The 72,089-nt window shown below is 38.1% G+C and overlaps 2 protein-coding genes and 1 long non-coding RNA gene across 3 annotated transcripts; 2 read left to right on the top strand and 1 right to left on the bottom strand.

The window, feature by feature from the left end:
• Positions 1 to 23,139: 23,139 nt before the first annotated feature.
• Positions 23,140 to 24,651, bottom strand: LOC147486153 (E3 ubiquitin-protein ligase PUB22-like). Its single transcript, XM_086571307.1, has one exon. The coding sequence runs from the start codon at positions 24,473 to 24,475 to the stop codon at positions 23,237 to 23,239; it is 1,239 nt and encodes a 412-aa protein (XP_086427433.1). The 5' UTR covers positions 24,476 to 24,651; the 3' UTR covers positions 23,140 to 23,236.
• Positions 24,652 to 44,687: 20,036 nt separating this feature from the next.
• Positions 44,688 to 48,473, top strand: LOC147486152 (uncharacterized). Its single transcript, XM_086573664.1, has 5 exons — positions 44,688 to 45,781; positions 46,868 to 47,032; positions 47,134 to 47,377; positions 47,504 to 48,245; positions 48,439 to 48,473. The coding sequence occupies exons 1-5, from the start codon at positions 44,688 to 44,690 to the stop codon at positions 48,471 to 48,473; spliced, it is 2,280 nt and encodes a 759-aa protein (XP_086429790.1).
• Positions 48,474 to 49,427: 954 nt separating this feature from the next.
• Positions 49,428 to 49,987, top strand: LOC147486151 (uncharacterized). Its single transcript, XR_015201855.1, has 3 exons — positions 49,428 to 49,617; positions 49,759 to 49,830; positions 49,909 to 49,987. It is a non-coding gene; the product is annotated as an uncharacterized LOC147486151 (long non-coding RNA).
• Positions 49,988 to 72,089: the final 22,102 nt, after the last annotated feature.

Raw genomic sequence — 72,089 nt, 5'->3', positions numbered from 1 at the left:
GACAATCGGACTCTATAAGATTCATATTTTTCTAGAGAGAGGTGACTATTGTAATAGTTACAGACAAACGTACATCAACCTCCAGAAATTACCCATACCCTGACCAGGGAAAATGTTGAGATGGTTTAAAACTTCGCGATCGAGGTTTGTCAGAGGAAATCTAAACCCTGCAACAATTTTGCCAACAGTGACAATAATGGCTTTCTTAGTACCACTCTAGCATTCGATATATTTTTGAGTGACAGCATAATGTTGAAGATAAAGGGATTGGGGAATTTGATAGGCGACCTGGACGAAAGCTAGATTTGGCCGTTTAATAAAGAAGGGGCTGAGACCATGTTTCTATCGACTAATATCTTCGACAGTCTCGCGTTTAGATTTAGAAGAAGAAGTTTCAAAAGGATGACAAGGAATTTCTTCTACAACATAATCCAATTCCCAGGAGGTATGAGGTCGATATGTCCTAGTAGAAGTAAAAGAAAAGTTATGGCTATCGCTTCTATCTTCGGAATGAGTATCTTCACTATTAGTAATAACATCAAAAAGGGTGTCTTCACTCGCCATCAAGATGACTATAAACAAAGAGGTGATGATAAAGGTATTTTTAATATCGTCAATTTACTATATATAGCACATAGTCAATAATAATGTTTGAGATATCGAAAATATCGATATGAGGGTTTTCAATCGATAAATTCGATATGCAAAACAACATATAGAAGGTTATACATACAAATCAGGTTAGGCATGTAAAGATGCAAACTTTTAAGTATTTTAAATAATAATATAGTGTTTTCTATTACTATGTAACATGAACACACACAGATTTACAGTCTTCGAATTTCAAAAATCTTCAAATCCCTAAACTGTCGATTTTATTTCTTTAAGAGATTATATAATAATGTGTATTTTTAGATTAACAAGTAAAACACAGGAAGTAAAGAACGTACCTTATAACTTGCAAAAGTTGGTTTCTTCTGGAAAAGAATAGAGAGTTGCGAAGTCGAGAACGAATGAAGTATATTGTTTTTCTGGTTTTTCACTAAGTAGCGTATAGAAGAAGTTGAAAAGATGAGGGAAAGATAAATGGTTTATTCAAACTTTTATATTTTAAGTTTGGACCTGGTTGTCACTCAGGCCCAGATGTGATAATAAGTGTTTCTGATATAACCGCTTCGCAAAAAGTTGAAATTTAAAATTAAATTTCAAAATTTCGAGAGCGGGTGATGTAGTGGGCAAATATTGTGCCTTTAAATATTTTTATATGATATTTCAAAACTCGAAATATTGACATAAGGGTCAATATCTCGATATATTTTGTGGTTATCTCAAACATTTACAGGTATTGAGCGGGAAAAGAATGGAGAAGACAATAGACACGTGTCATGAGTTGATTGAGCCAAAACTAATTGAAAACACTATATAAAGACTAGATGGGAAGAAAAAAGATTCATTCGATCATTCCCACAAAAATTGTTGTAAATTGGAGAGAAAGAGAATTAGAGCGATTGTAAAACCTCCATTGTTGTTCAAATAAAAATCTTTAACTTACTTCATATTGATTCTTCAACTCAATTCAACTTCATTCAACTTACATTTATTTCACTAATCTTCAATTACAAACAGTAATTTGTGTGATCTTAGAGCGATCATTATAAGATTGTTTCTTAGACATCACAGTATGCATGTTCAAATGCCCAATAGGTTCGATTATATCCACTTTATTGTCAATTTGGCACATATGCAAATTTGAAATCCACCTTTTGTTGTACTTGTGCTGCTGTGTGAATTAGTTGCATATATGAGTATATGACCCGACAAGTCCTACTCACATGTCATAACGCGCACAAGTCCAATTCATGTTGGAATAATTAAGGCACATTGAAATTGCATGCAACTGCTGATAAAGTGGCTTTGGATTTAGCTCCTCATCACACTAGAAACTTCACGCCGTCTAGACTCTATCAAGTGAGTTTGGTCTACAATGGCGGACCTTGTCCCCCCATTTGGGTCAAGAAGTATGACTAAATCACAAATGTTGTTTGTTGCATGGTTCTTCTACTTGGACGTATAGAAATGTCAAATGCACATTGATGTTGATAGTTTCAAACCAAACAAATAATTATTAATTAAACTACGCATTTTTATTTACTTTGTAAAGAAAACTCCTCCTCAACAGTAACGGCTGGCTCAACTGGATTTGTCCATTTTCCGTTTTACCCCTACTAATATGTGCATATTACATTCTCCATTTTCCGTTTTACCCCTACTCTAAATTTAATTTAAAGAAAAGGTCCATACCTAATTTAAATATATCATCTCATCTTCATACCTAATTTAAATATTTCATCTCATCATCTTATCTCATCTAATTAACTAAGGTATTTGTTATTGACGGACCCATATTGTGTTGGGCAGACTCAAAAAAAAAAACAATTATTACAAGTGTGTCATTGGTCCAAAAAATTTTAAAAAAAAAAAAAAAAAATTATTACAAGTGTGTTATTGGTCCAAAAAAGAAAAAAAAAATTATTACAAGTGTGTCATTGGTCCCAAAAAATTGAATTCAAAAGTTTAAATGACTCAGCTAGGTCGTTCATTGTGCAAACCCAACAATATGCCCACACCGTTTGGACTAAGTCTCTAACGATATGGCCACACCGTTTAGACTAAGTCTCTAACGATATGGCCACACCGTTTGGACTAAGTTTCTAACGATATAGCCACACCATTTGGGATTTGAACTTTGAAAAAATATAAAGTTCTGTTTTTTGGCCTCTTGATCGGTGTGGGCACATCGTTTGGACTAATAAGTCCCAAACGGTGTGGCCAAGTCGTTTGGGACTTAGTCCAAACGGTGTGGCCATATCGTTGGGTTTGCACAATGAACTATCTAACCAAGTCGTTTAAGCTTAGGGTTTTCGAATTCAAGTTTTTGGGATCAATGACACATTTGTAATAATTATTTTTTTTTTGAGACTTTTTGGGACTAATAACACACTTGTAATAATTGTTTTTTTTTGGTCTGCCCAACACATTATGGGGTCCATTAATAATAGGACTCTTAACTAATTACTTATCTCATCCTCCAACTCACATAATTATATTTTCATCGAGTGTTTATTATTCCGAACGGAATATCAAAATTCCACCTAATATTTTGGTTTTTCAAAAAAACCGGAAAAAACAATTTAGAGTTGAAATATTGATAATTCCAAAGTTTGTCAGAATTCCAAATATAACATTGGTCGAAATATTATGAATTTTGGTTTTTAGATTTGTCGGAATTCTGATAATTCTGAAATCCCGAACTATGATTTCATCAAATAACTCCTCTCATATTTCAATTATTTTGAGTTCCATTATATTACAAACACTTAAAAAAACAAAATTTGATTAAATTAAATTAAGAAAAGTGTATATGTGTAAATGTATTTTTACTTCCTAACATATCCCTACTAAAAAAGTTAATTTTCCTATTTTACCCTCTTGGTTTCCATTACATTTTGAAATTCGGAATTTACATTTTTTGACCCAATAAATTTAAAGTAATTATTTTTATATACAATACAAATAAATTTTCAGTAGAAACCCTTTACTACATTTGACAGTGAATGGAGTCAGGTATTTGAATTTCGTGTTCGGATGGATAGTTTCGTATCCACTCGGCTCTATTTTTTTTGAAATATTTTTGTTTTTTATTTTTTCTAATATGGACTTAGATATATTAAAAAAATTAATTATTGAATTGGGAACTACCATTACTATGTGCGTATAAAATTATAAATAGCTCATGGTCAATTTCACACTCATAGACCGTGCCTAAAAGGCTAGTAATACATAGTGATTCCATACTTCTAAGAGTCTGAAGGAAACAAAAGCAGCTCCCTTGACCATGCATACGACTTCGACAAATTGTTGAATCTGGTCCCTCTTGAATAATTAAACTGCAGGTCAAGATAAAAAAATCCAATTATATATAAACAATCACTACTACTGTAAAGGGGCGTTTTGGTTTTCTCCTAATTACAATAAGGAAGAACGGGAAGGGTTTGGAATTTGGATGTGACCGAGGTCATTTGTGGAGCGAAACCTGCCCTACGTATCTTCTCGTTTTCCTTTTTCTCGGGAGAGAAGAATCAGTCCGACGAGTTCCAAAGAGGGTGGTATTTATAGAGTTTTGAGAGGGAGATCCTTTTTGACACGTGTATTCTTTTGTACAAATGTAGGGTGGAGATCGCGGATGAGTGTTGAATTGATCCGTTATGATTGGGGGTGGATGCGGTAGTCCCTATTTCCCGGTGTTGAGATTACCACTAAGATTTTGGCAATCATTACCCCAGTGGGGCGTGTTTCTATCCGCGTTACGTATTTGGGCGAAGTGTTAAATGATCGAGATATCTTCGCTCGCACCACCTACTCGAGCCGCCGCAGTCGGTCTTGAGGTCGCCTTTGATTCATCTATCCGCTGCACGCGTGTGTATGCTAGGGCCGCCTCGTTTCCGTCTTGGAGGTCGATATCTTCATTCGCTTTATGCTCTCGCGAAAGTCGCGATGCCCTATGAGGATATCGCTCCCTACGCCCCTCGGTGAGGGCGTTGGTGTAAGGAAGCGGAAACGCTACCGAGAGAAAGAGTCGGACGAGCGTAGTGGAGCGTGAGCGAACAGTAGGGATGAACCGACTGGTAGAGCGCCACTTTTGAATGATGTGGCCTGGTGAATTGGCGGGAAAAATGTAGTTTTATCTTACGTGCACGCGATTTAATCGTGAGCGGATTGAAGCGAACGATAGTCAGCGTTGTCAGCGGAATCTTTGAAAGGATGCCTTGGAACACGTGTGCGGGCTATAGCGTAGGCTGTAATGATTACTCCTTGGTAACTGAACGGGCGGTTTATACAAAATCAGATTTGGAATACGAAAAAGTTATTTCGTGTTTTCTTCTTCTTCCGCAAAACGCCAGTGGTTTCCCGGTGAGTGCTCCCGCTCTTTGTTATCTTTCCCATTTCCATTTGCTTTCCCTCTCTCATCCGCCTCGTTATTTTAAGTAAGTAGGTTATTGTAAGGCTATAGGGTTTAGAACCAATATTTGATAGAAAAGGGTTGTTATAATGTCCGATTCGATGATACTCGGCCGGAGGAGGTCCGAGAGATATCTTTGAGTTGTGGAGAAGTAATGAGGATGAAGAATCGATAAAGTATATCGGCGTGGGGGGTTGAGTTAGAAGAAGAAGATAGGATAAAGGGGGGGTAATGCCCGATCTCGGTCGAGATGACGTGGCGATCACGTCAGTCGAGGGGAGAGGTCGGCATCAGCCCGATGTGCCCCTAGAAGTGTGAACCGTCGTCGCTTAACTCTTTCCCCGAAATGAGGGCAGCCAGATGGGATTAATGTCCCCGACACGGAGATATACGAGCCACGCATCGAGTGAAAATGTTCAGTAGTGAGGAGTATAACCAGCCGAACGGTGGAGTTATAATCTGTGGGGGGCGGTGAGCGCCAGATGCACATACCGTTCTCGAACCGGTATCGACTTCTTGGCTTTGTTGGAAGTCTCCCCGTCGGTTAAATTCGGGTAACACCGGCGATTATTTAAGGTGTTCGACCTGTGAACGCCGAGGGGAATATGACATAGGGTATCGGATATAGTGGAGCACTATGTGATACGCCGATCGGGGAACATGAACTTTAGCTTGCAAACCATGACGACGCTGCGTTACGCGGATCGATGGAGTAAGCAATGAGGCCCTGGACTAAGAGACCGTTGTTGCTAGTTGGCAATTACTTGGTGAGCGGGTGTATACTGCGAACTAGGATTTGTAACATATCCGGTTAGGTAGGAACACTTTTTCGTTGTTATTTTTCGAACGCGTTTGATAGCTGCTCTAATGTGTCTTTGTTTTGCTTTGGCCGCGAGTTTTCGTGAAGCGCTTAACCGATCGTGGGGAGATAGAAAGATTCGCCGGCTGACTCGTCTGAAAAACAAGCGAAGTTGCCCGAGGTTGCTCATTTCTTTGAGGAAAAGGGAGGGGGCTGCGATCCCGAGAAGAGGAAGGTGCAAAAGGAGCGGGCTCTAAGTCGAACGGCGAAGGGTGATGGAGAAGCGTATAAGTGATCGATAACACGAGAGGAGAGGCAGGCGGTGCGGGGGGGCAGCCGCGGCCCGTTAGGGGAACCGCAGAGTCGGAGGATCGGGCGGTCGGCTGAATGGGGTTCGATCGAGGCTCCCTGTAGAGTTGGAGCCGATGGTTTTATTTGCTTCGTGCTAGGGCAGGTCGGAGAGGAGGCCACGCCTTGATGTCTCGAAAGCGGGGGGACGAAGCCGAAAGTAGCTCGACATGCTCGTGAAGATGGTGCTAGCACGGGGGCGGATCTCGATGGTGGTGCGGCCGGGGCCCGCGGTATCTCGCCGTAGTGGGGCCCGACGAAAAAAAAGTCATGGACTTAGCCACTTTTGGAGTAAGGGTCCAGTCGCCTCGGCCCGACGCGATCGATCCGTGAAAGGCCAAGGCTCCACGTAAAGCGGCGAAAAGCGGCGTCTGCCGGACGATCTGGAAGGACATTTTGTCTATCCGGGCGAAGAATGGGCGCGCAGCGCCTTCGCGGAAACGGCTTAATCATTGTTTCAGATCCAAATAAGATAGCGGGTTGTTTGCTAGAACAAATAGCTCGGATGGCAAACCGCAGAGCTAGATGAGAAGCGGGTTAATACAACTTGAGGCGAATGGAAATTAAATGCTTGGTATGTCTATAACTACATCGAGGTACTTGCTTGCTTATGCAAATTGTTGTTGTGCTAACCCCATGTATGTTCGTGCGGTGGTGAGTGGATTCGAAGTTGAAAGAGATCGCCCGTTCGCGAATCGGATAGGAAATAGTCTTTGGTGGGTGATTTGAAAAAAAATCGGGGCGACTCGCGCATGGGCCCGGAACCGGAAGATTTGAAGAGAGCTCGTGAAGCGTTGAATCCGCCAAGATGTTGAAAGATCTGAGGCCCGGAAGAGGCGAGGCAAAAGCTAGAAGAAGTTTGAAGATAATGTCGCGAAAGCAGCCATCGCGGGAAATTGGAAGGTGAACGATTATGCCTTACTGCTTGCAAGAAGGTTGCTCGGGACGCTTAATCGGGCTATGACACACCGACTGACGCAGACCTCCGTTGAACTGAGGTCGACTTCAATGGCTTGAAGGAGGAACACGCCATTTGTCGCGTCGAGTCCCTCGGTGGAGGAGGTTCAAGTGCCGCCGGGCGATTGCCTCTTCGTGGCGTGCGAGCCGCTGGTGGCTCGGTAAGCCGCTGCACCCGACGGTGATGAGCTTAGAGTTGGATGGCATAGCGATCATTGTGGACCAGGAGAGATGCCGAGGTCGATGAAGCGTTTGGCGTGGAGGAGTAGTTAATGTGGGTGGAGATGACGAGTTGTAAAATTTGTTCTTTGCCTTTTATCGGCTTATATCTTTGTGATACAATAGAAGCGGGTTCTGGGGTAACTTTGGCGATTCGCCTTTTATGTTTATTATCGTAATCCCGAACAAGTGGGTGTCTCCTGCGATTCTGGGTAGCGAATGTGACGAACTTCGTGTGGGGCGGGTTGGATTTCTGAGTAATCTCAAAGAACTTGGCTCAACATCGAAATATTGTATGATAAAGCTATTACACGGATCTTCCTTTGTTTACATGCTATGATAGATAGTTGTTGTTATTGTGTGTATGTGCGAGTCGGTTGCTCACTCATAGTTATGTAGGATGATGCAACTTAGGATGGAAACGTGGTAGGCCCATTGTGGTGGCGACCTCTTACTTATGATTGGTAAAAATGAGGGGCGTCGTGTTGTTGGAGTGCTTTAGATTGCGAAGTCTGGCCCGTGAGAGCATCGAGTCGGCTGGAGTCCGCTCGAGATGGTCGAATCGAATTGCTCAGATTGATCGCCAAACTGCAAGTGTTCCGTTCGCGTCGTGCGACCGTGTAGGGGAGACGGCGGTTCATAGGACATAATGATGGCGGGCGATGGCGTTTGGCGTCTCAAAGGTGATAATGAGGCACTTAGGAAAAGACGTTTCCTAAGGAATATAAACCGCTTCTCACATATCATCAAGAGGTTACGTCATTGTTTTGCCTAAGCTTTCCTTCCTCATCTTTGTTACGCTCTTTGCAGCGTGCTTTCTTTGCCGCTTGTTCATCGGTATGTGGCTTCTTTCTCTACGTGTGTTATTCCAGTTTGAAAATACCTAGAATAAGCGTTAACTTTCTTTGTGGTAACTTTTTGCTAGGGTAGTATGGCTAGATGCGTCGCGTTTGTGAGAGAAACGTCCCTATCAATGGAGGAAATGGAGTTTGAGCCTCATGTTCATGGCGATCGGGGAAGAGAAAGGTTGCTGATGGAGGACCCGAAGGGTCATGCGACGAGGAGGATATATAGTCGCCTATTGTGGCATTGTATTAGTCGCCCAATGAGTGGGCAATGATGACCGTCGCCGACTGGCCCGACCGAAAGAACAAAGGTCGCCCGATTCACAGTGAGTTTCGCCCCACCATGTAAGGATGTGGGGGCGGAATTACTACACAGGAAAGAGCGAAGGAAAAGCGGATGGTGAAACGCCGGTTGTAGCTTTCACTTTCGGCCCCAGCGACCAATTCTGAAGGGATTGTGCTAGATGGAGATAAAGCGAAGTTGAGGGCGAGGACATGGGGACACTTCACCGGGGACGATGGATATGGCCCGCTTGTTTGGTGAGTTCTTGATAGCTTAATTTGTTGTCCGACTTCCGTGGAGTCCGGTGTTCTAACTATGTTCATCACGGTTTCTCGCAGGGGGTATGATAAAGGTCGAAAGATCTTTGCGCGGCGTTCGAGACTAGTGGTAACCCTTGCGTGGGTCGGGTTGATCTGAATAGCGTGGGGGTGGACAAGAAGAAACTGGATGATATGTCCACCAAGTACGAGCGTAATCTAGCTGAAACGCCGTACTTTCGTGGCGGATATGACGGAGGTGGAAAAGGAATTGTCTGCGGACTGCTTATCGCGAAGAAATGTCGGGAAGTGGTGGCGAAGAAGCGATATCTTTTGAAACAGACGCCTATGCCCATACTGGATCCGAAAAGTATGACGCGCTGAGGAGAACGATTACGGAGGGGAAGAGAAGCTGATATCGTGTGATCTTGAGGTCATTTCGGCATAATGCTTCGACTAAGCGCGGCCGGGAGAAAAAACACGTCATTCTGAGAATTGATAAGGTGATCGTCCTGTGACTCTGTTAAGCTTTGAAGTTGTGAGGGTATTTTACATTTCTCTCTCTTATACGAGAGCAAACAATAGAGCTGTGTTTTCAGGCTTGCCTGAGCAGTTCGACATCTTCATTCGGCGAACTGGTTTCCACGAAAGTGGCAGTTCAAGACTTGGTGAATTTTTGTAATGAGCATCGATCTGGATTTCCTGGGTAATCCCAGCAGATCGGTGGACGTAGTTGTGATGACGTACTGTCATGTAACGTTGTTTTGGATGTGTATGCATGCTACTGTGTATTTGTGTGTAACTAGCATCTTGATCTTATAAATATGCGTCCTGTTAAGTAGTCAACCCTAGAAATATAGGTCGTTGATGTGACAGGAACTGGATGGGTTACGGTGCCCATGGCGCCGGGAGGCGTTCTTTATGATGATGAGAGCGTTCTCGTGTGGTCGATCCTAAAATGTAGGGCCGCGGCGTAACAAGACTTGGAAAGGCTATGTAGCCGATGAGCTCCGAAGAGCTTGTGTGTCATGAGGAGAGCGTTCTTCGTGTAGTCGATCCTAGAAATATAGGTCCCCGGCGTAACAAGAATTGGAGAGGCTATGTAGCCGATGAGCTCCAGAAATGTGCTTTCAGAAGCGTTCTCGTGTAGTCGATCCTAGAAATATAGGTCCTCGGCGTAACAAGAATTGGAGGCTATGTAGCGATTGAGCTCCAGAGAGTATGCTGCTCGCGAGAAGCGTTCTCGTGTAGTCGATCCTAGAAATATAGGTCCTCGGCGTAACAAGAATTGGAGAGGCTATGTAGCGATGGGCTCCGTGAGAGCTGTGTGCTTTCGCGGAAGCGTTCGTGTAGTCGATCCTAGAAATATAGGTCCTCGACGTAACAAGAATTGGAGAGGCTATGTAGCCAGTGGGCTCCAGAGAGCTGTGTGCTCGCGGAGAGCGTTCTCGTGTAGTCGATCCTAGAAATATAGGTCCTCGACGTAACAAGAATTGGAGAGGCTATGTAGCGATGGGCTCGAGGAGTCGTTATTAGCTCAGAGAGGCGTTCGCATGACAGATCTTGTGGCGGACCGAGGGTGGCGAGCCAAGTAAAACATGTTGGCCCAGCGTCGCGGTGTAAAAGGGGATGACTTGCCAATACAAATAAAGATAGTAACTTGTAATAAATATCACATGAAACGTGTTTGACATTAATGTGAACCAAAATGTATACAACATGGAGGACGCTATTGGTAAAATTTTTTCAGTAGATAAGTATTCCAAGGTCGAGGCAACATCTTGCCCTCTTGGGTTCGTATCGAGTATGCTCCATTTCGACGCACGGCGCTTACGATGTAGGGGCCTTCCATGTGGGTGCTAACTTGGAGTCGCTGCGTCTTTTTTGAGCACTAGGTCGCCAGTTGAAAAGACCTAGGATGAACTTCGCTTGTTGTAGGAGTTCTTCGAGTTTGTTGATAAGAGGCGACTCGGGGCAGCTAAGCCCGCTTTTCTTCTAGCGGTCGGCGTCACGTGATAATAACGGAGTCGTTATGCCTGACTTCGACAAGTTCACGATCGAGTTGTAGTGGCGGTCGGTTCGGTTAGGAATTACGACTTCGTGCCATAACATAAGGAGAATGGCGACTTCGCCCGATCTTGGAAGCCGTTATTTGTCGGTGAGCCCATAGAATGTTTTCAACCGATTTGGCCATTGGCTCTTATTCTTTTCAATCTTTTTCTTCAAATTTTCCAAGATTGCTTTGTTCTTCGGGCTTCGCTTGACCATTACTCTGAAGTCTTCGCTGATTAGACGCGATGAATGATCTTCCACTTGGCTAGGAACTCTTTGGTGCTCGCCTTTGAATTGAGGCCCATTGTCCATTACGGTGTATGTGGTAACCCAAATCTAATGATAATGTGAGTCCGGATGAAGTTGCGGACATGGGACTCTTTGGCGTGTCGAGGGAATGGCCTCGACCCACTTGGTGAAGTAGTCGGTGGCAGCTAGGACAAAGCGGAAGCCCGGTACTCTTACGTGGGATGAATGGTCCCATAATGTCCATGCCCCACATGTGAAATGGCCACGCTCTTTCGCTATCTTGTCGGTTAGCGGCGGGTTGGATGATATTGTGGCGAACGTTTGGCATTTAGAGACATTTGAGGGCGATCGCTGCTTTAAATCGATCGCATCCGGGCGAAATATCCTTGAGAGAGATGGCCTTGTGAGCTAATGGCGGCGCCCGTATGATTTCCACATTCTCCTTCGTGGATTTCGCAAAATTAATTGACCACGATGCAGGGTATTGCATCGTAGGTGTGGGCCACCGGATTTTCTGAATAACTTGTTTTGGACTAAACAATAACGCCGAGCTTGATAAGAGACCTGCGGGCCTTGAGTGCGCTCCCTCGAGGAGGTTCCGTCTTTGGATATAATCGATGATGGGGCTCGCATCCATGTTTGGCTCAAACCGACGGCGGAGAGGAAATAGGTAAACTTATCATCAAGGTGTGGTCGACTTGGTATGCGGTCGATCGACTACCTCAATGAGAACTTGCCGGAAACATTTCGAAGTCCAGGGGTAGCCAAATAAGCTAAACTATCTCTGGCGGTTCTCCTCACGCAAGAAATGATGTATATGTACCGCTTAAAGGAAGGCAATAAGCGATGAGCGACACGAAGATACTTGGAAAGATTACCTTCGTGGGTAGTGTACTCTTTTTGCAACTTTGGGCGACGACGGAGTTCGCGAGTCACTAAAGACTTGGAGCTCTTTCGACACGGAAGCTGCCGGTACCATCCTTAGTCCCCTAATTAGTGCTTCAGATCCGCTTCATTGTTGGAAGTAGCAAAGTCAATCTTGACTGACTTTTCAATCATACTTCGGTCGGGAAACTAAAGACGACTCGATACCGCTTCCACCGAGGTTACTCGAACCATCCACAAAGAGACCGAGGCGATTTGACTCGCGTTTTAAGCGTGTTTGGGAGCTCGGTTTCTTGTTCCCGTTAAGTCCTCGACCGAAATCTGCGGAAATCGGCTGACGACGACCTTTTCGAAAGTCGCGGGGGACGAACTCTATGTGGTGTTCTCCGAGTTCTTATTTACCATTCGAGTAGTCTTGTTTTCTTTATGAAGGACTTTCTTCAATGGAAGGTCGGTGAGAACTTTGATTTGATGTGCTTGAAAGACGGGTCTGAATTTCCGCGCGGAATCTGACAAAGCGATGTACGGCTCGTTCGGGGAAGAGTAATTCTTTTTCGGGTGGCGTGAGTGTCTTACTCGTGAAGTAGATCGGCTTCTCTGAATTGTTCTCCTCTTTAAAGAGAACCGGGCTGATCCCGGATCTGACGGATAAAGCCCCGTGTCTCTCCATATCTTTGGTTTGGCTAGGCAGGGGCGTGGTGAGATACTCTTTGAGAGTAGCGAATGCATGATGACATTGATCGCTCCATGAGAACGGCTCGCCTTTTGAGGAGGTAGGGGAACGGCCTACACTTATCGAGGCCTTGATATGAATCGGTTGGCCCCGCGACCATTCCCGACAATTTTGTATTTGTTTCTTTGTCGTGGATGGATCGGGCATATCTAAAACGCTTCGGATCTAGTCGATTTGCCTCGATCCCTCATTGCGACACGATACCCTAAAAACTTGCCGGAGGATTTTTCAAAGGGCATTTTTAAGGTTGACTTCATGCCCGTCTGGCGTGGTCCGGAAAACGCTTGTTCGAGGTGGGTGAGGTGATCACCGGCTTTTTGCTTTTGACCACCATGTCGTCAATGTAGACCTCCATGGTGTCGCCTAACATGTCTTGAACATGTCCGTGACGGCGTTGGTATGTCGCCCAAATACGTTCTTCGAGCCGAGCGGGAGGGCGTTGTAACAATAGATCCCTTGTTCGTGATGAACGAAGTCTTCTCTTGATCTTCCTCGGCGAGTGGGATTTGGTTGTACCCATATGCGCATCCATAAAGGAGAGGAGTTCATGACCACCAGGGTTTGGTCGACCGGTTGGTCAATTAATTGAGGCAAAGAAAAGCTATCTTTAGGCGGCACGGTTGACATTTAATGAAATCGGCGATAAAAGCGACGTGCCATTCTTTTTGGGGGCCGGCGACAATATTGGCAATCCACTCGGGGTAGTCTACCGCCGATGAAACCGACTTGCTTGAGTTTTTCGACCTCGTCATTGATGGCTTTTGAAAGCTGAGGGATAGTCGGCGAAGGTCGTTATTTGGGACTTGGTCTAGCATTGGGGTTCACATTTAATTTGTGCTTTATGAGGTTAGGATCGATTCGAACGCATCGATATCACGACCAAGCAAAACATCTTTATTCATAGATAAGAAATTTACAAGTTGTGATGAAAGTGTGGGTCGAGCGCAGTTTCTGCGGGTATGATATTGGAAAGAGTTGTGCAGCGTTCTGAGACTGGTGGTAACCCGCACGTGGAGCTGGGGTTGATGCGAGCTGCGTGGGGGGTGGACAAGAAGAAACTGGAAGTGATGTCCACCAAGTACCAGAACGTAACTGCTGAGAACGCTGTACTGTGTTTATTATGACGGAGGTGGAAAGTCGAATTATTCGCTATCGCGAAGAAATGTCAGAAGGTGGCGCGAAAAGCGAAGAAGGCGTATACTGAAGCCTGTATCGCCTATGCCGCCCTGGACGAAAAGTATGACGCGCTGAGGAGAACGATTGCAGGCGAGGAAGAGAAGCCTGATATGCGTGTGATGCTGAGGTCAGCTCGGCATACTGCTTCGACTAGCGCAGCCCCGGAAGACAAGCACGTCATTACTGAGAATTGATAAGGTGATCGTCCTGTGACTCTGTTAAGCTGAAGTTGTGAGGGTATTTTACATTTCTCTCTGCACACGAGCAAACAATAGAGCGTGGTTTTCAGGCTTGCCCCGGAACCGAATATCTTCATTCGGCGAACTGGTTTCCACGAAAGTGGCGATTCAAGACTTTGGTGAATTTTTTAACGAGCATCGATCTGGATTTCTGGGTAATCAGCAGATCGGTGGGCCCGTAGTTATGATGGCGACTTGTCAATATGTAACGTTGTTTTGGATGTGTATGCATGCTACGCGTATTTGTGTGTAACCAGCATCTTGATCTTATAAATATGCGTCCTGTTAAGTAGTCAACCTAGAAATATAGGTCGTTGATGCGACAGAACTGGATAGGGTTACGCGGCCCGGAGGACCGGAGAGCGCTATGCTGACGATGAGAGCCGCTTCGTGGTCGATCCTAAAATGTAGGGCGCCGACGCAACAAGACTTGGAAGCGCTATGGAAAAAAGGGGTCGATCCGGTTGAAGCTCGAGGAGAGGCGTTCTCGTGTAGTCGATCCTAGAAATATAGGTCCGGCGTAATAAGAATCGAGGCTATGTAGCCGCTGAGCTCCGAGAAACGCAAGCCGGCAGTAGAAGCGTTCTCGTAGTCGATCCTAGAAATATAGGTCCTCGGACGTAACAAGAATTGGAGAGGCTATAGTAGCTCCGCAGAGTCAGTGTGCTTTCCTTGCCTCGCAGTAGTCGATCCTAGAAATATAGTCCCTCGACGTAACAAGAATTGGAGAGGCTATGTAGCCGATGGGCAGAGTCGTGGTGTTCGCTGGAGAAGCGTTCTCGATGTAGTCGATCCTAGAAATATAGGTCCTCGACGAACAAGAATCGGAGAGGCTATCTGCTTAATGGGCTCCAGAGAGTCGCGGTATTCGGGAGAGGCGTTCTAGTCGATCTAAATATACAGGGTCCTCGACGTAACAAGAATCGGAGAGGCTATGTAGCGATGGGGCTCGAGAGTCTGTGTGCTCGCGGGCCGCTTCAGCAGACGAGAGTATGTTTGACGGTGGGTGGCGGAGCCAAGTAAAACATGCCGAAGCGGGAAATCACGGAAAACGGATGACTTGCCAATACAAATAAAGATAGTAACTTGTAATAAATATCACATGAAACGTGTTTGACATTAATGTGAACCAAAATGTATACAACATGGAGGACGCTTATTGGTAAAATTTTTTCGGTAGATAAGTATTCCAAGGTCAGAAACAACATCTTGCCCTCTTGGGTTCAGATCCAAAAGATGCTCCATTGCCGAACGCCGCTCTAGCGTTCTCATGTAGGCCTTCCCATGTGGGTGCTAACTTGGAGTCGATCTGCGTCTTTTTGAGCACTAGGTCGCCGTGTTGAAAAGACCTAGGATGAACTTCGCTTGTTGTCAGGAGTTCTTCAGAGTTTGTTGATAAGAGGCGACTCGACGGCAAAATTAAGCCCCGCTTTTCTTTAGCAGGTCGACGCCTCGCGGATAACACGGAGTCAAAGTATGCCGACCGACAAGTTCGATCGAGTTGTAGTGACGGGTCGGATTCGGTGGGAATTACGGCTTACGTGCCATAACATAAGGAGAATGGCATCACGCCGATCGATGAAATAGTTGCGGGCGCGAGCCCATGGTAATGTTTTCAAACTGATTTGGCCATTGGCTCTTATTCTTTTCAATCTTTTTCTTCAAATTTTCCAAGATTGCTTTTGTTAATCGGGCTTCGCTTGACCATTACTCTCCGAGCCGCATCAGCTGGAGTAGAGAACGCATGAATGATCTTCCACTTGGCTAGGAACTCTTTGACTGTTCGCCTTTGAATTGAGGCCCATTGTCCATTACCGGTGTATGTGGTAACCCAAACTGGTGATAATGTGAGTCCGGATGAAGTTGCGGACATGGGACTCTTTGACGTGCGAGGGAATGGCCTCGACCCACTTGGTGAAGTAGTCGATTGGCAAATTTAGACAAAGCGGAAGCCGGACTTTCCGGTGGATGAATGGTCCCATAATGTCCATGCCCCACATGTGAAATGGCCACTCGCTTATGTCGACCGGGCCATGAAAGCAGGTTGGATGATATCGTGGGGCGAACGTTTGGCATTTGAGACATTTGAGGACGATGCTTTAGCATCGACCAGATCCGGGCGAAATATCCCTTGAGAGATGGCCTTGTGGAGCTAATGAGCGGCCGCGGCTGATTTCCACATTCTCCTTCGTGGATTTTCGCGAAAAATTAATTGGACCCGCTGCGGGGTAATGCATCGAGGAGGTGTACACTACCGGATTTCCTGAATAACTTGTTTTGGACTAAACAATAACGCCGAAGCTTGATAAGAGACTGGCCGCCTTGGTACGCCCTCGTGGAGTGTTCCGTCGGATCGATATAATCGATGATGGGTCGCGATCCATGTTTGGCCTAACCGATCGGGCGGAGAGAGGAAATAGGTCGCTTATCATCAAGGTGTGGTCGACTTGGTATGCAGGTCGATCGACTACCTCAATGAGAACTTGCCGGGAACGCATTTCGGGTCAGGTAGCCAAATAAGCTAAACTATCTCAAGGGCGGTTCTCCTCCTCACGCAAGAAATGATGTATATGTACCCGCTTAAAGGAAGGCAATAATCGATGAACGACCAAGATACTTGGAAAGATTACCTTCGTGGGTAGTGTACTCTTTTGCAACCCGGGCGATCCACTGTAATTCGCGAAGTCACTAAAGACTTGGAGCTCTTCGACAATCCGGAAGCCGCAATAGCCATCCTTAGTCCCCTAATTAGTGCTTCAGACTGGCTTCATTGTTGGAAGTGGCAAAAGTCAATGCGGATCGACTTTTCAATCATACTCCCGTGGGAAACTAAGACGACTCGATACGCTTGCCGAAGGTTACTCGAACCATCCACAAAGAGAGACCAGGGCGATTTGACTCGCGTTTGCGTGTTTGGGAGCTCGGTTTCTTGTTCCCAGTTGGGGTCCTCGACTGGGAAATCTGCGAGGAAATCAGCGACGACCTGACCTTTCTGAGAAGTGCGGGGGACGAACTCTATGTGGTGTTCTCCGAGTTCTTCGGCCCAAACTGCCATTCGAGTAGTCTTGTTTTCTTTATGAAGGACTTTCTTCAATGGAAGGTCGGTGAGAACTTTGATTTGATGTGCTTGAAAGTACGGTCTGAATTTCCGTGCGGAATACAACAAAGCGAAAAATGCCTCGTTCGGGAAGGAGTAATTCTTTTCGGCTGGCGTGAGTGTCTTACTCGGTGAAGTAGATCGGCTCTGAATTGTTCTCCTCTTTAAAGAAGAACGGGCCGATGGCTTTTAAATCGGATCTGCCGGATAAAGCCCCCCAGTCTCTCCATGTACCGGTTTGGCTAAGGCGGATATGTGGTGAGATACTCTTTGAGAGTAGCTTAATGCATGATGACATTGATCGCTTCCATGAGAACGGCTCGCCTTTTTGAGGATTTGTAGGAACGCCCTACACTTATCCGAGGCCCTTTGATATGAATCGGTTGAGCCGCGACCATTCCTCGACAATTTTGTATTTGTTTTTTGTGTGGATCGGGCATATCTAAGAACGCCGGATCCTGGTCGATTTGCCTCGATCCTCGCCATGGCTAACTCGATACCCTAAAAACTTGCGGAGGGCGCCCCAAAGAGGCATTTTTCCGGTTCACTTCATGCCCGCATCTGGCGTAACCGGAGAACGCTTGTTCGAGGTGGGTGAGGTGATCACCCGCTTTTTTTTTGACCACCATGTCGCCAATGTAGACCTCCATGGTGTCGCTTTAACATGTCTTGGAACATGTCCGTGACCCGGAAGTTTGGTATGTCGCCCAGCCGCTCTTCATCGAGCGGGAGGACGTTGTAATAATAGATCCCTTTGTTCCGCGGATGAACGAAGTCTTCTCTTGATCTTCCTCGGCGAGTGGGATTTGGTTGTACCCATGCACGATCCATAAAGGAGAGGAGTTCATGACCACAGTTTATCGACCGGTTAGTCGGTCGAGGTGCGCGGAAAGCTATCTTTAGGCGGCCCGGTTGACATTTGTGAAATCGACGATAAGTTTAATCGCGCCATTCTTTGGGACGGCGACAATATTGGCAATCCACTTCGGGGTAGTCTACCCGCCGATGAAACCGACTTTGTTTGAAGTTTTTCGACCTCGTCATTGATGGCTTTTGAAAGCCGCAGGGATAGTCGACGAGGTCGCCATTCGGACCGACCGGTCTAGCATTGGGGTTCACATTTAATTTGTGGCAAGCGAGGTTAGGATCGATTCCGGGCACATCGATATACGACCAAGCAAAAACATCTTTATTCATAGATAAGAAATTTACAAGTTGTGATCTGAGTGTGGGGTCGAGGTTAGCCCCTACATACACAAACTTGGGGTCGTCTTCGGTGCCAAGATTCACTCTTTCTTTTTCTGCACTGGAGGCTTTATGTACCGATGGTACGGCTAATCGCTTTTAACGACTTCGCCATCGGAGGAGATCCGAACACTGGTGGGCGACTGACCCGGTCACGAATGTGGAGCGACCTTCTCGGCAACGCTGCCAGGGGTATCCACGACCTGGGGAGGGGGCCCTGGCTGCAAGCACATTGATGGAGCGGCTGCGGCTGACAATTGTGGCGGCTTGATATGAGCTGGGACGATCTCTGAAACTTTAACTGACAAAAAGGTACCGGATAAAGGTACCGACGCGTTGGTTCGATGCTAGAGGTCCGGCGTCAAGCGAGGACTTCGGGAGCGAGCTGCGGGTATCGCATTGAGAGAACTTCGCTTTGTAAGAGCCCCGCTCGGGCTTGGCGGTTCGGGTTGGACTTCCGCGACTAAGTCACGTGCCATCGTGTAGCCGAGGGATCCCGGTGATGGTGGGAAGTAATTCACGAGCGGTCGTCGATTCGTTGATTTGACTCGTTACAATGGTACGCTTCAAGTTGATTGCTTCAAGCTCCATCATGCCTCGAGGTCCTCGGGAAACGGAGAACTTGATGTAAAGTAGATGGTACGGCCCGGTGATCCGATGAATCAGTGGTCGAGGATGGCATTGTATGGCGATTTGTGGTCGAACGCGAACCGAAAGTATTACAGTAATCTTATCCTCTCGATCCCACCGACATCGTAAGATAATGTCACCAATGGGGGTCGGCTCGGAGCCATTGAACCGTAAAGGGGGATTAATCAACGAACGGACTTGGGGAGGTTCATCTCTTGCATGGTGTGGTAAAATAAGATGTCACAGAACCGCTGTGGTCGATCGGAAAGACGCCATTGATCCGTCCCCGCTGATTTTGACATGAACGACCAATGATCATTACGAGGGAAGGCGACTTTACTTAAGTCGGCCTCGTGAAAAGTGATATCGCCGGGCTTGCGACTGACTGGGCGGAGTGCCTGTGAAGTAAAATGATAGACTCCGGGAAGAGTTTCAACCCGACGTCTTTTCTCGGGGAAGAGGTCCGCTTAATCGTCCGAAAGGTAATCACATGAATAGTGCGAACAGCATTGTCACGATCGGACGAAAGTGTTGCCTTCTCTCGCGTGGCGAAACGATCACGAGCCGCCCTCACCGTGAGGACGAGCCCCACCGCGGGTGGTGACGGGAGGTGGAGATCGACTCACGCATTAACGACGAGCCATCAACTTGTGGACGCAGTCGCCATCGGAATGCTAGTGTAATGTTTGATATAACCGAACTTCCACCGTGTCTTGAGATAATGCTTGAGCCCCCAAAGATGCATCGTTTCATGGCACTTTGCTTTATGAAATGCACAAAAAGGCTTGCCGAGTCGACCGCTGGTCACGGATGTTTGGCCGGAAAAATGAGGCGCCGCTTTGATCTTATCCAAGATGTGACTGGGGGAGCGTGAGGCGATAAACTCTCCGCCGTTATCCGATCGGCACGAAGCTGCCGGGTGCAAGCGCGACTTACCGCTTCTTGCCCCCGTGGAACCATCCGAGACTTCGGACTTTCGCGGCTCTCGCTAAACCATGGAGTTTTAAGGTTTCTCGCAACTTGATGTACTTTGTCGACGCCTGCCGTAGAGCTCGGACAAATGTCTCTGGCGTTCCTTCATCAGACTCAGCTAGCGAGGTCATTTTTCGCGACTCCGGCAAGCATTAGAAAAGGCCGGCATGGCGAAAGATTCTTTCAAGCCACTTTCCATGCACGTAGCTCGGCCTTGAACCGCCCTAGGAATTCTCGAATAGTTTCGCCCTCCTTGAATGATAATTGAAACGGAGAATCAAGATGATGCCTTCCCGCTGTGGTAATGCGATCGGGTCGGGCTTAACAAATCAAGAAGTCGTCAAGGTGTTGATAGAATCGGACTCGATTGAAAAGAACAATCGAGAGCGCCATCCTCGAGGCTGGCCGGAAATAATGCCGCATTGGAGATAATCAACTTCGGCGTGAGCCAGAAAGTGCTAGACTTTGAATATAGCGAGCCACATCTTCGACGAGGCGTCTGCCGCCATCGCATATGGGAAAGCGCGGTGGATAAAGTCGGTGGAGAGGATTTGGTCGAGGACCTCTCAAGGTGAACGGAGATCGCAGCGATACGCCTTAAGCATCTGCGGTACAACTCGGTCGAGTCCTTCTTCGCAGAGAGGTCCGCCAATCCTTTGGGACAACTTCGTTTGCGCGATTAACGCCATTGATCTGCGTGTTCGGCTCCGTTTCTTTGTCGCTGTCGGTAACTATCCACCGAGCGACGACGAAGGTAGCATTTTCCTCCTCGAGCAAGGAAATGCTCTCATTCGTTACTCCCGGTTGGTGAGCAAGGTTCGAACTTGAGCTTCTATGCTAACCATGCTTCGCGGGTCGGAGAATTAGAGATGATCTCAAGTGGCTCTCCAAAGAATCGAAACCTGAAGGGCGCCAATGTAAAGGGCGTTTTGGTTTTCTCCTAATTACAATAAGGAAGAACGGGAAGGGTTTGGAATTTGGATGTGACTGAGGTCGCCGGAGCTTAATCCGCCCACGATCTTCTCGTTTTTCCTTTTCCGGGGAGAGAAGAATCGTCCGACGTAGTTCCAGTAGGTGGTATTTATAGAGTTTCGAGAGAGGAGATCCTTCCGACACGCGTGTATTCTTTTGTACAAATGTAGGGTGGAGATCGCGGATGAAAGTGTTGAATTGGATCTGTTATGATTGGGGGTGGATCGCGGTAGTCCCTATTTCCGTGTTGAGATTACCACTAAGATTTTGGCAATCATTACCCTGTGGGACGATGTTTCTATCCGAAGCGTCTCAGATTTGGCTTAAGTGTTCAGATCGGAGATATCTTCGTTCGCACCACCTACTCGAATGGCTTCGCAGTCGGTCTTGGAGGTCAGCCTTTGATTCATCTATATGCCGCTGCGACACGCAGTGTCCGCTATTTGCTCGTGTCCGCCTTGGAGGTCGATATCTTCAGTTCGCTTATGCTCCTCGCGAGTGCGATGCCCTAGAGCCGTAGAGCCGTAGAGTATATACTAGAGCCGTAGAGTATATACTACATTAATGTTAATCGGAGGTAGTAAGCTAGAGCCGTAGAGTATATACTAGAGTGGGACATCGAGGGAGCGAGAAGTGCCAAAGTTACTAACATGCTAAACGGTTCATAATGGTGCGCACCTATATTGAGACAAAAATTAAGGAAGCCACATCTCTACCAAATTAAAAGTACAATGTTAATCATAGTTCTGTTTTCTGAATATAAGAATCATTGTAAACTTGGCTGATTGTTTAAGTAAACCTCAAAATAGTTCTATACGTTTTGAAACATTTGGCATAAATTGATAAATATATTCCATACTTCTAAACTACAGTCTGATTGGTTGTAGCATATGTGCGAAGGGAAAAAAAAGGAAAATAGAAGAAGAAAAGAAAGAAACAAAGAGATTAGTCTGCTTCCGTTGCAGCAATTTTCAATTGCCAGAATTGCTTGCATAATTCAAGAGCCTAATTGACTTGACTAATAGTTGTAACTCGTAACTATTTACATTTTAGGTGGAATTCTGAACTGTTTATGTGCACTCCCCGTCTCCCCCATATAGAGAGGCTCCATGTTTGGCAGCCGAATCTGCACTGAAATTAGCTTCCCTCCAGTTCTGAGTGTTATTTTCCAATGTTGCATGCTTGCAATGGCTCTAGTCCATCTAGGCTTGAGTACCCAAGGAATAGAGCCGCTATTGAAAGCGCTTGAGCAACTGATTCGAGTCTTCCAATCTAAATTTTACTCCAGTTCTTCAGCTGAGCTAGTTCCACTGCAAGAGTTACCGCATTACACTCAGCAACATAACTGGTAACTGCCCAGGCGAGCAGTTGAACTATCATGATTGATCTATAAAGACAACTTCTCCTGGGCAATGACTCCCTAAAACTGACTGATCCCTATACCGATTCTATGACTGGATAGACCCTTGATTTCCATTGAGGTATTAATGCACATGGCATGGCATCAAATATATGGCAGTATGCCACATTGCCACCTTCAAAATATAATAAGCAGCCTACCTAACTCTGTATTATTAGTCACTAACTCACGTACTATAGCAACTTCTTGCTTGATCATAGTACATTGAACCAGAAAAACTCTACTGCAATACCTAATTCAAACCCGAGATCAATGGATTGAAGTTCAAACTAACCCTTTTACAGGTTGATTACAAATTTCACATCACATGGCATCAAAATATGCCAGTGTCAAAGTAGCTAGCACTAGGTTATAAGCATATATAAATCGATATCATGAGCATCTGGAATCGAGTTTTTAGCGTGATCTCAGAACTTAATTTAATAGTGGAACGTAAGAATTATTTTTGACCATTGAAGTGAAAACCTATCGCAAGTCGATAACTTAATTGATATCAATAACATCGTATACTAATGCACCAGATGCCCCCACAGAAAGAGTAAAAGGCAACGAACTTACAGATTTGTAACTAATATAAGCTGATAATTAATGAATCTAATTAAAACTGCAAACTATGATCTCTAATAATGCCTAATACCACATTAGTGCAAAATTCTGTTTGATTGTAGGTAATCCCAGTGGAATAGAAACACAAAACTGCATGTTTGAGAAGCAACAATATGCAAGATGAGCCCAAAAAACTAGCAGAATCACCATGATGTTTTTTTTCCGGACACTGTTTTTGCCCAAATAATTGTAGTAATTGTCAAAAAATTATACACAAAAAGAAGGGACACAATCAAGAAAGATATGAAGAGAAAAAGAATGGAGGAATACAACTAGAGTTCTTCCAAACCCTAGAGTGCAACTTGAGGATCTCTTTGGCCTTCTCCTTAGTCTTTAAAGTACACTCCACTTGAAGCACCAAACTCAACTTGGAAACAACTCCAACTTGTAACATCTCTTGAAGAACACTTGAAGTAGCAGAAAACTTAGATACTGAATAGAGTATTCTGACTGCCCTTTCACTTGCAATCTGCGAAACTCGAAGGATCTTTTTTGATACAATAGCAATGCCAGCACAATGCTTTAACAAATCTGCTCTTCCTTCAGCACACCCACATAACTGATCTAACGCCACTAGGATCATCTCGCTTACTCTTTTCTCCAACTTTTCAAGAAGAAGTTCAATAAGTACTGTAACTGCACCGGCATCCACTGCTTTAATCCTGTTACGTCCCCATGGACAAATCTCAATTAAGATCTGCAATGCTGCTTTAGAAGCATGTTGTGATATTTGATCGCGTAAAACATTCACTATCTCTACGAATATTTCGGCTTTCAAACTTATCAAATAGACTGGATCAGCCATTTCCAACATTGGCTTCAAAAGTAACACTGCATAAGCTCGAGCCTGGTAGCTCCCATGGTTTAAAATCCTCAATAAACAATCAATAAACTCGCCATTTTTTCCCATTAGAGTCTTCAAACCCGCTTCCGATATTTGTAGATTGTGAAGAAGGCCTAAAGCTTCGTCCCTAGCCATTGTAATTTCGACACCATCTCCATTTGAATCCATTTCTTTTGTGGAACAGTTCTGCTTTACAAGTGAAGCCAAAAACTCAATTGCACCACTTGTAGACTCAATACATCTCTTGTTTCTCTCGCTTTCAGCTGCTATAGACTTAAGCCTACGAAGAGATCTCATTTGCAAGTGTGGGATCATTGCATTGCTTATAAGCTTCATTATCTGAACCTTATCTACTAATGGCTTCGGCGTGGGGATCCTTTCGATACCGTAAGACGCGTTAAGAGTGCACCATGCTTGGATCAATCTACGAAGTGTATGATTTGGTGTTAGCTCCATATCTATCAAGACTTGTTTCGTAACTGGACATGTGTTATTCTTACTTGAGTATAACCATTTTTCGATACTTTCTCTATCGTATGTAATCCCTGTAGAAAGGGTAACTGGATCTCTAAGAATTTCTAAGGAAATTGGACAAAGAAAATATGAAGGAATATCAATATCCTCCATAAGACTAATAAAAGTTTGTTTTAGAGATTCAAGAAACGAAGACGAAGAAAGATTGGATGAAGTGTTTGAAGAAAATGAGTAAAGTATGTAGTTGGGATAAAAGAGAAAGGTGTGAAGTTGTTGGAAGTTGTGGATCAGTTTGAAGAAGCTTGTGTTTTGTTTGTGAAGAGATGTGTTGTAAAGTTGGCTATATATATGTGAAGATGGGAGAAAGTCAACACACGGAATTTTTTTATTAAGAGCTGGTGTTAAGAAATGAGGACTTTTCTTTTTTCTTTTGATCCTTGTTTTTGTGAAGAAGAGAAATACTCAAATTTGACAGCTTTTGCTTTGCTTTCTTTACTTGGTCTATTCGATGGAATATTTCAATAAAATGACGGTGATTCCATTTGACTTTCTAATTTTAAAGTTCTGATTTTTCTCTGTAAAGTTTGGTGTACAGTACACATTTAGTAGTTTTAATGCAAGTCCTGTGGTCGACATGTTCCACATGCATTTTAGCTCCACTGTTTATGGTGTGGCTCTAGTTGACCAGGGAATATTTTAGCGAGTGTGCCTGTGTGAATAGTATGATATGTTTTAAGCTTATACAAAAGAATAGTAGGTTTTTTTGATAATTAAATCAAAGATAGGATCTTTGCCATGGTTTTTCTTTTCATATATCTTACTATAATTTTGTGGATTTTTTTTTTAATTTTTTTTATGTGTTTTTTTTAATGGGAATATCTTTTTTTTTTTTTTTTTTTTTTTTTTTGTTAAATGAGCTAAGAATTGTATCGAGTATGGGAAAAATGGGAATGTCAAATGTGTTGGCTTGTCATTAAATTTTTTTTGCTCAAGTTGTCATTAGAATGGAACATTACACTCCAAAGGACTCACTTTCAAGTTTCAACTAATAACCAGAGTATTTTCGAGAACAATTAAAACCACACATAAAGGTTATCTTGTTGTGAGAACTGAGAAGGCCCTTCAGAAAATCAACTAACTCCAACTACTGTACAATTTTTTCAAGAACTAAATAATGCATGCTGTTGGGTTATATTGACAAAATCAAGTATTTAATCAATTCCCCAACGTCAACTAAAAAGTTCATTATGGGAAAAACACATTTCACCACACCACTTGTGATAAACGATAGTGAGATGAAATACTCTTCAAACAGTTGCTCCATTTCTCCTCTCCATTTTATTCAAAAACTATCAATTAATTCTTTTCGAAAACCATTAGTATAGTCAATCATTTGATAAACTTGCATCACAATTAGTCGTGATAAGAGGTCTAATGTCCAAGTCCTTAACAATTATTGAAATTTACAAATTAAGAGGTCAGTTGACATTGATAATCATGTATTCATGTGTGGTCCAAAACAGCCCCCCTAAGTTTATACATACATATGCATAATACACCAGAAATATCAAATCGGCTGGAATTCTGAGATCAATGAATTGAAAAAACGATAAAATGATGCAATCAAAAATACAAAAATAGGTTGAAGGTGCATTTTTGTTTTTTACCTCCTTCTAATGATCATACTCTATCACTCTTAGAGAAGAATGTAAACTTCTAGTTTTGGTTCAATATATATAGGTGGGGTCTGTCTTAACACTTAACTTTTCAAAAAATAAAAATAAAAAAAATAGGTTGTTATATATTGAAAAATGTTGATGTTGGTTAATAACCTAATTTTCAGGCATTTTACATCAACGGTAGAAAATAAAGTTTAGTGTACCTTAGCTTAACTCCGTTTTCAATACCAATTAACAAAGATCCAGTATCGTGTATATTGTGAAATTGTCGGCTACACACCAACGAGCGTTGAACAAGAGCCACCGTCAAATTAGGCGCTTCTTTAGGGGTTAGAAGGATATGATGCTTGAGCCGGACTAAACTACGCCTGAAGCGTAGAATTGTTGAACTGGAACATTTATACGTGTTTGTTCAGCGTTTCTTTTTTCTAGGCCAAAAATTATGCTAGAAATTTGAAAAAAAAAATAGTTTTTAACTAGTAAAGTGCAAGAATTGCTATTATATGAAGGTGAAAGTGGGAACCACAACTGCCTTGTTCTTTCTAAGTCAACTCCATCAAAATACAGCAACTAACAGTCCCCATGCAGATACACTTGCATTATTATTTACTAACTGTATAGTCATAGACTCGTAGGTCTCTTCTGCTTGTGGTGTGGTCCTATGTATTAATGAAATCTTTTTCAACTGATGTTATGCAGATCAGGCGATAGTTAATAACTAAATATACAAATATTTTTGGGTTAGTTAGACTTACCCCCATTAATAGTTGTAATTAGTGTTATTTTTCTATTTTCAAAAATATTAGTGATCCTCCAATCAATTAAAGATCCAACCGCTATTTCTGAGATGATTTTTTCAGATGAAAAAGTCTGACCGTTGGATCTTACAAATAGGGGTATCACTAATATTTTTGAAAATGGAGGGATAACACTAATTGGCAACTATTAATGGGAGGGTAAGTCTATCTAACCCTATATTATATATATATATATATATATATATATATATATATAAATAAAAAAAAAAGAACAAACAAACAAACAGTATTGGTAACTAGCTAGTGTTGATACTTAATAATTGTAGCCGGACTCTGTAGGGTGTTTTTGAATCTAGTGGGAGCTGACCATTTGGTTCTAGATTTGTTGACATAAAGTTGTTGCCTGTTGACCGGTTAAAATGGTGAATTGTACGTGTGTTGATTGGGGCAAAGTACAAAATATCGCGATATTTGGGGATATCTATCCGGATTTCAGAAAAAGATATATAAATATCACGATATGTTCAGAGATATATACAACTATAAATATCAGTGATATTTTAACGATATTTGTGATATTTGTGATATTTTGAGATATTTTGTTATATTTGGAGATATTTGGCGATATTTTATGTATATAACAATTTTATTTAATATTTACCATTATATTTCAAATAAATATAAATAATGTATCATGTTATATCAAGAAATATCCACAATATCCACGATATTTGTCGATATTTTGGATATATCCACGATATTTGCATGTGAAACAATGTCAAATATCCCCAAAGAGGGGGATATATCCACGATACATATCCAGAAATTGAATATCGATAAATACACATATCCTGATATTTTGTACTATGAATTGGGGTATGCCAAATGTATTTCTAACTGTTAACGTTATAAACAAAATAATAGGTTAACTTTTAAGGTTATAAACAAAATAATATGTTAACTTTTAACATATGAGGGAGACCTCCAATGGAGGATTTTCTCTCTCCTATATTGCACTATAATATGAGAGTTAGTATTTTCTCTCTTCTGTTTGGCACTCTAAGAGCATCTTTAGGAGAGCTACCAAAAAAACACCAAAATTTTGAACCAAAAAAACACCAAACCAAAAAACACCAAGCAACTTTAGGAGCAACATCAAATTTTTGACATCAAACTACGCGGTTTTGGATAAACCGCGCCATATAGTCCACGCGGTTTTTCCAAAACCGCGCCACTAAAGCCCAACTAACAGGCCCAAGCCTACACGGTTTTGAGAAAACCGCATCATGTATCGCACATAAACTTTTTTTTTTTTTTTTTCTTTCCCAATCTCTGGCGTGTTTTTCACAAAACTGCGCCATATAAGCCCAATTAGAAGCCCAAGCCCACGCGGTGTTGGCAAAACCGCGTGAGTGATTTGATACAGTATCAAACCCGAAACCAAATATTGGCCGATTTGGTGTATAAGTACTTGGAAACTAAGGGATCAAATTGAGATAACATCTTCACTTTGTGGTTTAGAATATTAATCTGTAATTTTCAAATGGAATTATTTTAAACTTGATCTAGCTTGTATAATAGTTTTATTAGATTTATGGTGATTTAGCGGTAAATCATCACTATTCGGCTTACGTACTAATGTGTACAAATCACTAAAACAGATTGATTGTTTCCATATCCTCAAAGAATACACTACTCCCACTTGAAAAGATTGATTGTTTCTATGTCCTACGAATGGGTGCCGTTATATTAAATTATTCTAAAAAATATTAGCAACTATGCATAGTTATGAGATATGAAAATTATATTAATTACTCTCATTTAAATTTCTTGCACTACTCTCTATAAAAAGGAAGCCCCAAACCTTGATAAAACTCATCGATTTTTTTTTTATTGTTAGATTTAATAATAGAAGTTTGATTGAAGTTTTGTGAGAATGTCCAATGTGGCGAAGTTAATATTGAAGCTACTTGAATAGCAAGATATTCTCAATCACAATAAAAAGAATTATAATAAACACTACTTAAAATATAAAACTATATTTGTCGAGACATTTATTCCCCCTACATAAAATACAAATATGTTTTAGGGTTATTAGTTCAATGCATTTGCATCAAGTTTCTGATTTTCCATTAATTTTTCTTTGAGGTTAGTTTAATGTAGTACGTTGCATCCCGTTTCCAATTTCTCATTAATTATTCTTTGAGGTTAGTACAATATAGTTGCATCAAGTTTTTGATTTCCCGTTAATTATTATTTGAGGTTAGTTCAGTGCAATTATATCCACTTTATGATTTCCCGTTAGTTATTCATTAAGGTTAATTCAGTAAGTTGCATCCAATTTTCAATGTTTCATTAATTAGTCTTTGAGATTAGTTCATTGTATTTGCATCCAGGTTCCAATTTCGTTAATTATTCTTTGAGGTTAGTTCAATACATTTGCATCCAGTTTCTGATTTCCCGTTAATTGTTTTTCTAGGTTAGTTCGATAGTTTACAATTTCTATACAGTTTGCATACATATAAGACTCTGTTTTTATAAACTTGCTTTCGTTTTGGGTTCCTAATTACTCGTAATTACTCATATGAGAAGGCTAAAAAAGTAGATATTTATGCTTTGAGGTCAGTGCGATGTAGTTACATCCGACTTCCGATTTCTAGTTAACCATTTTTTGATGTTATTTCAATGCATTTGCATCCAATTTCTGATTTCCTGTTAGTTAATATCTGATTTTAGTTTAATGCAGTTGCATCCAGTTTTTGGTTTTCCGTTAATTATTCTTTGAGGTTAGTTCAATGCATTTCGATTTTATGTTAATTATTCTTTGAGGTTAGTTCAATGCATTTGCATCAAGTTTCTGATTTTCCGTTAATTATTTTTTGAGGTTAGTTCAATGCAGTTACATCAAATTTATAATTTCCCGTTAATTATTCATTTAGGTTAGTTCAGTGTAGTTTCATCCATTTTTTAATATTTCGTTAATTAGTCTTTGAGATTAGTTCATTGCATTGGGATCCAGTTTTCGATTTTCCGTTAATAACTCTTTAAGGTTAGTTCAATACATCTGCATCTAGTTTCTGATTATTTATGCTTTGGGGTTAGTTCGATATAATTATATCCGGTTTCTGATTTTCCGTTAACTATTCTTTGAGGTTATTTCAATGCATTTGCATTTAGTTTCTGATTTTCCACCAATTATCCTATGAGGTTAGTTCAATGCAGTTGCATTCGGTTTTTGATTTTATGTTAATTATTTTTTGAGTTAAGTTCAATGCATTTGCATCCAGTTTCCGGTTTCCCATTAATTATTATTTGAGATTTGTTTGATGTATTTGCATACCATTTCCGATTTTCCGTTAACTATTTTTCAAGGATTTGCATTCAATTTATAATTTTTCATTAGTTACTCTCTGTCGATAGTTTAATGCAATTTGCATAAAGTTTATGATTTTCCGTTAATTACTCCTTAAGCTCAGTTATGTATTTGAATACAGTTTCCGATTTCCTTTTAATTATCTAATGTGGTGTGTAATACCAACTTCTACTGATCCATTTGTAGTGTCCTTGCAAACATGACATAAAAAGTAAATTATGCTTAATTTACTATGTGGGATCATCGAAGATTATCCAGTTTCCGATTTCTCGTTAATTATTCTTTAAATTATGCATGACTCACTATGTTGAATCTTCAAAGATTATCTACAAACTGGTGTTGTTATATTAATTATTCTAAAAAATATTTGCAAATATGCATAACTATTATATATTAATATTATATTGACCACTCAACCAAATTTTTTATAACGTGAAAACCTCACTCTCCATTAAAAAAAAATAACTCACCTTTGATAAAATCTTTCAACTTTATTTTTTTGTTTATTAATAGAAGTTTGATTGAAATTTTGTGAGATTGCCTAATATGGTGAAATTCATATATATTGAAGCTGCTTGAATAGCAAGGAGTTCTCAATCATACGGAAAAAGATAAGATAAACATCATTTTAAATGCAAAACTATACTTATTGAGACATTCCCACAACATATAACCCAACTATGTTTTGAGGTTAGTTTAATGCATTTACATCTAGTTTATGATTTTTCATTATTTATATTTTGAGGTTAGTTCAATGCAGTTGTATCCAATTGTAGGAACCGTTATTTCAGAATGAATATTTCTACAAACCGTGAAAACCACGCGCAGCGGAATTAATGGTTCTCACGATTTTGGATTGGAAAACATACCTTTGAAATCGGCTAAGATAACTCTGAGAATCCAATAGCTATGAAATCCGAATCAACCTCTTAATCCTCTGTTGTATTCCTATGCACAGAGTGGACATTGTGTGGGCAACAATCTACCAACCTCTCCTTTCTCACTTGGCCTATATCACTCACAAAATTGGATCCGATTTATGGATCTATTTTTCTTGAGCAAAACCTTGATTTTTCTTGTGTAGAAGTCGGCCAGAGAAAGAGGTTTCCTTTATATAGGCTACAATAGGGACCATGAGGAGAAATTAGGGTTGGGGCTCCTGACGGGCTCGGGCTTCCCATGTTTGCCCAGAACACACGGCTCAAGTCCGTCAACAAATGACTTATTCCACTAAAGGCCATTATTGCACTACCGCCCTAATCTTAAATTATGTGTCAGCGTTTATGGGCTCCATATTATATGCTCGTTGATCTCTCCGTGTTTAAGATATCAAATGTCCGTTGATTAAGTCAAGTTACTGACAACTACATTAATCAACTTCTTATGTCCTTGAGTAGTACCACTCAACCTCATTGTCATGTCGGAATAAATCCACCTACAGGGTTTACATGACAATCTTTTTGAGCTCTTCAAGGGGACATCATCAACCCGACTTCCTGCGGGTCACAGATTCCTTCTATAATCAACAGCACACCTTACATACAATGTTATTACCCAATCCATCGAGTTTGTTGATTTACAAATGAATTTCACTCATTGATGATTTAAAGCAACGTACAATGCATATAAGTGCTCGTTATTATATCCGGATTAAGAGGACAAGCATCCATAATAACAGAGGTGTTTGTTCTCTTATATAGTCAGTATAAAGAGAAACAACCTCACTTGGTCCTGTTCAATAAACACAAAGTGTACTAGTATAATCCTATAATCAAGATAGACTAATACCAGATTATACTACAACCGTACTAATAGTTTGTCCAAATCCATCTAGGTTGTAAACGATTACTTATACTTTATAAGGTACTGATGATATGATCTTCTATGTGTCCACACCATATCATCTACAACATAAAGTATTAGACACATGCATATAACTAATACCATGCATAACATTTGCCCATATGATTCTCATTTAAAATATAAAAAATTAGAGTTAATACAAAAGTAATGCTTTTAGTATATAACCCTATCACCAATTTCCAATTCCCGTTATTTATTTTTTGAGATTAATTCAATGTAGTTGCATCCAGCTTTTGATTTATTGTTAATTATTCTTTTTGGTTAGTTCAATACATTTGCATTCAATTCCCAATTTTCTATTAATTGTTCTTTGAGGTCAGTTCAATGCATTTGTATCCAGTTTCTGATTTTCCGTTAATTATTCTATGAGATTAGTTTAATTCATTTGCATCCAGTTTTCGATTTCTCGAGTTTATTATTTGATAAAGTTGCATTTGCATCTAGTTTCCGATTTCCCGTTAATTACTGTTTGAGGTTAGTTCAATGAGTTTGTATCCAGTTTCCGATTTCCCGTTAATTATTTCTTGAGGTTTTGTATCCAGTATATTTTTTTTGATTAGTTCAATGCAGTTGCATCCGGTTTTCGATTTTCCGTTAATTATTTTTTAAGATTAGTTCCACGCATTTGTATTATGTTCCCAATTTATAATTAATTTTTCTTTGAGGTTAGTTCAATGCAATTGCATCCAATTTCCGATTTCATATTAATTTAATCTTTGAGGGTTATCTCAATACATTTGCATCCAGTTTCCGATTTTCTAACAATTATTTTTTTATATTAGTTTGATGTATTTGTATCCAAGTTTTGATTTTCCGTTAATTCTTCTTTGAGGTTAGTTTAATGTAGTTGTATCCATATTCCGATTTTCTATTAATTACTTTTTAAGATTAGTTTAATGCTTGCATTTGCATCCAGTTTCTGATTTCCTGTTAAATATTATTTAAGGTTAGTTCGATGCATTTGCATCCAGTTTTCCGTTCCCCATTAATTATTTTTTTACGTTAGTTTCATTCAGCATTATATATATTTTAAAATATTTGTCATTATTGCTTTGCCATTATTTATTTATTTATTTTCTATTATATATTTTGTATAATTGTTTTTAACTATGTTTTGAGGCCATGTTAAGAATATATTCGAAATAAGTCGGTGTTTTATTATAGATACTAAAATTGTATGATTTGTAATAGGGAATTAGTTTTTACAAATCACCTATTTTTTAGCAATTTTTTTTATTTGATCAAATATATAAGAATTGGAACACTAAAAGTGTTTGATTCGTAGTAATAGGAATTACCTTCTACAAATCACCTATTTTTTTAGTAATTTTTTTTTATTTGATCAAATATATAAGAATTGGAAATACACTCAAACTCTCCAAATATAAGAATTAGAAATACACTCAAACTCTCCAAAGAGATTCCATGTATGTGGGATTGTAGGCTATTAGAAAATACTATCATTTATATTAGAGTGCCACATATGATAGAAAAAAAGGCTAACTCTCATATTAGAGTGCCACATAGGAGAGAGAAAATCTTCCTTTAAAGGTCTCTGCTTTAGTATATAGACAGTAGATATCCTTAACGCGGTCTCAAAAACACTACATATTCTTTAGTTAATAACTTATTATAGGATGTAAAATCAGCTTCCGACGATTCCCTACATTCTCTAAGGATTATATGAGATATACCGAAATAGAAGACTCAAAATGTTATTCATATAACCCTTTCATATACTTGGAATTTGTTGATTATAACAATCTAGATTTTGTATTTGGATATCATTGGGAAACACAAATGAACTCAAAAGCAAAATTGTATTTGGCACTTGGGACGGTTTCCTTTAGGGCCCAAAGGTAAGCAAAACCTTAAGTATATGTACTTAACTAATTTTATTTATAAACAGTACATTGACTTTCTCTGAACTGAATATATACAACCTTCTTACATTTTATTTCAGCTCCTGGAATAAAAATTGAAACTGACTCTTATAACAAATACAAGATACGGTGAGTGAAATCACTTCATTCAAGAGCGATGATTAAATTAACTGATCGAGGCGGCTGTCTTTGGTTTCCTAATTTTTTTGTTTTTTTTTTCCGAGTACAGGAAAATGGGATAGTGCTAAAAATAAATTTTCAAAATTTTTGCTCATTCTGAGTGCAAGAAGATGTGATAGTGCTAAAAGATATGGGTCGGGATGCTTATAGAATTTCCATATCATGGAGTAGGATCCTGCCAAGTATGTTTTACTTCTCTAACTTCATAAATGGAGTGGGATCTTGTCAAGTTGTATAATAATATGATGTCATATATGAGCTACTCTTGGTATTGCATAAGAAAGCTATATATTATTGAATTTGCATTATGATGAGCATTTCAAGGTGATGGAACTACAGTAGTTGAACTTGCAATAGCTTAACAACCTTTATTCGATACACAACAAAGAGAGCCACCTAAATATTTTTTTGTTGTAGAAATTTTAATAATTTTGGAATAAAATATATCGAAGCTTAAAAATTCTTACTAATGTTTTACTGATAATTGATGGATGATAATTTTTTGGTCTAAAAGAGTGAAGAGTGTTTGTGTGAATTATTGTTATATTTATTTTTGTGGCCCTTTATTGATACCATCAAACTTAACTCTTTCAACATTAGTGCAATATTGGAAGAACTTTGTGGTACTATTTCTTCATCCGAACTTTGTTTTGTAATGTGCTTGCAGAAACATTGAGAATAGATAAATCTATTATAAGAAATAAGGAAAAATATGGAATAAGATTGAATATTTGAGCATTTTATTGTAAGTTCAAGGTGTGTGTTAGAAGCTTCAAGTTTGGAAAGGGAATGTTATTTGAAAGACACACTCTTCTTCTATCAATTTGATTATTAGATTGTTCAAATCTGAAAAGTAATGGTCATTACTCATTTTACCCACCCAATCTTACGTTAACACTTTGATATGTTCACATTGACGAAAGACATAGAACGACATGATCTTCTCTGTTATTCATGTTGGAATTGAATAATTATATTTTGCATGTATACAAACAATCACCTAGAAAAAGAGAAAATACTTGGGGGGAGTATTCTAATTAGGTGAACACATTTTCTTGAAAGAGAATTTTTTTTGTATTCATCAATTCATCATAGAACACGTTCATGTGATAAATCTTTTCAAGTGGGAGTAGTGTATTCTTTGAGGATATGGAAACAATCAATCTGTTTTAGTGATTTGATAGAAATTTTAGTGATTTGTACACATTAGTATGTAAGTCGAGCGGTGATAATTTACCACTAAATCATTATAAATCTAAAAAAACTATTATACAAGGTAGATTGAGTTGAAGATAATTCCATTTGAAAATGACGGATTAATATCCTAAACCACAAAGTGAAGAAGTTATCTCAATTTGATCCCTTAGTTTCCAAGTACTTATTGATAAAACGTAAAATACCTAGTCTTAATTAGTTATGCTATGAATAAATAAAACTAAAGCTATTTTACTACTCTATGATCAAAGTTATCTACTCTCGCTTATCATGCAATATGTGGAGTAAAGAATTCGTTTTACTCTTAGCTTATTTAGACGTAAGTTTCGCTAGTTTAATCTATTCTAACAAAATCAATGAGAGTAATGGATTGTGATTATACTAATAAGGGAATTTGACTAATTAAATTGTTCTAACTTATACTGTGGCAATTAAATACTAAGATGTGAATATGGAGAAGGAATTAGGGAGATTTGATTCCACTTAGATAAATTCATAATATGCTAGTGTAGATTCTTGCAATCCTAACCAATAAAGATTAAGTAATTGATCCCTAATTATTCATGTCAATCTCTACCAACTAATAATTAGCATGTGGGGAAGTTCAACCCATTCTCATGGCGAATCAACTAACCTACTAGAGTGAAACTCTTAAAAAGTAATAATCCTAACTAACACATCAAGTCTTCATTAAGCTTCATCAAACCCCTCTAATGGAGGTTTAGCTAGAAGTCATTAGACTATCATTAATAGAAGAATAAGAAGAAGACATAATGAAGAACAATAACTTGACTTTTATTAATCTAATTGGAAGAGAGTCTAAGAATTGAAAATATATTAAAGACTAAGTACTGAATAATCAACTAACTTAAAATTAATGAAAGGGTTATATGAATTAAAACCTAGGTGAAAATTATTTTAAAAACTAAAACTAAGTCTAAATCTAAGTCTATGAATTAATAACTAAGTTAGTAAGAGTTATGTCTTAGTCCTCTTTATATAGAAGAGGGCTAGGTCTACAATTTTGTGCATGGGCTTTGGAGCCATGTTTTGGGCCATGAAATCAAGCCCAAAACCTAATTACATATGTCCAAAAAGGGATTCTCTGTTAGAAATTACTGCAATAGTCTTTTCGTCTAATTTTGCTCCTCTGATTGGGTCAAATCCTAGACCATTAGAAATCTCTTTCCGAGCCAGTCATTTTGACATATAATAGGCCCGATTCCGAGGTCTGAGTCCAAAGATATGGCCTACAGAAGTTCTGTTGACTTTTCTACTCTATTTCTGCCCGCGTTGACTTTGACTTTTCATCTTTTACCGGACTTTAAAAAGAATTTTTCTCCTGGAATCTTGGCCTTTAGTCATAGAACTTCTTAGTAACCAACCTTTGCTCCTTTATCTCGCAAAAGTGATATATTTCTTCTCATATTCGACTCCAATACCTGAAATACACAAAAGCACATAAACAGTACTAACTCTTATTTATTATAAACATAATTGGTCTAAATGTAATATTATTAAGGGGTTAAAACTACAGTTTTGGGCTCTTATCAAACCACCCCCAAACAGTATTTTGCTTGTCCTCAAGCACATATGAGAAATTAATATAAGTGACCAAAAATGGAGTTCTAACTAATCTCGTTTCGCTAAGTGCGATTGCATTGACCATATGCAATAAGGCCTTAAACCACTATGAATTCCTTAGTGGACGAGTTATAGCCTCGTGAGAGTTTTCCAGAGAAGGTACTCACAAACTTCATCTATACTACAACGACTATGAAATAAAATTACTGTTTCCTACTTTATTCTCAGATATCTATACATATAATTAACTAGCAATGAATACAGAATAATCAAGTCAAAATCTAAACTAATACGTGCATAATAATCAATCATCTACGGATAAAAATATATATATAATGAACTATGCTATGAAATGCAAGAACAGGTTTGTTTCTGAAACTTTGGAATAGCGTCCTTAAGTAGGTCATCACATATATGTCAAGATAAAAACACTCTGATTTTTCCACTCAAGTTTCACTCATTCCAGTGCGCAGTGGGCACACTTTACCTTACAATCTCAATGACAAACAAGGAAGCCGAAGTCGATCAAACACATCTGCCACTTACTATTACACTAACATATTCCTAATTGAGCTAGAAGTCTTTATTAGGTGTTGCGGGGATTAGGAAATGGTTTAAGAATGAAGGAAATGGATATTCAAAAGGACAAGTATGAGATAATAGAGTCTTCATATTATGTAACTAGAGAAAACCTTGTTCTTACTTTGCTTCTACACTTTGTTTACATCCTTAGCCATTTTTTTTCTTTTTCTTTTGGCTTTTGACTCCTTTGATTCTGTTTTTAGAGTTCTAGCTTTTTTTTTTTTTTTTCTTTTCTTTGGATGGAAACTTTCTTTTCTTATTTGAAGCAACTAACAAATTCTTGGTTTCACAGGTCTTTCTCTTTTCTATTCTTCATTTCATCTCTATTCTCAGTCTCATTCAAAAATGGGTAAGCTGATTTTTATTTTTATTTTGTTTTGTATAAAAGGGTAAAGGATTTGCGGTTTATGAAAAGGGTAAAAAAGGCTCAGAGGGGCGACTAGCGGAAAATAATTTCATAAGATTTGAATTTCTGGCTATATCGATCCAAAAAGGGCCTAAATTCTCGCTTAGGATATGGTATAGTGATCAAGCAAGTGGACGTATGATTTCTCTATTTGGAATTTACTTCTCCTTTGTGTTATTTCTCAAATATTTCACTCATATAAGGTTTTGATTTCAGAAATAAGTACTCTAGCCTAGATTTCAGAAACTTACTGCCAATACAAACATAGATGCTCATGCATTATATTTATGGAAAGATGCAATGATTAATACCTACATATTAACCTAAATTTCTAAAAACTATTCTAATTTAAAGGCTAACGTGAATCTTCTAGATTAATATCATCATGGAGAAAAAAAACAATACCAGTATTCCTAAGTGTATAGCATAAACTTTTTTTTTTTTTTTATATTTTTGAATTTTTGAATTTTTTTACTAGAAAACAAGTGCATATTATACATGTATTATCCTAATAGGTGCCTTAATTTACGCGTGTTTCTATGCCACCCCCAAACAAAAACATGTTTTGTCCTCAAATAATAGAAATAAGAAGGGTAGAAAATACCATGGAAACGCGTGAAAAGTTAAGAACACTTGCAAAACAAATTTAGAACATACTAATATAGATAATAAAAACAGACACAACTCTATATGTGTTCCACCCGTTATGGGGATAACAAAAATTAACTTGCTTGGGAGATAAGCAGACACGAACAAAAAGTAAAATTTACCTCATATCCAGCATTTAAACGTTGTCCTCCTCTTCTATAAAGAATTAAGGTTCCTCGGCATCCTGCCACGCCATGATAATTTGTCAGGCCTCACGCTATTTATCATTTACAATTGCTAACCTGTTAAGTGCCACTTGGTCGGATGGGGTGTAAGGGGCAACCCAATTAGGTTGTAACCACCACCCGTGCCAAGTCATTGCATAGAATGAGCGTATTATGCAATTGGTGGGTCGCACAATGTCAACCCCAACCCAATCCGTGAAACGGGCACAAAACTCAGGAAAGAAACATAGCATTATTTAACAAATTAAGACAGGCATAAGAAGGTACTTATGCCTCATACTATGGGATTGTGCCAAATTTAACATTAAGGTCAGGGGAAGGTCATAGAGCATATGTCCCTCAGCTATAGTAAGGAAGACATCACAAGTGGCGTCATTCACAAAAGAAAAGCGCCATTCCCCTAAGATATTTAGCATGATAAAAAACATAACAGTGCCCACGTTAAGGGACAAGTGACCAAGGGCTACGTTATATTGCCCTTGGTCCTCTACACGGAAAATTTCTACCCCATAGGTCTCATGCAAAAACTCATAGTTGTAGGTGTACATATTATCTACCAAATAGTCCCATGAGTTTTGGATTTCAGCAGGCATTGAAAGTCCAATAGCAAAGGTCAACAAGAACTTAGTTATATCCATTGTTTCATCATCAATGGTGACAAAGAACACTTGTTCTCCATCCGATCGATCAAAGAAGTTACAATGATCATAAAAATAAGCTGTAAGTGCAGGAGAATATAATTCATCAGACGTACCATTAGAGGCTGCCATCCTGCCTATATAATCAAGTCGCAGAACCAAGATCCATACGCGTCACTCGCGAACAAATCTTCGAAGGACATCTCTGGTATGATTTGAGGAGGCTTCATCTCAAACAAACACACTCACTCTAGAACTCCTGGAAGTAACTGCAGAAGATCCAACAAATCAAAAATTGCGTTGTGATGAGGTGAAGGTGCGAGTGCGTTTCGGATAGCCTATATAAAGGCGCAGGCACGCTTTTGCTTGGCAAGAATTCCAGTGTTTTGGGGGCATGCGTGCTCTGAGTATAGGCACAATAAGGGGCATGCATGCTCCGTGTAATAGAAGTGTTATGAAGTGAAAATGAAAGGAAAAGTGAGAGGTGCAAAGTGAGAGGTGTGAGGTTAAGTTGAGACTGAACCCTATATTTATAAAGGACTATTTTCTAAGTTCCACAAGTTGCCCAACTAGCTAAGGCAACATGATGGAAAAAGACATTTCTAAAACCAAAATAGAAACAGACCAGATGCATACTCCAAAACCAAACCAATAGCTTTTTGGTTGGAATTAAAATAGCAATCATCTAATCACTACTCCTTGAGGTTGCACCAAACAACACTAGCTAATTCTAGCTACACCAATTTAGCAACATACTCACATAAACTAATCATTATCAAGTAGGCAATAATATTTCGAAAAAAATATGTGGATATGATTAGAAGCATTGCTAAATAAATAATTTCACCCCTAAATAAGTTGGAAGGGTGGGGGATTCACGATACAAAACATAGCATATGCCAAAATTTAAAACAACTTCAAATTTAAAATAACAAATACAGAATTCAATATTAACTACTTAACTAAACAATTTGAAATCAAAATCTACTAAAAAAAGGGAAAATAATCTTAACACAACAATAATACAATAAAAACTAATCACTAAACGAGGAGGGGATAAGAATTGGAAGTTGAGTGATCAAGAATAGAAATACCAAATACCCCACCCTCAAACAAATTTTTGAAAACATGGTTTAGAAAATTTGTTTTTAAAACGTGGGTCTTTTAAAGTCAGATTCCAGAGACTTACTAGACTAAAACATGTATTAACATGCAGTTTTCCATATATTAGCAATCTAAAGAGTTGCGGGTCTGTCCATAAATAATTAACACGGACGGCACCACCAAATAGAATCAAGCACCAAGATGTCCTATGACGTGGTGTAGCAGAATGATAGTGAATACTGATGGATCTAGAACCTAACCTAGCATGCAATTTCTTCTGTTTTCTCTGACGAAAGGGTAGCCAAGTGAATGATCGTGAAAAAATGGATGGTTGTGGAAGATATGTGGGATATGGAAAAGTTTTAGAAGGAATGAATGGACAAAATGAGAATGTGGGTTTATCACAAAACTCATTGGTGGCGTGGGTTGGTATAATCACACATCTGAAAATGAAAGGGTCGGGTGGCTTATCCTTGGTTATTATTTCTGTATCAGGAGGGTTTAAATAATCATGAAGCACATGAGAAGCAAGAAGGTCAAGTGCAAACTCAAGGTTCCTTTGAAAAGGTGGAAGGTGATGAATATTGGTGATAGAAGGTGAAAGCGTGACATTAGAATGTAATGTGGGTGAATGGATGTTGATAAGGAGGGACTCGCGAGGTGGCAAAGAAGAGTTGCAAAAGAGTCGAAGAAAATCTTTCTCGATTTCATCTACGTCCAGGGAGTCATCGTCAAAGTCGGAATTTCCGAAGGAAAGGAATTGGTGCATCTGATTCTTAGGAAACGTGTTGTTGAAATAATCTTGAGCTAAGCTCTCGATCATGCTAACTTCTCCATCTATAGACGTATCGGGTAACTGTTTCATCATTTTGAAAACATTTACCTCAACAGAAAGATGGCCAAAGGACATGGACATCGAACTATCGCGATAATTTATGAGCGTGTTGGCAGTTGCCAAGAAGGGACACCCTAAAATGATATGAACAAAGTCGTTAGCGACTTCTATGTCTAGAATAACGAAGTTGGTAGGGTAGTAAAAATCTTGAACTTTAACAAGCACGTTTTCAACAACAACCTTAGGATACTTAATAGAACGGTCAGCTAATTGCAACATCATTTTAGTTGGTTGCATCTCTTGTAGACCTATTTGTTTATATAGATAAAAAATGAGTAAGTTAACACTCGCCCCCAGGTCTAATAGAGCAGTTGTCGTATGAGTATCCCCTAAGGTGCATTGTACAGTAGGACTACCAGGGTCCTTGTACTTAACGATTCCATTATGTTCAGAAAGAGTTGGAAACTGTTCAGTTAAAGAGGCATCTTTTGGTATATTTGTTTTCCGCCTAGTGGTGCACAACTCTTTTAGAAACTTAGCATGTTGTTGTAATTTTTTAATAGCATCAAGAAAAGGTAGGTTTATTATTAGATTTTTAAAAACTTCCCTAATCTCGTCAAAATTTGTATCCTTGTGTAACATGGCTAGTCTTTGGGGAAATGGCGGGATCTCTCTATATTTAGCATATGGATCAATAGGATTTTTAACCATGGCTGCTTTTCTCTTGGGTTGAGGTTTAACTAGTACCTCTACAGGAGTAGGATCTTCAGTTACTACTTCAATATCTAGTAAATTATCAGGTATAGTGACCACTGGTGGGGTAACAACTTGCATAGTTACGGCGTTATCAACCACTCTGCTAGGATGGAGACTGGTGGTGGCATTTAACTCACCTACATTTGTATTTTCATTACTAGTATTACCGGTTACTTCAAAGGCTGTGTTTGGCATTTTAAGATTAGGTATGGCTTGACCTGGAAACACACCTTTTGGTTAGGCTTTCTCTTGGGTTAACTGTTGTATGGAATGATTAATGGATTGTAAAATATGTTAGTTTGCCTGCATGTAGGCTTTGAAATGATCCGGTTATGAAGGTGTAGTGGCCATAGGTGGTATGACTAGAACTATCTCACGTTGATTATTAACGGGTGGGTTGCGATAGTTAGTAATAACCGGAACGATGCCTCTATTAGTATTATAATTATTATTATAATCATTATAATTACCTTGTCCTTGTCCTTGTCTTGGTGGACTTGGCTGTAATTGTTCGCTGGCCTAACATTTTGATTATTAAACCCCGGAGGTGTAACTTGGTGATTATTTCGCCAACTGAAGTTGGGGTGTTGTCTTCAAGGTGGGTTAGGTTCTCTATTTATGGAACAAACATTATCCGGCTGTGCGGGTGGTTGTTCATAAAGGAGAGGACAATAGGAGTCGGAATGCTCAATGCTGTAACAGAAATTACATGGAAGAGTGTTGATGTTCATGACAAGAGTAGGCTTATGTTGAATAGAAATGGTGTCTACCTTTTTAGTGAGAGATTTGACACTCGCTCCTTTTTGTGTTTATGAGATATGGATGATGTAGATAGATGATGGTCATTGAACAAATAGAAGCGTATCAAAACCTAATTATCCCCCAATAAGTAAAGGATGAGTAGGGTATCGTTCCACTTTTAAGTATATGTTATGTGAAGGACAGGACTGGAAAGGGGGTTTGAGGGATTAAAAACTATGATTGTAGAGATTTTAGATTCTAATGCTAAACTAAACTAAACTAAACTAACTAAACTATTGAGAATTTATAAGAGAGGGAATTCAAGAGATTAGAATCCACCAATACTTTTGATCTATGATCTTCTGCTTCATGGTTGTTCTTACAAGTAGACTATAATTAGGCAATCGAGCGAGTGTCGATGCCCTCTTAGGTGAAATATCATTAACAATTAACTCTACTTAAGGTTATTCCTATGTTTATGCTATTAATATCTTCTTTCCTTCTATGTAAGCTCGGGCAGCCATTCAATGTATTACCGAGAGCAACATCAAGGAGTATTTCCTAATAGGCACTACAAGAAAAATGACTTTTGGCCACAGGTACATATTAGCTTTAGCCACGGTCATAAGCTATTGCATAATAACCACAGGCTTTAGCCGTGGCTAAAACTTTTGACAGGTGTGGCCAAAGTTCTGTGCGGTTTGAGTTTAATTGGTTTTTTGGCCACGGTCATGTTTCTATCTCTATTAACCGTTGATATAGACCTGTATTTTTCTCATCCGTTGATATAATGAAAATTAGATGGAGCGCAAAATGAACTGGCCCAAAAATTCTACCGAATGTAAACCGCCACAAATACTCTCTCGTTTATCGAAAGGTTTTTTTTTGACAATACAAAAACAAATACTCTTGTCTCGGTTTTCTTCCCCTCTCCTCTCTCACGGCAGTGACGCAGACACGCCACCCCCCTCTCTCTCTTGGGTAATCCTTTCTCTGTTTTTTTTTTCTTCTTTTGCTAATCTCACTTTGAACATCTCTAATTCACTATCTTTTTGAGAAAAACTTCATCTTTAATCACTAGGTAATTGTTCTTCTTCTTTCCCCTCATGTCTCTCTATCCCCTCTCACAATTCTTGTTTTTTAAGAGTTAGTGTTTACCAATTTCGATGAAAATGTAGTGTTTGTAAGGTTTGTTTTGTTAAAATTTAGTTTAAATGAAATAATATCACTCATGGTTTATGATATTTGTTGTGAACAGGTCCGGATTATTGTTTTTTTTCATTTACATCAAGGTGAGTTTTTCTCCCATCTCTGGTTTGGTGTTAACTTGAAATGGATTTTTTCTAGAAAAGTTGAAATTTGTTTTGTTTTACTTCTCTTGGTTATAGATACTGTTAGTACTTATTCTATCACCAAATGGGGTTGTGTTATTGTTATATGTTAGTCCTGATTCTAAGTTAAAATGGGTTTGTGTTGGTCATTTGAGTTTTTTAGGTATAACTTTGTGTTATATTGAATACAAGTTAAGATATTGAATACACTGCTACTGGGTTAACTCAAATACGCTGCTAATGTGGGTGGTATAATTATATTTCTTCTAGATAACATCCTACTTGGTTGCATATGATATCATCTTTGTTGTTACTGTTCTTTATCTAGTTTCAATTTATTTTTTTAAGTGAGAATGTAGTTTGTTTTTTCATATGAATGCCTCAATCGATCCATTTTTTTTGTGTGCTTCCAATTTATTTGAATTTATGGGTGCAACTAGGTTAGATTGATTGTTGGATGTAGTACTTTGTGCTATTTTAGTCTCTCCAGTCCCGTGGAGTTAGTTATTTACTTATGTGGTGGTCTATTATGTGTATGGTTTACCTGCCATTGTATTTTCAGCTCTAACTATTTTTGATTTATTCATATTGCAAGAACTACAATATGGAGGGGTTTAGGGTGATAGATAAAAGTTGGATTGATCTACCAAAAGAGGACGATCGTTTTATTCATGGTGTTAATCAATTTGTACAATTTGCAAGGGATAACTGTCACCACAAGGATGTGATCCCATGTCCATGTGATAACTGTAGAAATAGGGGTCGAGCACTAACCCATGAGGTGGTCACATTGCATTGTTACCAAAAAGGCTTCTACAAACAGTATACATTTTGGAGAATGCATGGAGAAACAAGTCAACCACCAAGTGTGGCATTTGAAAGGGGTGGAAGGTCAAATTCCACTAATTTTGAGGTGGGAGGGGACTTCCCCTTTTTTGAGGAGAATGTTGCATTCAGTACTTTCGTAGAAGAACTTGACGGTGATAACTTGGATGCTGTTATTGAACAATGTTCAACAGATGGTGCTCGAGGAATAGTTGAGGAAGAGCCTGACACAATTGAGTCCGATAATTTTCGTGAGGCTTTGAGTCCCTTATATCCTGATTGTGAGGACTTTATAGTTTTGAAATTTGTCGTCAAGTTGTTTCGGTTAAAGGTTACACATGGGTGGACAGACAAGATTTTTACGGGACTCCTCGAATTACTTCATGTGGCTTTTCCACATGACAACAAGACTCCGGAGAATACTTATAGGGCAGAAAAATTAATAAAAGAGTTGGGCCTAAAATATGAGAAAATTGATGCTTGCCCAAATGATTGCATGCTATTTTGGAGAGATGATGATTGGAGGGATACTTGTACTATGTGTGGAGCGTCGAGTTACAAATATGCTCATATCGAACAAAGGAAGAAACATATTAGGATCCTAGCAAAGATACTTCGATACTTTCCAATTACGGAGAGGTTAAAGAGGTTGTATAGTGTACCATGGGTGGCAAGGGAGATGTGTTGGCACTCGGAAAATCAATGGAAAGGTGGAGAGATGGGGCATCCAGTTGACTCATCTAATTGGAAATTAATTGATCGGAAGTATAAGGACTTTTCAACTGAAGCTCGTAATGTTCGATTAGGACTAACGACGGATGGTTTCAATCCTTTTGGAACTTGTGGCATATTATACAACTCTTGGCCTGTAATGTGTGTTGCCTATAACCTTCCTCCGTGGCTTTGCATGAAACCCAAATTTACCATGCTCTCTTTACTCATCGAAGGGCCACGATAGCCAGGAAGGGATATCGACATATATTTACATCCTCTAGTTCGTGAATGTAATCTTTGTGGAATACCGGGGTGACTGTGAAGGATGCAAACATAGGCAAGATGTTCAATATGCGTGCAGTTTTGTTATGGACTATCCATGGCTTTCCTGCGTTAGGTAACATATCTGGTTGTAGAACCCATGGCAAATATGCTTGTCCTGTTTGTGGCCCAAATACCTCCTCATTGAGACTCCAACATGGCCAGAAATTTGCTTACATGGATAGTAGATGATTCTTGCCCTCCTCGGATGCTAGTAGGATGGACACTAGACCAAGCACCTTTAACAAGACTAAAGAGCTTAGAGAACAGCCTTTGAGATTGACCGGACTGCAAGTTGAACAAATGACACAGAATCTGAAAATGCAATGGGGTAAGGACAAAGAGAAGGAAAGGGGGAATGGAAAAAGGAAAAAAAAGGAAGGGCGGTGGAAAACAAAAAGAGGACAACGGGGATGGGACATGCTTATTCAAACAGTCGATATTATTTAGGCTTCCATATTAGGCAGAGCTTCTTATCCGTCACAACTTGGACGTTATGCACATTGAAAAAAATGTTTGTGAACTCCCCGATTGCTATGATGTTGAACACAAAAGGAAAAACAAAAGATAACGCCAATGCACATAAAGATTTGCAACTTCTTGGGATTAAAAGGAAGTATTGGTTGAGTGATCAAAATGGCAAGAAGGTTATGAAGCTGGGGGGTTTTTTGGCTTCGAGCCGAGGAGAAAAAGTTGTTCCTTGCGAGCTTAAGAGATCTCAAAGTACCTGTTGGGTTTAGTGGTAACTGGAAGAATATTGTCCAAGGCGGAGCGAAGGATTTGAGTGGAATGAAGTCTCATGATTATCACATTTTGATGCAACATTTGCTTCCAATGCTGATCCAACATGCATATCGAGATAGGAAGGAAGTCCGACATGTGATCTTGAGTATTTTCACATTTTTTTTGTGCGTTATGTTCTAGGAGACTTGATGTTGACACTTTACATGCACTTGAGAGGGGTATGGTCAGGACTTTATGTGAGCTTGAAAAAATTTGTCCTCCATCGGTATTTGTAATAATGATGCATCTACCTATTCACTTAGCGTATGAGGCTCGTATGTGTGGACCAGTATTCTATCGTTGGATGTATTGTTTGAGAGGTAATTCTAACTAATAAGATTGTTGACTTAGCTTCATGGTTGGTTTCTGTTAAGTTATTCTGTTATAAAATTCTTAATTTTGTAAAGGATGATGAAGGTTTACAAGGATTATGTTACAAACAAGGCATGTCCTGAAGGTTGTATCGCGGAGCGATACTTGAAAGAGGAAACCATGAACTATTGCACTGGTTACAAAGGAGGGAATAGTCTTCTCCAGAAGCTTGAGCGAAAGTCTAGTGGTGAAGAAGTAATACCATCAGATGTGTTTGATAGTGAATTTGATGGGGCTGATGAAGTTGGCCCAGTTGGTTTGGATCATACTTATCATTTGGTAGGTGTTGAATATGAGCAAGCACGCAATTAGGTACTGAAAAGCCATCCAAGATATGATTGGTGGTACACGTATGTATTTCTAAATTTTAAAAGTTGAAATTATAACTTCTATATACTTAAACAGACTATTGCTTTAACTAGTACATATATTTATAAACGTAATATCCTATTCAGGGAGTACACCGCAGATTTGGAAGCCCGTAGGCAGTGTGTAGGGAGGAAGGCAGACCAATATAGGGTGTCCATGGACGATGAGTTCATTCCTTGGTTGAGAAGACAGCCTGAGTTTGAAGACATAGAGAAAGATTCTTTCAAAAATATAGTGGCGGGACCAATGAGCTGTGCCATGGCGTATAAGAATTATTGTGTCAATGGTTTCCTCTTCATTACAAAAGACTATCAGGAGAATAAGAGGAACCAAAATAGTGGTGTTTGCACAAAGTGTCCAACTACATTCTGGGCTAGCGCGAAGGATAAGAACCCAGTAGAAGATGTTGCAGAATATTACGGTGTTCTTACGACTATCATTCAGTTGAAGTATCGAGATGAGTACAAACCTGTTTTGTTCAAGTGTGAATGGGTTAAACTTAGACATGGTGTGAAGCTAGATGTGGAAGCGAACCTTAAGTTGGTAAATTTGTCAAATCAAATTGGTTCGGATAATATGAGTGACGAACCATTCATTCTTGCAGATAAAGCTTCTCAGGTTTTCTACTTTAAAGATCCAAAGGATCTCGACTGGCATGTGGTTTTGGAAGTCCCAAGAAAGGTGTATTGTGATCAAGATGAAACATGTCTTCTATCTGATGACCCAATTGAAGTTGATCCTTCTTATGCGGAGCCTAGTAACCTTGAACCATCCACAGGTGATCTGATTTTTAACGATCCAGACGATATGTTTGTGGTTGTTGAAGACACTAGGAGGAAGAAAAGACAAAAAATGAATTAGTTCACTTGAACTAAATGCTTATCTGCATTAACTATGTTTGAATTTTGAATCTATGTTTGAATTTTGAATACCTGTGTTTGAATTTTGAATACTTGTGTTTGATTTTTCAGGTTACACAATTATAAATGGATATCATGTTTTCTGATTTGTTTTGATAGATTAAATGTTATGCAATATCTGTGTTTTGATACATCATGTTTTAGATACTTGAAAAATGCATGTTTTGAATATTAAGAGTTTCTGGAACTTGTTACAATATGTACAACAACCTTCATGGGAACTCCATCTCAAAATAACTTGAACTTGTCCGGAAGTGACTCAGAGGACGACATGGAGCAGACTAATTATGGTAAGAATTTTGAATTTTGTCTAGTTATGTGTCAGATTGGTTACCGTGATATGAATCGTGTGGAATTAGATTATTTGTAGATCGGTTCTTAGATTGTAATTCATTTTTTCTTTGATCTTAATATTTTCTTTAGTTATTACAGGAATTGCATCTGAACTTTAATGTATACTAATTTACAAGTTTACTATGTACTTACAGATAGGACTCCATCTACTCCAGAATCATCCAATGCTCCTAAGGAGACTAGAGGTAAGGCAAAAGGAATGTCAGATACACCAAATACGAAGAAAAAAGTTTGGTTAACATTGGACCATCTTGAACAACCATGTCACCCTTTAGCAGAGGTAAGTAGGTTTTCCTCTGAATGTGGTGTCCTTGTACGGCGTGACGTTCGGATATGCTATGATACTTTCCCAACCACGCTGAAACATACGTTAGTAGACATCTTTGAAACATTGGAAACCAGCTTCGGGTTTGTAAGACGTCCTAGCATCAATACGACATACACTAAAAAAGTCTTGGGTGAGGCAAGGAGGCGTCATAAGAGCACCTTGTATAAAAACTTAGTCAAGGGCAAATCTCCTACTATTATTAAACAAGGACCAGCTCCAGAAGGTGTCAATCTTGAAGATTGGCGGGTTTTTGTTGATATCTGCAACACTGAAAAATTCCAGGTTATCTAGTCATTAGTTTATTAGTTGTGAATCTTATATGTATATTCTCTTATATATTGTTTTGTATATAGGTTGCTAGTGAAAGGAACACTATAAACCGGTCAAAACAAACAGCTCCTGCTTGCATTGGGAAGACACCCACCCAAATTATTCGACAGCAGATTGCTAAGGAACAGAACAAGCCAGTCCATATGGTTGCTAGGCCTGAATCTTATATCCGAATACACAAGAGGAAAGCTCCATGCACAGAACCAGTTGAGTGGGAGGTGTGTCATTTTCCTGGTGGGAGGGATAGTTGGTAGTAAGTTATTTAAGTTGTATCAAGGTTTGATTGCAGTCTTGAGCTTTAGTGTAATACTTTACTTGGTAAGAATGTATTATGGTTTCACTCCCGTTGTGTTGAATAGGAGAGGATTAATGAGGACATGTCTGCAAATTCAGGGTCTCCAATGACAATCACCGACGATGCCATGACAAGGGTATGCAAATTAGGATGTCAGTAGTGCATTAAATGTTTGTGCTATATTGTAGGTAAAATGAAATGTGTTTGGATACAGGTGGTTGGCAAAGATAGTAGGGGCCGATGTCGGGCTATGGGTCCAGGGGTCAACAAAACAGCAATGAAGAGCATGGAGCCTGTTTTGGATCAAAACTATCACTTGGCAGAAGAAAACTCCAAGCTATGGAAGGAGACTCAAACAAACCAAATGAATTTTGCTATGCATGGATGAAACATCGTTAACAATTAATTCTACTTAAGGTTGTTCCTATGTTTATGCTATTAATATTTTCTTTCATTTTATGTAAGCTTGGGCAGCCATTCAATGTATTACCGAGAGCAACATCAAGGAGTACTTCCTAATAGGGAGGCCATGCATTCAATGAATCACCACTTAAGGCAAACATAAAGAATACTTCCCCTAGGCAGCCACTCCCTGAGCTACCCCTTCTAAGGCAACAAAGAATACTTCCCTAACTCTAAAGAACTATACTACTAGAAGAAAAGTAAAGAACACTAGCATGATATTAATATTGCAAAACATAAACCCTATTCTATACTTCCATCCCCTGGTGTGGGCAATGGAACTAATAACTAAAAACATAAAGTACTAACCTGATTGAAGAACACCATGAACCAGAAGAATCATTAAATTTTAAGCACCGACTTCATCTTCTCCTTTGAAGGAGAAGATTAGCCTTCCATAAAGAAGGAAGAACATGAAGAACGAGAAGAAGAAAAGTCGAAGAACATAAGACTAGAAAGACTAATTTATTAAGACTCGACTAGTTAAAACCGAATCTTTTATTATTAATCTCTCTCTGCCTCAAGTTCTGGAGACAAGAGTATAAGTGAATTGACCAATTACATGAGGCACTTAGGTCCTCTATTTATAGGGGTTACAATGAGTTCTAGAAGCATTCCAAACCATCATTTGTTTCCTAATACAAATCAACTTCTTTCAGAGTCTAACTTCATCTCCAAAACTGAGAAGCGAAGTGGCTACAATTGTCGGTTCATGCTGCCTAGACGACGATCCTTTAAGCGCCCGGATGCACGATCCATCGCCCCGCATTACACGAGAAATGCATCTGGATGCACGATCCATGCGTCCCAAAGGCAGAAGTCTATTTTGCCTCTTTTGCTCTATCCTCTTTTACGGGCTTTGGTCCAAGCAACGAATCCTTTTGCCTTGGGCTTCCAAATAGGCTTTAAAATAGGTCAAAGTCGCATCGTTAATAGCTTCAATTCCTTGGCCTTCCCCATGATTGTCCACGGGCTTCCCATGTGATCCTTAATGCTCCGAATTGCTTCGGTTTTTACCCCTTTTCTCTAATATTCCACAAAACTCTCTCTTTCACCTATAGAATCATAAAACATAACTTACAAACACTATTAGTCCACTAAGATGGCTAAACAAGAGGCATAATCGAAGGTTAAATTGCACTTTTTGAACACTTATCAAGATTCGATTAGAGTTTTAAGCTTGGGATCAGATTTAACCTCAAACATAATGGCAGCCTTAACTGTGGAAGAAGAATTACTGGACCGGGGGATGCTATTACCCCCTAATTATTTTGACGTTTAGATTGATCTTCTAAAAACCTATAAGCATCTGAGCCACCTTTACTAAGGAAACTACCCCCAGTCATTATGTCAAGAACCTCTTTATGGTGATGTAAAAGCCCTTTGAAAAAGGCACGAACAAGCATGTCTTTCGCAAGGTTATGATGTGGACACTCGATGAGAAGATTAGTGAAACGATTCTAGGCCTCTGAAAAGGATTCTGGCAGAAGAAATGAATCTTTTAAAGTATTTCATCTATCTTTAGAGGTGGGTAAATTTGTTCCATGAACAATTGAACGAGTTTGGCCTATGAGTCCACAGAATTAGGTGATTAGGCAGTTAACCAAGATGCTGCCTTATCGGCTAGGGTGAAAGGAAACACCCTAAGTTTAATTTGTTCTGAACCTATGGTAGGATTATGAAATGTGGTAAGAACTTGTTCAATCCTACGCATATGCTGATAAGGCTTCTCATGGTCTAAACCATGAAAAACCGGTAACAAATTAAATATATTCGGGGGAATTTGAAAATCCCCCACTGGGTCTGCAAGAACGATGCAAGACTTAGGGCTATCGTTAAGGGCTTTATAAAATTCAGAGAGAGGAGTCTCTGTTTCTTCAGCCATTGATGCAGGTGTAGTATGTGGTATTCTAGATAGGCGTGTGCGTTAACGCTTACGATAAATAACAGAAAATGGTTTACTAGTACCGGACCTTAATCTCATGCAAGGCTAAGGCCAATATGAATATAAACCACTAACAGCAGTCAAAACAACCCTGATATGCTAGAATTAAAAACTCTTCTGACAGAATAGGCGAGGAGTGGAAGAAGGAGTACCTGAATGCCTCCTTGCTACGCGTTTGAATAACGTCTTGTATACGCAATCTCAGTGTATTTACGAAGTTGGAAACATTGAATAACTTGAATGAAGAGAGTTGGAAACTAACCTGTGAAAAATCGGGCTTTCCTCAGAAGGGGCGCGGGCGCACTTGGAAACAGGCTTACAAAGGCGCGGACACGCTCTTGCTTGACACGAATTCTAGTAACTTGAGGGCGTGCGCGGTCACGAGATAGAGTACTTAGGGTGCGGGCACGCTCAAGGTAGAATTTTGAAAAAAATTTATAATCTAAACCAAACAAATATAGTTAGAACCAAACAAGGGTGGGCAGGTTTAATGGGATTTTACTAGGATCGAAAATACAAAAGGAAATGAATCTAAACAAAACTAAGATGGTAGCAGCACCATATGATAAAACGTAAAACAATAGTTTTACCTACTCTTAACTAGTTATGCTATGAATAAGTAAACTAAAGCTATTTACTACTATATGATCAAAGTTTTACTCTCGTTTTTCATGCAATATGTAGAGTAGAGAATTCATTCCACTCTTAGTTTATTTAGACGAAAGTTTCACTAGTTTAATCTATTCTAACAAAACCAATGAGAGTAATGAATTAAAATTATACTAATATGGTGATTGAACTAATTAAGATATTTTAAGTTATACTATAGTAATTAAATACTAAGATGTGAATATGGAGAAGGAATTACGGGGATTTGATTCCACTTAGATAAATTCATAATATGCTAGTGTAGATTATTGCAATCCTAACCAATAAAGATTAAGTAATTGATCTCTAATTATTCATGGCAATCTCTACTAACTAATAATTAGCATGTGAGGCAGTTCAATCCATTCTCATGGCGAATCAACTAACCAACTAGAGTGAAACTCTTAAATGCAATAATTCTAGCTAACACATCAAGTCTTCATTAAAGCTTCATCAAACCCCTCTAATGGATGTTTAGCTAGCTAGAAGTCATTAGACTATCATTAATATATAAATAAGAACAATACATAATGAAGAACAATAACTTGAACTTTTTTAATCTAATGGAAGAGAGTTTAAGAATTGAAACTATATTAAAGACTAAATATTGAATAATCAACTAACTTAAAACTAATGAAAGAGTTATATGAATTAAAACCTATATGAGAATTATTCTAAAAACTAAAACTAAGTCTAAATTTAATTCTATGAATTAATAACTAAGTTAGTAAGAGTTATACCTCAGTCTTCTTCATATAGGAGAGGACTAGGTCTACAATTTCATGCATGGGCTTTGGAGCCATGTTTTGGGCCATGAAATCAAGCCCAAAACCTAATTACATATGTCCAAAAAGGGATTCTCTGTTGGAAATTACTGCAACAGCCTTTTTGTCCACTTTTACTCCTCTGATTGGGTCAAAGCCTAGACCATTAGAAAGCTCTTTCTGATCTGGTTGTTTTAACATATAATATGCCCAATTCAGAGGTCTGAGTCCAAAGATACAGCCTGCAGAAGTTCTATTCACTTTTCTGCTCTATTTCTGCCCGCGTTGACTTTGACTTTTCATCTTTGACCGGTCTTTAAAAATGTTTTTTTTCTCTTTGAATCTTGGCCTTTAGTCATAGAACTTCTTAGCAACCAACATTTGCTCCTTTATCTCGCAAGAGTGACATATTTCTTCTCATATTCGACTCCAATACCTGAAATACACAAAAACATGTAAACAGTACTAACTCTTATTTATTATAAACATAAGTGGTCTAAATGTAACACTATTAAGGGGTTAAAACTACAGTTTTGGGCTCTTATCACTATAAATATAAGAAAACTATTATACAAGCTAGATCGAGTTTAAGATAATTCTATTTGAAAATTACGGATTAATATCTTAAACCACAAAGTGAAGAGGCTATCTCAATTTGATCCCTTAGTTTCCAAGTACTTATGCACCATAATCGTTGCTCATTAACATATTTCAGTTTATTTTTAATAAAAATATATTTTGATTCGAAAATTTGTGTGAGACATTTTGTAAAGTCTTTTCAGCACATAAAAAATTTAATAGATCCCGGGCATATGCCCAGGTCTAAAATCTAGTTATACACTATTAAACACAAGTTTTTGAAGAATCGTGAATGTAATAAAATTTTTGAAGAAAATTTATGAACCACTAATTTACAAGTATTACTAAAAGTCTCAAACCAAACATTACCGGCCTGAATCTAACTCAACTTTCTAATGGACAACGTTGTAGGACAGTCAATACATGTGACCACATATAAGTAATACTATAGGCACCAACAATTTTACCAACAAAGAACATTAGCTAACGTAGTTACCCCAATTTGACTACATTTCTGTTGACTAGGATTTCCACTAACAAAACAAAGCCTAAATAATTTTCGCCTCCACTATTGTTTCATGAGTACTCCTGTTTCATTCCCAATTTTATTTTCCCTCCACCCATTGTGATTTCCACTAACAGGCAAAAAAAAAGAAAAAGAAAGAAAAGAAATAGGCCGGAAACAGTTAAATAAGATTAGAGGGAGAGGGAGAGAGAGAGAGAGATACAAAATCAGCAAAATAACACCAAAATTAACTCAACTTTTACACCAATAGCTAACAGCCTAACACAAAACAAACACCAGTTTGCCATCAACCTACAAGTAATCCATTTACAATCTACTAGTTCAAAACTTCAGAGACATATGCCCTTCTAAATACTACCAAGAGTGGTTCAAACTATTGCACCAGTAGCTAACGCAACTGTCTTGGTTTCCTTGATGAGTCTTTATTAAGAAAAATGTTTACCTTTTTAGATTGGATTTCATTACTAGTATGAAACATAGATGGTGGTGTATGTGATGTCTAAGAACAATTTTTGGATGATCGATCTCAGATCACACGAATTATTGTTCGTAATTGAAGATGAGTGGTGAAAATGTAGTTTGAATGAGATTGAATTGAGTTGAAGAATCAATTTGAAGTAAACTAAAGCTTTTTATTTAAGCAACAATGGCTGTTTTATAATCGCACTTTTTGCCTTTTTCTCTCTCTTGTTTTCTAACAATTTTTGTGGGAATGTTCGAATGAATCTTTTTTCTACTCCTTCAGTCTTTATATAGTCTCTTCAATTAGCTTTGACCCAATCAACTTATGACACGTGTCCATTGTCTTCCTCCTTTCTTTCCCACTCAATACCTGCAAATGTTTAAAATAACCACGAAACATACCGGATATTGATCTTTACATCAATATCTCGAGTTTTGAAATATCATATAAAATATCTAAAGGTACGATATTTGCCCACTATATCGCCCCTCTCGAAATTTTGAAATTTCACTTCAAATTCAACTTTTTGAGAAGCGGTTATATCAAAAACATTTATTTTAATATCTGGGCCTGGATACCAACCCAGTCCAAATTTTAAATATAAAAGTTTGAATAAACCGTTTCTCTTTCCCTCATATTTCCAACTTCTTGTATACGCTACCTAGCGAAACCAGAAAAACAATATACTCATTTGTCTTCGTCTTTGTAACTCTCTGTTCTTTTCCAGAAGAGACCAAATTTTGAAAGCTGTAAGGTACGTTCTTTACTTCTTGCACTTTACTTGTTACTCTAAAACCCACATTTTTCTACAATTTCTGAAAAAATACAAATCGACAGTTTATGGATCTGAAGATTTTTAACACTTGGAAACTGTAAAACTGTGTATGTTCTTGTTACATTATAGTAGAAAACACTATATCATTCTTCAAAATGCTTGAAAGTTTTCATCTTTACATACCTAGCTAACATGATCTGTATGTATAACCCTCTATATGTTGTTTTACATATCGGATGTATTGACTGAAAACCCTCGTATTGATATTTTCGATATGCAAACCGTATTATTAACTATGTGCTATATAGATTAAATTTACAATACTAAAAATATCTTTATCGTCATCTCTTTGTTTATAGTCATCTTGATGGTGAGTGAAGACACCCTTTCTGATAATGGTACTAATAGTGAAGATACTCATTCTGAAGATAGAAGCGTTAGCCATAACTTTGTTTCTACTTCTATTAGGACATATCGACCTCATACCTCCTGGGAATTGGATTATGTTATAGAAGGAATTCCTTGTCATTCTTTTAAAACTTCTTCTTCTGAATCTGAACGCGAGACTGTCGAAGATACTAGTCGATGGAAACATGGTCTTAGCCCCTTCTTTATTAAACGGCCAAATCTAGCTTTAGTCTAGGTCGCCTATCAAATTCCCCAATCCTTTTATCTTCAACATTATGCTGGCACTCAGAAATATACCGAATGCTAGAGTGGTACTAAGAAAGCCATTATTGTCACTGTTGGCCAAATCGTCGCAGGGTTGAGATTTCCTCTGACAAACCTCGACCGTAAAGTTTTAAACCATCTGAATATTTCCCATGGTCAGGGCATGGGTAATTTATGGAGATTGATGTTCGTCTATAACTATTACAATAGCCCTCTAGAAAAATATGAAACTTATAGAATCCGATCTGACATCCTTCTTCACTATAAATTTTATGAGAAGCACCTTGGATATTTTTACCCCAAAAAAATTCAAAGAAAGACCTTGTGGGTATCATTCAAAAAAATTGTAAAAGTGACAAGGAATGGACCTTGTACCCCATCGTAGTTTTCGGTGATTGGGAGAGTGTCGATGCTGAAATCATTCCTCCTCTGAAACATCAAGTTTTCAATTCTTCAGGTATAATAGCCCATTTTGTTTATTTTCGATATCTGTATATCGGAATTCCAATCTGACCCAAACCTGTCTATATCTTTTCAGTTCTCCTTCCTCATTTTGATAAGGTTCGTGGGAATTTGAAAAGAGTACTCAAACTTTCGAAAGGAACTGATGAAGAAGTCGATGCCAAGACTAGGGCTGATAAAGAAGGCAACCCCAACGACAATGTTTATCTTCCAGACATCACTAATTATCATGCCCCTCTTTATGTTCTCAAAAGTAGGGCTCTTCATAAAATGGGTCAGTCGCCACTTTCAACTCAGTCTCCTTTAGAAAATCCTCTAGATGATCATTCTTTTCTTCTATCCTCCTTTTCTTTGCATGAACTGCCTACCATTCTTTCCCGATGCTATATTGATTACTTAAATAATAACCTTAAAATGACTCCAGATCTTTTTCCCCAGAGTAAAAAATAAGTTCCTAACTTTTATCAATATCCCTTTTGCAAGATATATTTCACCAGCATATTTTGTTGTATACAGATATGGTACCTCGAGTAGCGATAAACCCAAATGTTGGTCACTAATTATCTGATAAGGGAAAAAAGAAAGCTGCCGAAAATATGTCGGCTAAAGCTCCACAGGATAAACCCACTGCCCCTCCCTAAGATACTCATGCTTCTTCTTCCAAGGATAAACATCCTGCTCCTTCCAAAAAGAACCATCCTGCTCCTTCACAAGATACCCATACTAATTCTAGTGCTAAGAAAAGAAAAATTAAACTACCTAGGGTGAAAGTGGTCTTGATGCTGGTCAAACTCTTGCCTCTGTTCCATCTGCCAATACTACTCACCTCTTCAAACATGTCTTCCGTTTGGTTAATGGAAGTGATATCCCTTTGACAGCCTCGCTTTTTGTTGAAAAGCCCAATGATGATTTAGGTGTTACTCTGTCTACCAATTGTGTTCTTCCCAATGATAAAATTGCCATGTGCAATATTTCTGCCGCCGAACGCTTGACATTAATTTGTGATCATATGGAAAAGGTATTCTTACTTTCTCTTCTATCATTTTCATAATGGTTTCATCTCTTTCTATTTGCTTATCTATTCCCCTTGTTTCCATAGGCTAAAGTGGTCACCCTGGCTCAATTTGATATTCATTACAAACAAAACTGTGATTTTGGTCGTCTTCAAAAAATAGTTGATTCTCAGCAGCGAGAAGTTGATAGATTGAATCGAGAAATGAGTCGGTTGAACCAAGAAGTTGGTCAGCTGAATAGCGAAGTAGATCGGCTGAAAATTAGTGCTGAAACTATTGAAAATACTTTAAACCAAAAAATCTCTGAACATGCTGAAATTTTAAAGAAAACTACTGAAGATTTTGCTAAAGAAAAAGCTAAGTATGAGGAAGCCTCTGATGCTAAATATAACCAAGTTGTTTCAGCTTTAAACCTCATAGGTGATCGGTTTGAAGATTTCAAACAATATGTTCTTCATACTGTCCTTGTATAACATGGACTTATTTCTGATGATGCTGATGAAGAAGAAACTCCAACTGTGACTCCTTCTAATCCTGACCCAGCAACTATCTTATCTTCTCGCATTTCTGCTGACTTAGCTAAAGTGGATAATCTCCTTGATATTTCTCCAATCAGCAATTAAACTTTTGCTCATGGTTTTGTAATATTGATACAATTGGATTATTCTTGAATCTTTATCTCATGCTTTTGTCTATTATTTTTTTGAATACCAATGGGATTTGAGCATATTAAACTTTGAACTCTATACCGTCGATATCCTTTCATGGAATCATATATTTATGACAAAATTTTGATATCCTTAAACAAAAAGAGATTACCAATGATACTTAGACTTGTATTATCAGAAAATGAAATTTTCGATACCCTCAAACAAAAAAAAGTATCAATGATACTTAGACTTGTATCATCAGAAAATGAAATTTTCGATACCCTCAAACAAAAAGAGAGTATTAATGATACTTAGACTTGTATCATCAAAAAATGAAATTTTCGATACCCTCTAACAAAAAGAGAGTATCAATGATACTTAGACTTGTATCATCCGAAAATGAAATTTTCGATACCCTCAAACAAAAAAATAGTATCAATGATAGTTAGACTTGTATCATCAGAAAATGAAATTTTCGATACCCTCTAACAAAAAGAGAGTATCAATGATACTTAGACTTGTATCATCAGAAAATGAAACTTTTGATACCCTAGCTCAAACAAAAAGAGAGTATCACTGATACTTAGATATGTGATAATGAATTTTGTAATACTTATCCACTGTTTTGAAACTTAAAGGCTCATATTATCCTTAATAAATGAAATCAAAAAATTGACTCAAAAACCAACATGCATTGAAATAATAGCCATTAAATTTTATTGAATTACCATTGAATGAATCAACACTTTTAAATAGTTTCGCGCACAGATAACTAAAAAATTATTTTTTCAACTAATCCCATAAATTTTTTCAACTAATCTCCTTGTTTTCTTGCTGATCACCCTTAAATTTTCTCATTTTCTTGGTAAACATCATTAATTTTCTTCGTTTTTACAATTTCTTACTTGTATAAAAAGATTCTCAGAAAGCATGAATCTAACTTGCATTTTACAAACCTTTTTACTGAAAGTAACAAAACTTAACCGAAGAATGTTTCCCCTTTCCTATTTTCTTACCACTCTTGCTATTCTCATGGTCCTTCCAGAATGGCCTCATTGGTCAGATTACCCAACCACTAAGTATCCCAATGATGAAGAAGAAGAAGAAGAAGCGGAAGAAGAAGAAGATGAAAAAGATGAAAAAGAAGAATAATATGAAGATGAATGGCTTCGGAACCATATTGCCATGAAAAAGGCAATGATGGATCTTCTACTGATGGTGATGATGAGAATGAAGATGACGATGATGATGAAGATGAAGATGATGACTGACGTCTTCTTTTTGTTATTCATTTTCGAATGCTCTATTTAGTTTTTGACAATGAAGATGAAGAATAAACTATTTATTACCCAACTATCTGATTTTAAATTTTCAAAATTTTCACATTGCAATAAGTAACATTTTCGATACCCTCCAACATAAAACAAATATAGCATCAGTGATACTTAGAATATATAACTTTGACAATGAAAATTTCCAATACCCCTAAACAAAAAGATTATCATTGATACTAAAAAAAACTCTGAAACACATACCTTAATAATTTGATAATTTATGATACCAAAACCTTTGATGATATATCTAATATCAGAACTTTTTATGCCCAGGCTCTGTATCGGATTTTGATACTAGGGTTTTTGACGATATGCCTAATACCAACATCTTTGTTGATATCAAGGCTTTATGTGCCTGATATATGCCACTGTTTTTGATACCAGGACTTTTAACAATATGCCTGATACCAACATTTCTGTCAATATCAGGGCTTTATGTGCTTGGTATCTGCCATTGTTTCTGATACCAAGACTTTTGACGATATGCCTGATACGAACATTTCTGTCAATATCAGGGCTTTATGTTCCTGATATCAACACGTCTGTCAAGAACAGGACTTTATGTACCTGATATCAGCACGTCTGTCGATAACAGGACTTTATGTGCCTGGTATCTGCTACTGTTTCTGACACCATGACTTTTGACGATATGCCTGATACCAATATTTCTGTCGATATCAGGGCTTTATGTGCCTAGTATATGCCACTGTTTCTGATACCAGGACTTTTAACGATATGTTTGATACTAATATTTCTATCGATATCAAAACTTTATATGCCTGGTATCTGCCACTACTTCTGATGCTAGGACTTTTGATGATATGCTTGATACCAATATTTCTGTCGATATCAGGGATTTATGTGCCTAGTATCTGCCACTATTTATGATACCAGGACTTTTGACGATATGCTTGATACCAACATTTTTGTCGATATCATGGCTTTATGCGTATAATATAACATCATTACTTTATGAATTTGAAACTTTTTATTGAACTGAATATTCTTGCTACATAGCTCATTATGTAATAAAATTGAAAAATACATTATTAATAGAATACCTTCAGATTATTGACATTCTAAGGTTTTGGTAGTAAATCTCGATCAACACTCTTCAAATAATATGCCCCATTTATTCCAACCTTATGGATAATGTAAGGGCCTTCCCAGTTTGCCAATAGCTTTCCAACTCCTTTTTTCTTTTGTCGCTTGAGTTACCTCTTTCAGCATTAGGTCGCCTTCTTGGAAACGTCTTCCTCTGACCATTTTATTGAATGCCTTTCGGAGCTGTCTGTGATAAGAATCAAGCTTTATTCTAGCTTGTTCTCTTCTTTCTTCCAAGTTTAGGACCTTTGCATGCATCCTTTGGTCATTAAGCCCCTTTTCTACAAGCATTGTTCTGGATGTCGATACCACCATCTTGGCTGGAGTGACTGCTTCTATACCATAGGCCATACCATCGACCCATAAGCCTTTCTTGTCCTCTAGCTTCTTTTTGATATTATCAATAATAGTCTTATTTGTCGCCTCAGCTTGCCCATTACCCTGAGCATAATAATGTGCTGATATGAAGTGTTTAATCTTTAATGATTCTAGAAACTCTTTCACCTTACCACCAATGAATTGAGGACCATTATCCGATATTATGGCATACAGCAGACCGTATCGACAAACCACTCTTTCAAACAGAAAACTGATAATATCTTGTTCTTTGATATGCTGCAATGCTATAGCCTCTACCCATTTAGTGAAGTAGTCAGTTACAACAAGCATGAATCTTTTCTTACCTCTCCCAGGTATTAGTGGGCCCATAATATCCATTCCCCATAAGGCAAATGGCCATGGTATCGATACACAATACATCTCTTCTGCTAGAACATGAATAACATCATGTCCATGCTTTTAACACTGGATACACTTATTTGCATATCGAAGACAATCTCTTCGCATCTATGGCTAGAAATATCCTTGCCTCGCTATCTTGTTAGCTAATGATTTTCCAACCGAATGATTTCCACATTCCCTTTCGTACATCTTCGCAATAATTTGGTTGGCCTCGGCAGTCGATATACATTTTAAATGTGGTCCACCAGGATTTTTCTGATACAACTCATTATCAATTAGCAAATATCTTTCATCCCCTATTTTTACCCTTCTAGCCTCATTTTTATCTTATGGTAATTCCCCGTTATACAAAAATGAAACATAACTGCTTAACCATGACGCCCCTAGCGTATCTACATCCATAACCTCTGAATGTTCTTTATCGATACTTGGGTTTTGTTGAACACCAATGTGCAACAGACGTCCTTCTATATTTTCAAGCATAGCAGCTACATATGCCAAAGCATCTGCATGTCGATTTTCACCTCGATCAAGGTTGTGAAATTTGATCTTACTGAAGTTTTTGAGCTTCAATCTAACAAAGTTCAAATAATTGATTATGTTATCGCATTTTGCTAAAATATCCTCCATTGATTGAGAATCACTAATTATGTTACCACTAATTGAGAATCACTGAATACAAATAATTCTTTGACATTTAATGATTTAGCCATTTCCAATACTATTATCAATTTCTCATATTCTGCTTCGTTGTTAGATGCGTGAAAGCCCAGAGCAACTGCTGACTCCAGTCTCTAATTTTTAGGGGTTATCAGAATAGCTCCGATACCACACCCCTTTTGTCCTGACGATCCATCTACAAAAAGTCTACACCCATTTGTGACAGCCCATGGATCATCTTCATCCATCACATCATCAGGTTCTTTCAAATTTAAACAACTACCTTCTTTAATCTTCCAATGATCATCTTCAGTAGAAAAATCCGCTAAGAAATATGCCAAAACTTGGTTTTTTTTTTCTAAAACCCTATTCCTATATTCAATCCCAAACTCATCAATAAGCACTGACCACTTCGCTATTCTTCCTGACTTAGCTGTCTTGGCTAAAGTTTGCTTTAGAGGACGATTCACCATGATAGTAACTGAGTAGGATTGGAAATAAGGTTTCAACCTTTTAGTAGAATAGAAGAGAGTTAATACATATTTTTCCAACATCGAATATCGAGTTTCAGCCTCAAGCATGGTCTTGGATTGAAAATAAATAGGTCTCTCAACTCCATCTTCTACTTTTACTAGTACCAAATTAATAGCAAAGTCTGATACTGTTAGATATAAAAATAAAGTATCACCTTCTTCTGGCTTCATCAAAGTTAGCACTTCTTGAAGATACTTTTTTAATTCTGAGGATGCCAATTCACATTCTTCCTCCCATATGAATTTCGTATTCTTTTTCAGCAACTTGAATAAAGGTTTACATCGATCAGAAGCTCTTGATATAAATCTATTCAAAGCTGCAATTCTTCCTATTAATTTTTGTATCTGCTTCATAATACTCGGAGAAGGGATTTGCTGAAGAGCTCGAATCTTATCTGGATTAACATCGATACCTCTCTTTATGACTGTATACCCCAGGAATTTCCCTGTACTTACTCTAAAAGTACACTTCTCTGGGTTGAGCTTTATATTAAATTGTCTAAATATTCCAAACACCGTATCGAGGTCTTTCACATGATCATCTGCCTTCTTAGATTTTATCACCATAACGTCGATGCATACTTCCACAATATGCTTAATCAAATTTCTGAACATTTTCTCCACCAACATCTGATACGTTGCTCCTGCATTTTTTAGACCGAATGGCATTCTGATGAAACAATAAAGACCTCCTTATAAAGACCTCCTTCTACAACGAGCGTTGTTTTTAGTTAGTCTAGTACTACCATTATCACTTGAAAATATCTTGAGTGACCATCGCAAAAACTCAACAACTCGAACCCAGCTGTTTGCTCGACCAATTCATCAATTCTTGGCATCGGATAGTAATCTTTGGGACATTCCTTGTTAACATCGGTGAAATTCACACTGATTCTTACCTTGCCATTCGTCTTTGGTACGACAACAGTATTCGATACCCAGTCTGAATTATCAATCTCCCTGATGATTCCACATTCAAGCATCTTCTGAATCTCATCTTGTACCGCACTTTCGTATATAGGCCTGACCCTCCTATGTTTCTGATGCACTGGAATTGCTCCTTCACTCATATTCAGCTTATGAGAACATATAAGAGGATCAATTCCTGGAAGATCAGCCATCGACCAAGCAAATACATATTTATTTGTCTTTAAGAATTCTATCAAATCTTGCCTTATTTTTGAACTCATCTCTGATTTTTGGTAGATAGAAAATTGTTGTCAATATCCAAATAGATGATCCATTGGATCCAACGTCCCATCATATTGAGTATATTTAGGAATCTTGAACTTGGGTGGAATGGGCATCATCTTGACACTTTGATGTATCGGGTTCCTACTGACATCATCTTCCAATCTTCTTATCGATGTTGAAGTTTTCTCAAGAGGCTGGTTACCCAATTGCTTCTGCATCATCTCTTGTATGATCTCTTTGGTGATTGGCTGTGGTATCAGAATTATAGGTATCGGCGATGCTTCTCCAATTCTTTCGTTTCCTGCCGATGTCTTTTCTGTATAGTGACTAACTGACTTTGAACTACAAGTCTCCTCTTTGCCCACATGGGGATCTTTTAAAACCTTACTTGGAATTGCATTCTTCATATCTTGATTCTCTTTAACTAATATAGCATTCTGTTTATCCACTTCCCTCAACCGCTTCAAGACTTCTTGAAGTGAAACTTATACTTCAATGTTTTCTTCATGATATCACTTACTGACTGAAGCTCTTGTATTCCTTGTTTGTGATTGATTATCATTATCCACTCACTTGCTATTTGCTCTTTTCTTTGGAGCCATTACAATTCAATTTTCAATCCACTACACACCCTTCTTTTACTTCAAACTCAGAAAAACTACAAATTCGAAATCGAAGTAGACGAAAACTTTAAATTTTCTTGTTCTCGATGCACAGACAGCGCCAATGTTATGTCTAAGAACAATCTTTGGATGATCGATCTCAAATCACATGAATTATTGTTCGTAATTGAAGATGAGTGGTGGAAATGTAGTTTGAATGAGGTTAAATTGAGTTGAAGAATCAATTCGAAGTAAGCTAAAACTTTTTATTTGAGTAACAATGGCTGTTTTACAATTGCTCTGTTTCTCTGTTTCTCTTTCCTATTTTCTAACAATTTTTTAGGGTATGTTCGAATGAATCTTTTTTCTACTCCTTCAGTCTTTATATAGTCTCTTCAATTAGCTTTGACCCAATCAACTTATGACACGTGTCCATTGTCTTCGTCCTTTCTTTCCCGTTCAATACCTGCAAATGTTTAAAATAACCATGAAACATATCGAGATATTGATCCTTATATCAATATCTCGAGTTTTGAAATATCATATAAAATATCTAAAGGTACGATATTTGCCCACTACAATGTACAAGCACCGAACTGACGAACTAGGTGGTGAGATCCAAGATGTCCATGATCACTTAGTTGTTAAGGTGTGTAGTTCCCCTGCTTCTGATACGTTAAAAAATTGAAATAAGTGAGCCAGTTAAGAAATTAGAACAAATGAAAAAGTTAAAAATAAATAAGTACACAAAAGATGTCTGTGTGTTCATCATACCATGAGTAGTGAATGAAATTCTCCAAATCTTGGTTGCAACTGAGCATCAATGAACCTAGAGGATTGCATTGCTCCTATTCCAAACATTAGGTCAATAAAAAATAAAAAATAAATAATACACACAGAATCACTAGATAAGAAGAAAACAAAATTGCATACCATATTTTGAAAATTTTGTTGTATGTTATATATGTTGGAGTCATATGTCGAGCCATTTAAATCTGGCACACTCTATAACACAAACGCAAAATTATGTATAAGAAATCACAAAGCATAAATCAATTATTAGCTTAGGAAAACATAAAATAACATCTACTCACATGATACTTCAAGAAAGAAGTTACTACATACTATATACACAAACATTCCTTTTTCCGCATAGTTTTCTGAATTCCTTCAGCGAAACTTGGTTGAGCAGAGTTTTTCATGTTAAAGCCTCGCAGCTTCTGCGGTTGTATTATGTTGCAAATATTGTTAAACCCTTTGAGTGTATTTCGTTGTTCAAAAATACGTTATGTAATCCAATGTTGCGTTGCATAACCCTGCAACCAAACAAGTCAATTCAAATATTTAAGTAGCAACCCATAATGAAGAAGTTAAACAAATTAACCATCTCTTGATTTACCTTTGAGGTTATGCTCTCTTGTATTGTCAGTTGATCATATGCAAGGGCATTGCTTGCATTAAGCATATTTCTCCCTTCCTCAAAATTTAACGAGTGAAAATCCTAGAAAAAAGTAAAGTAACAATAAGTTCTTAGCTTTGGGGAAAAAAATCTTCTATAAAGTAAGAGAACTATGAAATTAAACAGGACAAGTAAACACTACTACCTTCTTTTCATTTTCCTTGCTAGGTGAAGTCTTCATATTCGTTTTCCCTTTGTTTAGTCTCTAAACAATTTTTTCGAGATTAGTTTGTTTCCTTTTAAATGGTCCTCACCCCTTACACTGAACAACCAAAAGAGTAATAATATTTTGACTTCCTATTGTTTGTATTGTACCATCTCCATATGCTGGTGGAACGGTGTTCTTTGAAACAGGCTTAGCGTTCCCACAAGCACCATTATCATGACTAAAATTCTCTTTTAAAGTATGTACATGCACCATCAATTCCTTATACCTGCCTTCACAATCTAGTACCATATCTACAACCTCTTCAAAAACATTACACACTTCATCAAAACAACGTGATTCAGGTTCATTGGTAGACCGCTCGTCATAACTAATCTTAATTTTGGTGTGTCTATGTTTGATATTTTTATTCCACCTTCGTAAGATGTACTTATCTGGTACTTGGTAAATCTTCTTGTGTAGTAACACCATAATATAATGCCTACATAGTATCCCCCTAAATTGAAACAACTGATAATTATAAACTGACCTAGAATTTTTGGTTGGAGCTGAGAAAAGAGTACCCTAGAGAAAATCTTACTGTCATTAATCATTTTTTGCTGGAGCCATAGAGGGAAAATGAAACGCCGTGGAGGAAAAATAGAATTGGGAGTGAATGGATCAAGGTGAAAATTATTAGGCTTTGTTTTGTTAGTGGAATACCTAGTCAGCGGAAATTTAGTAAATTGGGGTAACCACGTCAGTTAGTAGCTCTTTGTTAGTAAAATTGTTGGTGCGTATAGTATTACTCGACCACATATCTTGATATGAATTAATGGTGATAAGTTAAGGAGTCAATTTTTGGGATTCTAGCACACCCTATAATTGTTGAAAAAAAAATACTACAAAAGGAAATATTATCTGAGGTCTTGTATTATGTTATTCCTGACAATTTTTATTGTAGGACGATAGCTTCAATATGTCATCAATGGTGTTTTATTTTTATTTCTTATTAGAAGTCTTACATGCATTTAATTATAAAATGGAATCTCAAAAGAGAACATATATACATAGATAAAAGCTAGCGAGCTACCCCAATAGCAGGGCAGCATCGTGATACCTCTCTAGAAACAAAAAATACAACCTATTACAGTTAACACCAATTTCTCACTATATTACATACCCAGAAAGTTGGAAGTAAAAAAATAGGAAGTCTGAAATAAGGAAGATCGCAGCTGGTGTGTCTCATTTTCATACTGTTAGTCCTATGGTGTGTTTGTTAAATTTTAGCTAATAGAAAGGAAAGGAAATAAAATGGGTGATCCACTATGGAATGTAAAGGAAATAATTCCAAAATTGTGTGTGTTTGGTAAACTAGGGAAAGGAAGGTAAAAACTGGGGAAATGAATAATCATGTTTGTTTGCAAAAGCTATGGAAATGAATAATTGTATTGTTGGGTGTGCTAGTAGGGAGTCCCTAGCTATCCACTTCCTTTCCTTTCCTCAAAATTTTCAGAGGTTAGCTAAGGACATAAAACCTTTCCCATTTCCATTATTTTGTTTCCCTATGGAAATCCCATTTCCTTTTCATGGGTAAACAAACACCTTAAAAACTATGGAACATGTGGACCACTCTTATTTTCTTTTCCTTTCCATAGTGTTTCTATCATAACAAACACACCCTATTGTATTTCTTCTACTGACAGAAATAGAAAACTCTCCATTGTTCATAGTTACACTTAATTAATTAGAACTTTAATATTTTGTTTTCCACTAATCTATTTTAAGACTAATATGGATCCACATTTTCCTCTTCCTCAATAAAAATGTTCCCCTCCTTTATCTGCTCTTAGGCTTTTTCAACTTTTTTCTCTATCATTATCATTGTACTTTTATTCCAAATAAATGTCACATTAATGCTTCAAATTTCACATAGTCAATCTTATCATCCACCATATAATTCTATCTAAAATTAAGTCTTATCTATTTAACCTAGTTCATCATTGCTTGACATGAAGTTGATAACGGGAAGTGCAAGAGATCATCGCTTATTCGTCTAGTTGGGTTCATCTTGACATAGAATTGCGTGAGAGAGAGGGGGCATAAGCTCTCATTTTCTTGTCTTTAAAGGGGTATCATGGTGCGCGGGTAGCACGCTAGCATTCCTCATATACATAAAGTTTTCATATTTATGTTTGCCAGTTTGCATTACATCTTATCCAACTGCTCACGTGTTCTCGTATTTTTACAATCATTGTGTGAGAATTGAAGGGGGAAATTGAAATTAAATTAACAGTTTTTTAGTGTTCCGTCCCAGTAAATTTGCCAATTAGTATTCCATCCCCACTTCTTTCATTATTAGTGTTCAGTCCCTAATTTCACAGCTTGACCAAGTCAGCTGTCATTAACTTGACTCCATCTGTTTGGTGCATGTGTAACTACACATTTACCCCAATAGGTAAAATGACCAGAAAGGCCATTGACTCTCTCAAGACAAAAAACTTGCCAATTGCCACGTGGCATCATCACTTTCACTTAATCCAGCAAACACAATTTTTTTCCTAAATGACACCTACTATCCCTTCTAACCTAAAATGACCAAAATACCCTCACTCATGTTTGCCTCATGTACCATGAAGTTATGTATAGTGGTTAGTATTCAAAGAATAGTTTGATTAGGTTCACCATGGATTTTTAGAGATGGATTGATGAGAGTTTATGAAAAGGGGAAGGTAGTATCATTAAAGTTCATGACTTGTTTTTGAATGAAACAACCTTGTCTTAAAACTTGACAAACATTGAATGAAAACTTAGATTGAAAAATGAAACTTGTATTGAAGATTTGAAAGACAAACTTGAATGTAAACTTGTATTGAAAAACAACTTGTATTGAAGATTGAAGAGCAAACTTGAAATGAAAAGTTGAAATGAAGAACAAAAAGTAAACAAGAAATAAAAACTTGATAATGTATTCTACTCCTACAGCATGACCATAGATTAAGTCTAGGTGCCTTCTATCCTCATACTTTTTGGCATTTATACTACACATTTTGCCAAAGAGTGATTTGCCCTCTCCCTCTACAATCAAGACATCTCACTATATTGTTTTATGTTTTTCCTTTTCCTTTTCCTTTTGCTTTTTCATATCTTCTTGAGCAAACTAGGTTTTTTATCAAGTCTTCTTTTATAGCAAGGTCATCCATCTCTAGTCTACTATGTTAAGGACGTGACTTTCAGTTCTCTAGTTTTGAGTCCTTGACCTTTGACTTTGACTTTTTCAGCACTTTTTCATAGCAGTTTTGAGTCTTCATAATAAGCGTTAATAAGGCTCATTTTGGCGCTAAAATGCAACTTTTATGATAAGTAGCCTGAAATGCTCTGTAACCTGAAAAAGGTAATAAAAGCTATGAGTTGTCTTTTTATTATGCGTAAAAAGGGCTATAATGCAGTAATGTAATGGTAATAAAATGCACATTTGGGAGCTGATCGCCACCCCCAAATAGCATTTTGCTTGTCGTCAAGTAAAGATGAGAGATAAAACTAAGATCACAAATGAGTGATTTATTATTTATTATACTAATCTCGTTTCGCAGAGTGTGATTGCATTGACTATATGCAACAAGGCCTAAAACCACTAGAAATTCCCTAGTGGATGAGCTTAAGCCTCGTGAGAGTTTTCCAGAAAAGGTACTCATAAACTTCTTCTATCTAGTACAAATGCTCTTGTCTTCTTACTTATTCTTAGAAGTCTATACATCTCATTAGTGGTGAATAAGGACAAGCTCTTTTGAACTTAGAATAACATATGTACAGTAATTAATTCATCTAAAGATAAATACGCAAACATGAGCAATGAAATGCAAAAACAGAGTCGTTTTCGGAACTTTTGGAGAGCGTCCTTAAGGTGGGATCTCACAAGGATGTGTTAAAACACAAACTCTATGATAGATTCACTCAAGTTTCATTCTCTCAAATATAGCAGGCATTTATATTCCTCGCATACACGAATGATGCCCGAAGAAAACCGAGGTCAATTGATCACGCTTGCCACTTACTATCATACCATCCTATTCTTAATCGAGCTAGAGGTCTTTTATTAGGAGTTACGGGGCTAGGGTGATGGTTTAGAAAGAAAAAAGAAGGGAAAAACAAAATCTGATAAGTTGAGAAATTGAGAAATTGGGTCTTCAAGATACTTGTAACTAAAGAAGAACCTTGTTTTATTTTTTGCTTCCGAATTGTGCTTCATTCTTTAGCCCTTTAACTTTGTGACTCCATATGATTTTGATTTTTTGGGGTTCTAACTTTGCTTTTGTTTCTTTTGATATTGACTCCATTTGATTTTGAACTTTTGGGAGATTCGATTTCAGAGTCCTTTGATTTTTTTGGAGTTTTGGTTTTTGATGGGTCTTTCTTTTCTTTTCGAAACAACTAACTAATCTGTTTTTGTACAATTCCCCAAGGTCTTTTCTTCTCTTTTTTCTGATATCCATCAAATTCTCAACTCGTCAGTTGGGTAAGTTTTTTATTGTGTTGTAATAGGTCAGGGATTTATGGTGAAGAATAAAAAGACTCTTAGAAAATTATGAAGGCTCGAAAGGGGTAACTAGAGGAAAACTATCTTTTTGGGTTTTTAACGTGTATTTGGCTATATCGATCCAAAAAGGGCCTAAATTCTCTCCTAGGATATGGTGTGGGGATAAAGCAAGTGGACGTGTGGTCTTTCTATCCGGACATCCTTTGTATCATCACTCAATAAACATTCAAATGAGGTTTTTTGCTAGATTCTCACAGGATATTCTCATAGGATATGGAACTTAATTGTTCTAACCTTGGTCTCAGAAACTCACTACTATATACAATCAAATGCGTATGCATTCCATTCATGAAAAGATGCAGAAACTATTGTACATATATTAGCCTAAGTTCGAAAAACGAATCCTTACTCTATTGCTATAATGAGACTTCTAGACTATTTATTCATCATAGAAAAAGGAAACAAGACTTTTAGTCCTAAATAGAAAAAATATATATTTTTGGTCTTTTTTGAAATTTATTTTTAAGAAAGGAATAAATATACTACTATATTTATATAAGAAATGCATAGTTTTTGCAAAATGTTATTATACCACCGCCCAAATAGATATATGTTTTGTCCTCAAAGTATAAAGAGATAAGGAAAGATATTACCATAGAAACATGAGCAAAAAATCAGCGATACACCTGTACTCTATTCTCCGTGATGAAAATATACCACCCCCAAATAATTTTAAGGCGTGGGTTGTTTGATATAGAACGAGAAATACATGGTTTATTGTACTAGGAATTTACGTAATTATTCTACTATGAAATTTTTGGGTTTTTTTTATTTTTGAAAATATATGTCATGCAGAAAAGAAAAGTTGAAAATTTTGGCATGATGTATTTGTATTACCTTCTACTCATATACCAAATTCCACAGATAAAAATTAAATAGGCAGATAATATTAAAATTATACTAATAGTTATAATCATACATAAGTGGAAAAAGAAAACAAAACAAACAAAATGAAAGTAAAACATAAACTATCTATACATACACTAGGGAGCTGCCTAGTCAGAATCCGTGCGTGACTCGTCATGATGTCGATAAGATCCTTCTCCTCATTGAGGTCGGGTCCTAGA

This window comes from Coptis chinensis, chromosome 7, assembly GCF_015680905.1.
Source record: "Coptis chinensis isolate HL-2020 chromosome 7, ASM1568090v1, whole genome shotgun sequence".
NCBI classification, from domain to species: domain Eukaryota; kingdom Viridiplantae; phylum Streptophyta; class Magnoliopsida; order Ranunculales; family Ranunculaceae; genus Coptis; species Coptis chinensis.
This window is presented reverse-complemented; position numbering and strand designations above follow the sequence as displayed.

Bases quoted from the DNA above. Each gene is read 5' to 3' on its own strand.
- LOC147486153 (XM_086571307.1), bottom strand. From the start codon at position 24,475: ATGGAGGATATTGATATTCCTTCATATTTTCTTTGTCCAATTTCCTTA.
- LOC147486152 (XM_086573664.1), top strand. From the start codon at position 44,688: ATGGAGGGGTTTAGGGTGATAGATAAAAGTTGGATTGATCTACCAAAA. The intron at 45,782-46,867 runs GTGTGTTGCCTA...GTTATGTTCTAG, and splicing joins TACAACTCTTGGCCTGTAAT to GAGACTTGATGTTGACACTT. The intron at 47,033-47,133 runs GTATTGTTTGAG...AATTTTGTAAAG, and splicing joins CCAGTATTCTATCGTTGGAT to GATGATGAAGGTTTACAAGG.